Here is a 72,089-nt window from a genome sequence, read left to right as displayed (position 1 = left end):
GGCGATAATTAAGTAATCCGTTTTTATTTTAAAGTAGCATAAACATTTACCAAAGAAGATTAAAGTTCAAAGAATTATTTTCATTCATAGAGTTATGGACAATTCTCTAGAAAGTTATATGGGTATCAGTAGTTTTAAAAAATATGATAATGAAATCGTAATTTTTACAAATATTTGATTGATTAAAGAAGTGTCGGTTGTATGATTTGTGGAGATACTGTTATATTACAATAGTCAAATATGCATCAAGGTGAGTTCTAGTACTAAAAATAAAACATCAAAATGGGTTCAAGAATTGATTATGTGATTAAACTAAACTACTACTGCTTCGGAATTTATGGCTCTTTTAATGTTTTGCATATTATTAAATTTCCTTGTCTTAAATGTGTTTGTACTTAGATCTTAATGCACTAAAAGGTTTTGTACTGTACACAAAAACAGGTTTATGAGTTTTATGTAGTTTCCCATTTAAATGACTTCCATAAAGGATTATTTTGTAGATAAATGCAGAATAATCTTTGCGGATTAACAGCTTACTTAGTTTCTTCAGAAGACAGACGTAATCGGTCCCTGACAAAGACTTAAGGCTATAAATTACTTTAGACTCAATCAACTGTTAGGGGAGGTCGTGAAGCCGTGAAGCCGACCTACCCCAGCCTTGTCCCGACGTCTGATCCCAGATTTGGCGGTGCATTGGCCTCTCCTCCTCCCCCGACCCTCCATCATCCCTTACGACTTCTCTCCTCCACTTCTCCCCACCACCGAAGCACCCATCCCTGCAGCAATGGGGAGTTACTAGATTTATTACTAGCTGCGATTCTCGGAGGGGTTTCAAGAATTGACTAAATTATTTATACTAAGTTCATCTTTCACAAAGGTCCCACTACAGGGAATTTCATGACGTTATTGGCGGTTGAAAATTTGCGGGAGAAAATCTTTGACGAAAGAATAGTATGTTCTGAATAGTTATGGCGATTGTGGAAACACTATATAAATGTTTTAAGAATCGAAATTCTTTTCACTAACTTCATATTTATTTTTGAACAGTTTCTTAAAATTTCGGTTTTGGCTTAGCCTTAGTGAAGATTATCACTCGATGGACTGGAAAATTATAATTTTTATATGTTTGTCCACACGATACCTCGATGAGGACCTGATCTATAGAGTTAAAATTCTAGAAGAAGCTCAATTTCTACATGAGTTCGATGATGGTGTATTGTCATTCCATGAGATTTGGCAGAACATTCTTACATTGGTCTTATTGGTAACTATGATAGCAACAAAATAAACTAAGAATGAATAAATTTATAAACAAATTGAGTAAATTTATGAGACACAATTACCCCTATAACCTAATGAAATGAACATTAGACTTCAATCGATGCAAGCAATCATAGCAAAGCCTTTTACGAGAAGCGTGTGGCGTACACCTAGCTTGTTTAGGATGGAAGGATTGTGGTGGCAACAGGATTTTTTCAACATTTGCTATTGTTTATCATTTTCCATCGTGTATCCATGAATCTCCATATATATCCAAGGGAAATCAGAAAAGCAAACATGAAACATTCTTATATATACTACACATTTTGTATATTTTTCTAAATCTTTACTTCTCGTATATGTATTTATGTTTGAAGAGAATTAAACTATGATAGTAAACACGCATTTATTCTCGTACTTATCTAACAAATAATATATTAAAGTTGTTTACAAGCTATGTTATAAGTCAACACAATTCTTCTTCCTACTCTCTCTCTTTTGTGGTTCTTGGAAATATTTTATATCAGTTTTCATGAAATATTGCTTTAACATTTTGAAAAGAGACCACCATTTTGAAACGATTCAGCAGAAAGTAATATCCTCACAACACATAAAAACTTGAAAAATTCCCATAAACAGTTTCCGTGTTATAATTAATACAATATTTATATATATATATATATATATATATATATATATATATTATATATATATATATATTATATATATATATATATATATATATATATATATATTACAAAAAAAGTATAAATTTACAGTTTCCCTCAGGCACTACACAAATATTTGTTTTTGTTTTTTTTGCTTCAACAAAAAACTTCCGCCATCAAAGAAAACAAAACAATCTTCCAGTAAATAGGACTAATAGTACATACTAATTTTTACCTGGAAATGAAACTTAATGGAAATATATGTTTGACTAAATCTCATTTGAACAATAGAGCCTCAAAGTCGTCGTATACTTAATAATTTGCGGGAAAATATCTGAGGCGGAAAATCGTTTCTACGGCTGAAAACCCAAGCAGGTATTGTTTTGGCTGGAATTACGCTTCAAAAGTAAATCCGGGGCATACCACACGTATATTTAAAATAGGCTTAACCCGTGACTAACTCAAGTATGTCTCGTTTATACACAAAGAGGCCTACGAGTACTATCCTGTCAAAAGGCTCGTTCTTGCAAAAGGCCTCCTAATACACAATCTTGTTGATAGATGAAAGAACAACTCCAAGCTCCTTGTTTACCATCGTGTAGGAGCAGTGTTAAATTTGCTCTTGTGTGTGATAAAGACCTGTTGTAATATGCCTTCCTCTCTGTTTTAAACACAATGCTTGTCCAATATTTTGAGATAATTTGACTAAAGAACATGTTTACCAGCGATTGATCAAAATACGACTTAATAATTGGAAACCATTGAAAACAAACTTTCAACAATATTTTTATTACTATATCAACATTTATTCGGATATTAAGAATGATAATATTTAGTTTACGTGAGAAATAGCTCTTTTTCATGATTTAGCAAATAAAAAGACGGATAGTATTCGAATTAAAAATACCTTGACAAAGACACAGAAGAAATATGTACTCGTTTTATATTTAGTACACAAGACTTATGAAAGAAAGTAAATAGCCAAAAGTAAAATTTACTCCAAAGTAAATTGCCAAACTATAGTAAAGGATACAAAAAATTGAAGAAGTTTAAATTAAAAGCATTCCATAATGACACGAAAATACAAATTTATTATAAATTAAAATTATTTATAAAAATATTATTTAGGTTATACATTAACTTAATTAAAAACACATATTACAATATTTTAAAGTTAAATGACGTCTATGGATATTAATGGTTTTACAATTTTACAATGAAAGTTTTAGTCTAGCGACATTTTTATTAACACTTATTTTGTATACTTCTTTTAACTTACCACAGTTACGGATGTTATACATTAGTATAGAGCAGGGCTGCCCAACCTACGGCCCGCGGGCCGAATCCGGCCCGCGAGTCAGTTTTATGTGGCCCGCCTTATTGCCAAAACAACCAAATTTGTTTACAAGCATTTGAAATATTAAATGAATACAAATTTTGAGAACCAAGCAGTCCAGCCGATTTCACGTAGAACGAGCCGTATTCATTTGGTGGAGTATGAGTGTTGAAAGAAGTAAAGTAGTTGCAGACAGATTTCACTGACTACGGTGGTGGCTGCCGGCTGGAGAATAGAGCGCGCGTAAAGCACAGCACAGCGCGCGGTGCGGCGACGTAACCCCTACCCAACTCAAGGTCACCACTCGCCACATGACTTATTTATTTCCACTACCTCCCCATCCCACCCCTGCAATCCTAGTGCTAGTAGCAATTCCAAGGATCTCATTGAACTTTTTGTCAATACTGGTATTTTGATTTTAAAATATGTAAAACAAAACAACCTCACTTTTTGTCATTTATGGTGGTAATTGGTATGTCCTAGTATCCTAGTAGAATTAATTAAAATCAATGTATTCAATTTATTGGTGACTTTTTTATTGTTCCCTCAGAATTAGAGTAAACATCCAAAAGTCTGGGTTTATATTTATTTGTACTAAAAGAACCTAAAAACATAATATATTATAAACCTTTACCTAACAACTAATAATTAATAAGAAATTACAATAATCAGGAAACAAGGGGCAAATAACATTAAAAACTCATTTTTTGCACAAGATTTCTGGAACAAACCCCGGGCAATACGTTTTGTTTGGGGTTCCAAATCCCCTGGGATGTTGGCCCGCCTGGCCATAAAGGCTTTGCAACGTTGCCCTTGGGTAAAAAAGGTTGGGCACCCCTGGTATAGAGTATATTGAGTTTGTTTTAAACATATTACATTTTTATTGTTTCATTTAGGTTAATTATAAAACTATAGTTGGAACTTCTCAATTTTAGTTAATTCCCTCTTGAAGGTAAATCGAAAAATTACTTTTCGTCTATTTTAAATGAACGTGTACATTTTTACGGAGACCAAGATTGTAAAATATTAATTGACTTATCTCACACGATTTTCGTGTTGTTTTTAAAAAGTAATTAAATAAAAAATTATTGGATTAAACCCAAGGCAGAGGAAGCATCGAACTTGTAATGAAGGTTTCTTTATTTCTTGCGTCTGAATTATTTTATTAAATTAAAAGTGTGTTTGTTTTGTTTTTAAGAAATATACATTTATCGAAATTCTAGTTCATAAGCACTAACTATATTTTAGAAAATTTATTCAAATCTACTTCTAAAAATATGCTATACGCTGCTCCTCGGTTTCGCATTTTCTCGTTATAGGCCTTTCACATTTGAATCACGATTTTCTGAGATATGAGATGGTCATTGGAAGATATTTTAATCTCCGGAAAAGTCACTTAAATCTAATTTTCAAGGTCAGATGGTCGAAGCCTTGAAGCCAGCGGCTGTGTGCCCATCTAAGATTTGACGTGAATGTCTATGCGAATTTCAAGGTATCGAAATTTTTATATTTACTTCAATATTTCAATAATTTCATAATATTACAATAATATGTTTATATTTATGAAGTTGACATAAGTTATATGTATAGTGTCATTGATTTAATGTATGTAAATATGTTTAGATATTCTAATAAATCTTTATATGTTGAGGACTTCATTCCCTTCTCAATGGAACTTTTAAGGCCAAAGGGGAAATTTTTATTTTACTTTTCTTGAAACCTATCAGGACAACAAAGACCTTAAAATGTTGTGAATTCTTTTGCTCCATTAAAATTAAAAATTAATTCGGTCAAACGAAAAACATTTCACCAAAACAATAGTTGTAATTTAAAATCCTCAAAACTTCCTTTCTTATCCTTATTGGATTTCACTTGTTAACGAACCGTTTCCAAGTAACTTAGAAAGGAACGTTTTGTTATCTTGGACAAATAAATTAGTATTGCAGCTTGTAAGCTAATGGTTTGAAAAATTTACTAAAAATTAGTTGTAAATGTAAGGATCGGGCCTCATTTTATCCTGTATTATTTTTACGTAAAGGATTAAAGGATATTATAGTATACATTAACATTAGAGATTTTATTAACATAACCAGAAAAGTTTAATCGCACTCCAGAATTTAGGTCTGAGAGACTCCGTGCCAAACGAAATGCTATTTGGCCAAATTAACAGATGTTTACCAATTTCAATATCAAAATAGAGATAGTAGAGAAGGCGTTTTAAACCAAATATCAACTCTCTGTCTCAAGTCGTCCGAAAGTTTTCGTGCGTACAGATGGACACACACAGACATTACTCGGATTTCATTATTAGCTGACAGGAGAAGACACTGCCGTACAAACTTGTTCTCGAAAACCTTATTTATGTGTACCGCATAATCATCAAAATAGAGGGAAACAAAAATTAAACTTGTATGTTTTGTAATCACCCTGTCCCCTCATATCACACTGTAAAAAGTTGTAAGCTAAAAGCAGAGATAAATAAGGCAGTGTACCACCAATAGGAATAAAACAACATAACAACCACAAAATCTAAACAGGGGTCATTATAATATAAAAACATTCATGGCCTATAAATAATATATAGGTAAAAAAGAAAAACCATGTTTCTTCAAATTCAAGAGCTTAATATTTCGTCACTTAAATGAAATTATCTAAAGCATATATAATACAAATAAAAACAAATAGAAAAATAAATAAGTTTATAACACTTTTATAGTATACAGGCTCTAAAAATATTCCGGGAACGGTATTTCATTTTTTTAACTATTACAGATAAAGTAGAGAAACTTTACACAAGCACTATACCTGAAAATCAACTTTTAAATATCGATTTTCGATCATGCTAGGGACAGTCTGCAAGGAGTCAGAAAATCTTAATGTAAGCATAGATTGGTAAGCACATGAAATTAAAGGTCTTCATTAGTAGAATAAAATGACGCAAACTCGAACTAAAACAGCTAAACGACCTGGAAATAGCAGCCGTTCAAAGATGTCTTGAATTTGCAATGATTACGTCAGTCAATTAATTGTCTGTTTTAGGTCGGGTTTGCGGCATTGTACTCTACTAATAAAAATAATTCGTTTCAAAAAGAAGTAGATTTTTAGGTATATTAATTTGGTATAAAATGTTGTTGCTTTATCTGTAATACTTAAAAAATCTTAGTAGTTATCCACGCAATTTCCCACATTTTCTTTTTAAATTACACTTCAAACATTCCTTATAAGTTATAGTCACTAAAAGATATTTCAATCTGCTGGTTAATTTTAGATTTAAATTTAAAGAACAGTATTTTGGGACCCCGAAGTCGGAGTGTGAAACAGGATTTATAACCACGCGTGAAATAACACAAATTTCCCTCCAAAATTCCATGATATTTGATCGAATAGCTCTAATGATTTTAGTCACTGAGAAGCAACCATAATGTCGAAGTCATTAGCTTTTCAATAATAAATGTTGGGGCTCAATGTAGTTTAGAAGCGGAAGTGAGCATATTTTAGGTAGATATTATGCAGTGTTCATTGTTAACATCTTATATTAACAAAAAGGCAACTGTTAAAAATATTAAAAGTCAAATGACAAAAAAACTAATATACTTATAAAACTAAGACAATTTGTATTACAATTCCAACGGTACCTTCTTTAACAGTATCCTTCAACGCATAAGCGAGCAAAACCACTGTAAAGTTATGTTTGCACTAGCAGGGAGTAACAAACACTGTCAGTTGAGTCATCAGCTGTTTTATCATGTTTTTGTGTCGTATCAACCTCATGCCTACCCCCATTTAAGGTGCATTCCAAGGAATTTTGTTGAGAGGACTAGAAAAGAAAGTAAAGAACTAATCGATAAACATCAACCGAGAACCCGGAACAAAGAGAACAGAGTATTGACAAAACAAACAAAGGAAGTTCCACATGGCATGATTTCACAGAAGACATTCAACAAAGAGATAATGTCAAAACAAAACCGTTACACAGCATTAGACTGAACAAAAAACTAATTAAATTATAAACCATGGATTTTGTGTATTAACAAAGTTTTGTGGAAAAACGTTGAAACTTCCCTTAAAATCATTCATCCTGGTATCACGGCGATTACAGTATAATAAATCCGGAAGTGAAAGAAAGTAGGTCCGGGTTGTCTAACGGAAGGGTGTGGAGGGTGGAGAATGGGTGGCGCCGCCAATCCTGGAGACGTCATTTTGTGATACGACCATCGGATTAATTAAACAACAGACTTTAACAGTAGAATAAAGAGGGCAATGTAGATAAAACTGCAGAAAATGAGGGCGAGTTTATGTGCGGCTGTAAACTGAGGGTCGGTGCGGCCGGGGTTGGGGTAGGTCGGGCACTGAACTTGCAGCCACCCATCACCCCATAGCGAACTGAGCGCGGTGTACTCGCAATAATATGGTAATCAACAAATAAACAACAGCTCTTCCAAGAAGCTCGATCAAGCGTCAAGGGAACATAATGTCAACATATTCACTGGTATTCTTTTGTGTATTTTATTGTCATACCGCGCCATAGTCAACTACCAAGGCTTAGAGTTACTCGTAAACACTATTTTGTAAGGATTAAATGTTTACAATAAATAATTAATGTGAACAAATAAATAAAATCTTTAGTGGTAGCTTTGGCTACTTCATTAAAAAACTATATGATCGTTACAATGCAACTAAAATCTTCGTTAAACATTTTTTCAGCACTGGATAGTCATATTTGTGCAAAAGTAATCGCAGAATGTCCACACTGTTTTGTGCTTGTGAAGCTAACTAAATTAAAACTAGGGGTGATTTCACAATGAGAGGGAAATTACTACTACAGATGTAAGCAACAGGTATCACACTCAACTGGTGTTACATTGCATAACTACTAACAGTACGCGAATAATCTCAAGTGTTATGGCGTAAAGTCATGTGTCATTAAAACGTGTCATTCCTTTACGAGAAATTTATGTACACACTCAGGGCAGGAATATTGTCACTTACCTTTACCGAACATGAACCCTAGAGCCCAAAACCACCCCCTTCCAAAGTTCATAGAAGTTATTTAAATTTTGAAAAACTCACTACTCCTATATGTATGGACAAGGTTTTATGATTATAACACTTACAAAACTGTGTGTATTTCAAAGTTTTCTAAATATTGATTACATATAAATCGCAAAGAATTTCTTGATCATCTAAAACTGGTGAAAGAATAGTATTTTTTAATTTGGTACACAATTGTATCTTATAAATATCTTGTCCACGTTCATTAAACAGCTCGGTATACCATTCGGTTTCAAATTACTGTCAATATTTTTTATTCATAATTTATTTATTTCTGACACAAAGAAACTGAAAGTCGGTTCTTTCAACCAAACAGTCAACGTGTATAAGGTTAGCTGACGGTGATTGAGCAATTATTTATGTGTCTGGTAGCTTTAAGTGCGCCGGCTAAAAAAATATTCTTTGAGGAAAAATCATCGTTTTATATTTTTAACCCTTTTGATACCCTTCCATTTCAACCTTCACGAAAATTATCAAGGCCGACGACAATCTATTTATTTCTTAAGAGAAATGCCTCTATGGATTTCAATAAAATCAGGTGGAATGCTTGTACCATTCAAATTTTCTCTCAGCTGCTAGAATAATATGCTCGCACTATATTAATTTCACTGAGTTTACATCAAGTAACAAAGAATTAAATATTTAAAAGAACTATCACTAAGGATTTCTCAAGTAATTTTCCCCTAACATCAAACATAAATAAAGGTTTCGGTCGTTGTAATAGCCATTGGGCTTTCTTCCACATCAGCCAAAGGGTGATGTTATCTTTTATCAATTTACGAGAGGTGTCTATTGGTTCAGAATTTAATATTGCATGACTCGCAACTTCAGATCTGACGTTCTGAGGACATTTAAAATCTCTTCGTGATAAAAGTCATCCTTCATAATTTTATCCTTCTTTCCATTGCGACAGTCTGATGATTTGACTTTTCTCAATCAAAACACCCTTCCTCTGACGCAAAAAATCCTACACTTCCTGTATGGAAAAGGATTGCTCCTTTTCTTACAATCAAAGGCTTGCAAATAGTGAACCTTTTGTCCACAGAATACCATATTTAATGTTTCCAATGTAAAATTATTAAACATCCTAAGCTGACGAGACATTCTATCAATGCTCGTTCTTCATAGACAGGTATCGCCAAACCAAGTCTAATGAGTACAATAAATTGCAGTGGCGTACACAGAAAAGTATTTCGGGGAGCTAACACACTTGGTGGTTTAGGAGGTATAAAATACCTTCCAAATATAGGGGCTCGGGAATCTTACCCCAGGAAATTATTGAGTTTTAAGACCTCATAAATGTGTTCTAGGCTAAAACATATGTGTGCAATTTTAATTTTTGTCTTTAAACACTTCGCAGTTGTGGGCTTGACCCCTGATACCTCCCCCCCCCCTTATATACGCCCATGATCAATTGTATCCTGAATCGGTGAGTCTTAGAATTATTATTAGGAACTAAGGTATCACTCCTCTAATAGCCACAAAAGTTGTTCAAAGGATCTTGAATCAAAACACATATAACATTTATTCAGAAGTAAATATTTAAAACTTTTAGAGAAGTCAGGCGTATTTCTTTCTTGGTATTTAGTAATTTATCAGCCGTTGGAGAACTCTTTTTGACGTAAAACTCATACATTCTACGCCTTATTAACCCCTAATATTCTTCCAAAACAATTGTTGGTCTGATTTTATCTCAATACAATTGTAACACGTGTTACCGAACATCAATGAATATTTAACCAATCCGTGGCTCTCTTTATCTGTACCTCTAAACTCTGTGCAAAATCCGGTTCCTTTTATTTATACGTTAGTTAAACATCAACTGATTGTTGCTTTATCTAGACACATGTCAACGAATATTGCCCATTGCTGTCATTGCTTAGTAAGCAGTAATTTAAGTAAGTTTCGCAAACTCATGTATAATCCTATTTATCAATTTTAACTGATTTGCATTTTAACAAGAATATTATAAAAGCTATTCATATGGATTTGAAAAAGGAATCAGTGATTGAATATTCTTGGTGTTTGATTTGAACACTTATTAAAGTCGCAAAAACAGGGTTCTGCCATAAAAGTCCATTACTTAATGCTTCCTTTTTATCAGTTTTTTTAGATAATGGAAGTTTTAAAGAAAGATATATTTAGATTATGGTCCTACGTTTAAAGAAAGATTTTTTTAGATTATGGACCTACGTTGAAAAAAAGATTTTTTAGATTGTGGACCTACATAAAGAATTTGTTAGCGCGTTTTGTAACTTGTATAACAATTGTTCGTTCATTCATTTTATTTTTCCTAAGTGAAGGAAAAACAAAATAATGAGGTTCTTGTCATTGCCCACCAAGAGGACCTTAATCTTAGCGCAGGGGTAAGGCTGTGGGTCTCTAACCGACAGGCCACGGGTTCGATTCACGGAAAGGGTCAATACGAATATTTTATTTACTTTGGGTTGAATTCCCTTACGAAACATTTAGTGTGATTAATTAAAATTTCTCCGGCGTAGAAGGAACCCCATAATAAATAAGAGAGATTTTGTTTTTTTTAATTTTATAGTTAGATCAAGGAAAAACCCATTCAAATTTCTGTAGGAAGATCTTATTATTTATTTCAAACTTATACAAATCAGCTCTTTCAAATATTAAAAGACGTTCTTTCCCTGTGCGGGAATCAAAGTCTTTTAGTAGTTAGAGAGGAAGGCACGTTCTTTTAAATAATTTAGATTATAGAGCTTGAATGCAAACTTGAACCAAGTCTCAGGACTGAGCAAACGTTCTTGGACGTAAATAGGTTCAAAGGGTGTAATAGGGCTTATACCGTTTATACCATAGTAAACAGCTCAATTAAGATCTTTTGAGGGTTCTTTCTCTGACTGTGTGTAAAGGACTTTCCATTCACATTAAAGAAAATCATCACTTCTCTCTTTTGCAGCGGCGTAGCTAGGAAAAAATGATTTATTTTGAATTTATATATTTAGCTTTTCTAGCATTTTTACATATTTGGCTGCTAATTTGTACGCCTACAATTTGTGCAGGAGTAACCGACAACGTTCCTGACAAATTCTGTAACATTCTTATAACGGCGCTTCAGTCTATTGGAATTTAACAAGCCCAACCTTCCTATTAAACGATGGTTATATCAACCTCCATTATATCACTAGTTATGAAGGAAACATGATTTTCGGACATGTGCCATCGTTCAGTGATACGAAAAATCAGTAACACTACGTTTCGAGATTTGCAATCTGATCTCTTCTTTCAGGTAAATAACTAACCTGACACATAATTACAAACTAGGTTAAAATAAACAAATCATGCCAGAGCGTTGTGATAGGCATTTTTTAAATCGAAATTCATATAAATTAAGCTATCGTACAAAACACATTATGTTAAAAAATCTATTAATTGTGTAAACGAGTGATCATCGTAATTCCATGCTCATGCTCTAAAATAGGCATTACATAATTTGTCAAATAAAACGTGATAAAGTCGAGGGAAAAGTTGTTAATTCAAAAAGAAAACTAAAATTAAGAGTGGAATATGTGAATAGTATTGTAATTTTTTTATTGACAAAAAAACTAAACCCTATTATATACAATCGTTGGAAGATTGGCGAGTTTTATTGTAGATATTATTTTGTCTCTATGATAAAATAAAACCAAGAAACAGAAAAATCGTAAAATAAATTTCAGAAAAATGTAAATTATTAATAAAGGTCACACAGCACGAAATCGACTCAAAGCCTTACATATACTGTATATATATATATATATATATATATATATATATATATACAGTATATATGCTGTATATATAAGATGTATATACTTCAAATTACTAAGCCGCTCAAATACATTTTACAATGTCAATAGGCACATATTTGATTTTTAATTCTTATACTAATATAACTTTTAAAAATAAATATATATAGCCTATATATATACAAACCTCTGAATAAATATAAGCTTCATCTTAGGTATAATAGTTATTTAAATAGTTATAACAAAATGTTATGAAGTTTAGTTTACCTGGCTATAGTAGGTTTCAAGTAAATGGAACCGATATCTGATAAATCTAAAATTGAATTAAATGGGACTACAGGTTTCCCTTAAGAACAGAAATGAATATATTTGAAATCCTTAATATAATACTGTCTATTATTTATACTAATATTAAGATCTTCAGACGCAAATAATTTAAATAAAACAACAGAATATGAATAAAATCGTAAATAACTTAATAACTACTAATTATATTACCTTATTTACAGCAAATCCAATTATGAAGAAAACAGGATAATAATACATAACTCAAGCAGTGAAAATGTTTGGAATCGACACTTTATTGGAAGAAAACGCGAAATTTGCTGGTGAAATGCAGAGCAGTGATTTATTTTGGGTTTTGTCCAAATATACAGAAACACGCCACTGTTTGGGCGAAGGCCAGACTGAAAGGGGGTGGGGGGAGGTGTTTACAGTGTTGGGGTAGGTTTTGTCGGGTAACGACTCTAATATCCTTGAAACTTGGGGTTTATTGCAAGTTCAATACTGCTTTCAAGATTTTACTTTGAAACAAACAATACATATTTTTAAGAATAAATATTTCATTTTATAATCATTATTTTGAATAAGGATAGACATTATGTTACAGTCATTAACGAATTTTTTCTCAACGTTTAAATACATATATTACGTTTTCTTTGCATTTTTTTAATAATACGGAAATTACAACCAAGTAAATTAAAATTATATTTATGGAAAATTAATTGTTTTAAAGAGTATATACGAACACATATTAACGTCATAAAGATAAATTAAGTTTTTCATGCTCGAACATGGTTTAACGATAATGAAAACTTCAAAATTTACTTATTTGATATACACAATGATAACCCACATATATTTTCATATAGGTAACAATAATCTTGTACATTCTAATGACCAATTAATTAATAAATACAGTTAGAGAATGGAATTTCTTTCGTCCTATTGTCGTATCGGTACTCTCAATGACAGGTAGGACAAATGTTATACATACCAATATCTACTTAACTAAACAAATTTACTATCACTATTACTGAAATAGTTCATGATTTCGTGATCTTAAGTACTTGGAATCCAGTACCACAAAGAGACAAAAACGAATTCATTTCTGTATTAGTATGTAATTTTTACAACATTTAAATTCTTAAAGTCGTTGTAAAATATTTTCAGTAGAAATGGTACTGGACTAATGCTCTGAAGAGAAAGTCGAAGACAAAAAAGTCGTCTCTCAGCTCAGAAGCGCATTGTGTCTAAACCTACAAAATGTTTCAGAACTCGCACTAAAACTTTCAGGATATTGTTCCTAGTCCAAAAGTAACCCAAAACTAATACAAGGTATGGGTGCATGAAACTAATCCTCTCTCTTTTACTGTATCTATTCGTGTTTTCGTCTTAGCATGTGATTAGATCAAGCAAACTCTTATTTCAAAATTACTCGAGTTGGAGTTCCACAAGGATTTGTACTTGGTCCTTTCTTTTCTGTTGCACAGTAAGTGCATGTTTTAATAGGCCTTGCAAATCGTTAATTTACTATAAACGTATTTACGCTTATATTAAATTAACATTCCATTTCAAAATAGCGTTATTATTTAATAACGCTATTTTGAAAATGGAATTGGCACATCCGTTCAAACTCTTTTATCGATATATCCTATGGACGTAAAGACATAAAACGTTATGTAAAAGTCTGTTGGACAGTTTGTAAAGTGTGTATTTAAAAAGAAAATTCATATACATACGGAGACAGTTCTGAATATGTTACCACATCAAATATATTTCATTCTTAGGATTTTAGGCTACGTTGGATTGTGCAATAGGAAAAGAGGCACATCTATAATTTGGAGAGTAACGCGATTAATACTCCACTTTGAGAGCAGCTGGTTGTGTTAAAATTGGGACCTACGTCCACAAGTCCCAATATCACGGAGTTCATTATTATTATTTTTTTTTTGTTTTTTTTCACTTTTAACTACAATTTTTCAAGTCAAATGATACAATCGTGAGAGAGAGAGAGAGGGTTCTGAAAATGCTTGACAGAAAGTGATTAGAAAGTGTTATAGAGGTTTTGATCTATCCTCATTTCATCATCCCTGGTATACAATGACGATCGTAATATCTTGTCCCCTACGGAAGTTTGTTGAATAGATGAATATCCTCACTGTAACGAAAGCGTTAAAGATTTTAGAGCGATTTAGAGCGAAGAGCAAGTGAGTAAGATTGCGGAAGTAAAGAGGCTTCCAAGCCTACTGTGGACTGCACAGCCCGGGGCTGTTAGTTGAATAGGTGAATATCCTCACTGTAACGAAAGCATAATAAGGAATTTAGAGCGAAGAGCAAGTGAGCAAGATTGCGGAAGTAAAGAGGCTTCCAAGCCTACTGTGGACTGCACAGCCCGGGGCTGTTACTTGAATAGGTTGAATATCCTCACTGTAACGAAAGCATAATAAGGAATTTAGAGCGAAGAGCAAGTGAGCAAGATTGCGGAAGCGCCTACTGTGGACTGCACAGCCCGGGGCTTGACGTCTCTCTCACACCTAGCTGAGTTATCGGTACTCAGCACAATAGAGATACATACGTACAGCCTCAGCATACATTACAGCCGCACCCATGAATCACACTCGCCGCTCCCTGTTTACCATAGTTTATTTATTTGTTTCCCCGTACCACTGGGTCACCGCTCTTCGCTCGACCCGACGTCTGGATCACGACCCAGCTTCATTTTATTCGATTCGTATGCAAATTGTCCATTTTTACTGTCGGGCTTGTCGGCGAGATTTGTTTGAGAACGTTTCAACCGTGAGTCTGGTTTGTTAATGGTGATTTATATGAAGTAAAACTCAATCTGTTATAAATTAGTGCATTAGTGAATTCTTCAGCTCATGTGTTACATAGTTGACTAAAGGTAATATCTAAAATTGTGGATAAAACTATTGATTTATTCACGGACAACACTGATCAAACCTTTTTGACTGAAGTAGGCTTCTCAGACACACTTATCTATATACTATCTTGATCGAAGCGAGAAGGCAAACACGATAATGACATTGGAAGCACAATCCATTCGAACCAGAAGTGCTCCTACGCGCGCAAATCCGGAAGTCTTTTAAATAAGACGCCATTTGCAGATTACAATTTCGTAAAGCCTGTTTTTATTTGTTTATTTACTCATATCACGTAATTAGATAAAGAAAAATCTGTTTTCAAAATTACTCAAGTTGGAGTTCCACAAGGATTTGTACTTGGTCCCTTCTTTTTTGTTGAGACATTAACCAACTTTTCTTTTTACATACTTTCTCAATCTGCATTTTAAACATAAAACCAAATTATAGCAACTATTTTGAAATTGAATTGGAAAATTCTTACCAAATAAAAGTGAATAAACATATTCCCAATGTAGACATTCGCACATCTAAATATTATGTACTGAAGGAGGAATTATCGCCTCCATGTCTAATATTTGTCGATTAGCAGTGGACGTAGAACATAAATAGGAAGCGAGTCATGTAAACTACAAGCTCGTTATCTTCCAAAGCCCTTATAATAGGAATAGTATGCTTTCATATAAAATGTCTGTACCTGCAATTTTTCGGTTGCATAGTAAGCGTATAACTTCGTTTTCTCAATCTAAATTCTTATGGTAATCTGACCGATAAGATTAATTATGTAATTTGACGTTTTTCATTGTAAATTATGCATTGTAAAGTTACCTTAACAGATTTGTGAGCGCACTCCTGTTGGGTGTCTTGATTTGAGCAGACACCATCATGCTCTTATGAGACTGAAGTGGATTTCTGTTTTCTATCTGTTCTAAAAAATAGTCCTACTTCACGATTGTTCTCCATTTTTCTTATCAAATAGAACGCTTTTGAACAAAATGAATTATTGGCAGCGATTATTAGTTAACGATTTTCTCCTCCTTGCAGACCTGAATTGTCCAGCTACTCCAGCTGGAGCCGATGGTCTCCCTCCAGCAGCGCCTCCAGCACAGTCCCTAGGACAGTCACTATGTGCGGTCTGTTATCTATATCGCGGTTGCGTGTCGTGGGTCCAGTACGGCACAGCAAGCCACACGATGTTGTCTAAGACGCATTTAAAGTAGTTCTCATGAATACCCCGGGCTAACAATGCAACAGGTCAGGATTTTGTTTTGTTTAGGTGTAACTAGATTTATCCTCGGATCGGCACGCGGCGCGCCTGCGCATGACGGTTATTATTGGGATGGCAGCTGCCGTCGTGACCGGCGCACACGATAAGAGTCCGGGTGGCCTCGCAACAAATTGGACTTACGCAGTCATGCGAGTCCCCCATCGCGGGGCTGGATGCAACAGAGCCCGAGGGTGACGCACATTACAGAGGTGATGCGACCTGAGGACGCGTCATGCGAGTCTCCTATCGCGGGGCTGGATGCAGCAGAGCCCGAGGGTGACGCACATTACAGAGGTGATGCGACCTGAGGACTCGTCATGCGAGTCCCCCATCGCGGGGCTGGATGCAACAGAGCCCGAGGGTGACGCACATTACAGAGGTGATGCGACCTGAGGACGCGTCATGCGAGTCCCCCATCGCGGGGCTGTATGCAACAGAGCCCGAGGGTGACGCACATTACAGAGGTGATGCGACCTGAGGACTCGTCATGCGAGTCCCCCATCGCGGGGCTGGATGCAAGCAGAGCCCGAGGGTGACGCACATTACAGAGGTGATGCGACCTGAGGACGCGTCATGCGAGTCCCCCATCGCGGGGCTGTATGCAACAGAGCCCGAAGATGACGCACATTACAGAGGTGATGCGACCTGAGGACGCGTCATGCGAGTCCCCCATCGCGGGGCTGGATGCAGCAGAGCCCGAAGATGCCGCACATTACAGAGGTGATGCGACCTGAGGACGCGTCATGCGAGCCCCCCATCGCGGGGCTGGATGCAGCAGAACCCGAGGGTGACGCACGTTACACGAGGACGCGTCATCCGATGTGGGATATCGCCTAGCGAGAGTTGGATAGTCACTTCTACACAGAAGTTACTGTCGGCCCAGTGAGCCCATAACAAATCTGAATCCTATAATAGTGTAATGAATGAGCTAATGGTCTTACCATGTATGACTGAATGTAACAGGTAATCGCTAACCGACAGCCAATAATATTTATTCCAAGAGGTACATTTGGTGGCGAGGGAGGGAGGATAGCTATACAGGGTGATCGCGAAGATATGCAGAAACTGTGGAAGCTCTTTTTTTACATGTAAATTTGTTTTAATGTATATATACACACAGCGAGCTAACGAAAGATTTCGCCCGGATTACAAGTCGCCATGTAAAACAAGGTCTTCCTGAAATTCTGGAAAGGTAGATTAAAGGACGAATTCAATCGTTTCTTATGGTTTTTGATCTGATAAATGGAGTACAACAGGTTCAAGAACTATAAGATAAGTAGTTTTTGAGAAACTAATTTTCATTTGCATTGTCAAATGCAAAAAAAAATGGAGTGAAAAACACATTTTTTATCTTTGAACAACAATAACTTTGTTATTTCACCAAGAAACAAATCCAAATTTTCGATCAAACTTGTAGAAAAGTTAATTCTGGACAAAACTGTGTAAATAAATTTCACATTAAGCGATTTTTATTTTGAGTAAATGAATATATATATAGGTTGCCTATGTAATATTGAAGCTTCATATAAAATTTCTCGGAAGTCAATTATGTTTTCAAAATATGCGGTCAGACAGGACATACAGAAATTAAGTTTTTCCGGCCTCTTGAGTTATATATCTCTAATGCTCAACTAATTAAACTTTTCTATGTAGCGTCTCTACCCAAGAAACGTAACATTGATCTTACACTCAGAAATGGAGAATTTTAATGTTGAATATAAATAGTTCTTCAAGCTTAGTCGGCAGGAAATAGATTTTATGACAACTTAAATATCAATTTGGTTTATTTTAGAAATGTATAATTTTACCTACATTTGTACAAGAGAAATCTTTTATAGAGTTGTAAATTTGTTACATTTGAACGCCCTCCAAATTGAACGAAAAGGCGTGCCAAGCTAGTTAATTAACATGGCCAATATATTTGTAACAGTACATTTTATACCAACTTTGAATTTGTTTCAGCATTTCTCTGTCTAGTTCTTTGGGAAAAGTGTTTGTAAGAATTATATAAAATCGATATCTTGAAAACCGTTAGAGATACAAAACCTGTTATAATAAACAGTTTAAAAAACGTTGTACGAGTATATATTCCAAAACATTGTTTAACATAAGCCCATAAGTCTAAAAGTAATGGAGTCATGAGTTTTTTATCGATTTTCTTTTTCTATGGTGTTCAAAATGAGATAAAAACAATATGCTCTTCCATTTTCATTTATTAGTTATGTATATTACAAATTTTTTCAAAATATTTACTTTTTGGGGGTAGGGAAATGTCTTAAGTGCCATTTGTAATGGGAATTTACTGCAGATTAATAATTTTCTGGTTTCGTTAACTGACTTTTAAAGTTGTAGAAAACGCAGGGCTTTTTGTAAAATCCCAATTTTGTTAAGTTTTGATCGGCCATTCCGAAACGATAATAAGTTTTAAAAACTCCACAGCGTTTCTTTTGACTGGAGCTTAAAGCAATGCGTTTTATATATTATAGGTTTTTAAAGAAAGGTTCGACATGAGAGTTTTTGGCACACCCTTGACATAAAATCCGGAAAAAATATTTTACATTGTTCCTCCGTATTTTGAAGTTTGTCTCTTTGTTACAGCTCTAATTGTTCTTCCGATTTACGTTTAGGACACCTTGGGTGTGTTAATAAAAAAATATTACATTTGATTATATTATATAATAAAAGTTCTTATGTACATATATATATACCCTGTATATATATATATATATATATATATATGTATGTTTATAATAAACTTTAGAAATGGGATTGGTTTTGGGCTCTGGGTCTTATGTCCGGTGAAGCTATGTGGAAATATTTCGTAAATGCTACCACGAAGATAATAGCAACAGGTAGTTTTAGTACACAAAAAGCATCTAAAAATTTGTTTATGATACCCCAAGAAGTTGTAGGTATTTGAAGCAGAATTTGTGGCCCATCTTATTATAAGACTCAAAGAAAAACTATGGAAGTTATGAGTATATTTTTTACAATACTCATATAAAAAATGGTCGGAGTGATTGATATGTTTTTTATAAATAAGAAAATTAATTTTCTAAAGAAGTCTTTTAACAAAATACCTGTTACTGTCTCTTATTTCATTTCATAAACAATTCTGTTTCCGTAATTAATAAATCATATAGCTTCCTAAAGCTACAACTAGTGTTAGTACCGTAAAAGTTCTAATTTTTTCATTCCACCATTTTTATCAGGCTCCGATTTAAATGTTTGAATGGGTGTATTACTGTTTACCTTCAACTCCTTAAACAGTTTTTATTTCACTTTTCTACATTTAGGGAAGTTATCTCAGAAAATGATTTCAACCAAAAGCCAATTGCATCGACTTAGATGCACCGGCAACTTAAAAGATGCCAATATAGTTACTATTTATTGTATAACATCACATGGTGATGCATGGGCGTACGTAAAGCGGGCTCAGGAGGCTCAAGCTCTCCCCCCTCGTACTTTTAAAATTGTACTCAGTAGTTTGTTTTAAGTTAGAACACATTTATAAGATCTTCATGCTGAATGATTAACCAAGGGGGAGGGAATTCTTGACCCCCTATCTTTGGAGGGTATTTTACAATTTCTAGACCACCAACAGTGTCAGACCCCCCCCCCCCACCACCACCACGAAATAATCTTCTATATACATCACTGTTGTGAGGTACGGTCTCGAAATGTTACGCCACTCCAAGTGTTACGCGTAACATGAATCGTTGAGGGCCAGGAAGCGTTGGTGCAAACTTTTACATCTATAGCTCATTTCATTTTCGGGACGTCTTACGCATAGATAAAAAGACGGACAATTATAGATAAATGTTTACATCCTCTCCGGTAGGAAAAGAAGGAACTGTGTCAGTCTATGTCTGAGTGCACTGTATCCTTCAATGACGCACAGCCAAATTCCATGGTTGGACATAAAAAACAGTGTGTCAGTAAAAATTAAGTTTAACGCAAATTTTAAATCCAATAGATGAAATCCTTCTCGATATATTTAGCCATAATGCATTCCAATTTGTTTCATTAAATTAGGTTGCATAGCAGTGTTAAAATAATTTAAAAATTTGCGGTGAGCTAAGGAACCCTCCCATTGAAACGCTAGAGTGCGCTGAAATCAAATCTTGTCACCTCTTTTGAATACAAGTCACTTGTTGAAATCTTAAATTATTGGATTCACAAATTCTGGTTTGTTTACAAATTTGTTTATTCTGCCTTTTCTCGTTGCCATCATGGTTACCTATAAGACCAATGTAAAAATATTCGCAAACGCTCAGCAAAATGCCATCGAATGGCGTGTACCATAATCGAACTCAGTGTTGCTAATACATACATAAATGAAACTCCATGCAAACTTTCTAGTCTGTGTGTCAGTTCGTTTTCGAGATATTGTGCGGACAGATGGACAGAAATGAATTCCCAGCCTCTTATGTGATAGGCTTCGCTAACGCTAAGCCAATAAAATACAGAAAGTCTCACTAACAAATTGCTCACAGCGCGATCTTACGGACAGAACTAGGCACTACAATTTATGTTCTGTAAGACTGGTTTGGATTGTCAATGCACTCACTATTCGTAATTATTACGAAAATAGAAGTGGCCCATTCACTTTCAGCTACGGCACGTTTATTGGCACTCAGGTTTCATAAATCATATGTATTGGCACGAGTTGTATTGTCAGATACGTTGATGCGGTATCAGTGTGACTGAAGAATATACAACATTGAATATACTATAGAAAGTTTTAATCACTCTTGATATGTTAGGTAATAGATCCCGAATATTCGAAGAACCTGATGGCGAAAGAAGAACTGCTACTTGAGAAATTCAGAACTAATGTGCCGAATACTTCTGCACGATACCTTTTGTTCACAGACTTTTTGTCACAAACTCTTAAAATTTCACAAAAATTAAGCCTTTTGCGCATAAATTACCTTCTTAAAATAAAGAATAAAATTTATAAACTATAGAAAAATATAATTAAAACTTGTTGTGGGTTACAAATTATCTTTCGTATATTTGATGCGTTGCCAGTAAATTATTATACACGTTAGATTACCGTTGACAAGTAGCTACTACAGTCATATCAACCTTCTCCAATTCACAATTTACAAAATAAATACAAATAGGAATGAAAATTAAATAAACTGTTACGTTTTGCTCCAGTAACAGTTTTCCCACGTAAATATGTGTTGTAATATTGAACCTAAAATACTACATTGAATTTCCTGAGTATAGAGGAGCTCCGCAATTTGATCAGGATTAGCACACAATCCAATCATGCTGTATTCAGTGGTTATTGAAAAGGTGTTAGTGTCTAGATAGTTACAGATATTCAAAATATAACAGCTCCAAATTTTTTTTACTCAAAAACTATCCCCCCCTTCCCCCACCGATAGTTAAACGACTTTGAGTCTTTGACGTTTAATAAAAAGGTGTTAAATTAAGTAGTATACTAGAGTATTCTATTTGTTATTTATGTCTGGCTAGATTTGAGATACTGGGAAACAAGCTCATTCAGAATACAAGGACTCCTGAATATAAGCATTTTGAATGGCTGAGAAGCCAACTGTCAATATTTATGGCATGACTCAAACATCCAGGGGTAATAGTACATCTAAGAGGTTAATGCTAAAGACCAAGAGACCCTGGTATTCCGTAGAATATTAGGATCTGAAACAATAAGGTCTAAGAACCAATAAGAACAGTTAGGTGCGAATTGTGCGAGGGATCACCATAATAAGAAACTCAAGAGTAGTAGACTTCAAATACCGGAGCCAATTATTTGATAATTAAAGGTCATAAAGGTTTTGGCTCATACATTCCGAAAATTAATCATTTTCCAAGACATTTCTAGTTGCAGAACCAATTTCCATTGAAAAAGCACACAATTTTTTTTTTAGTGGCTACTTGTTTTGGCGGGCTATGGATGTACGTTTTGCACGGGGAAAACTATAGCGTCACGGAACGTCACGCATGTTTGTTTCCCACATGTGTTCTCAAAGTAGAATGACAGCTTTACCGAAACGTAAAAAAACCGTTATATAAACATCTTATCTAAACTAATATGCCATTTAAAGCATATTTTACTGAAACTACCAGCAGTCAACAACTAGGCAGTGAGAATAGTGTATGTGATCAGCTGTGACGGAGCGTATATATTATTATTATTATTATTATTATTATTATTATTATTATTATTATTATTATTATTATTTGGATTCAGAGGTAGTAAATATTTGTTTATTTCTTTTTCAGCTAATAATTGTGATGGAGGAAAACGAAAATAATTATTCTGATTCGTCCACAAAACAAAATAAAAAAGTGGTGAAAACAGGGAAGCAGAATTTGTAATTTACAAAAGGCGGCAAACAGAAGTGGTGTAAATGAAGTAACGAGTGATGAAGTGAAGCAAGCAAGATAAAAGGAATTGGCTAAATTACCTTCAAAAGAACTTTCAAGACAACGTTCACAAAGATACGAGAGACAATAAAAGAGCAAATCATTTGAACAATGTTGATATTCCTCAGGCAAAGCAAAAAGAATTGGCTAAATTAAGTAAAATGAGATATTTAGAAAGGGTACTTTTCTAAGATATCTATTCACAGTCCGTTATAACAAGAAGTCACTTACGTCGGTCAATCCCGCGACTAACTTACTTTTTTTTAATCGATAGAGGCATTTAATCTAAGATAGTAAGTTGGTCATCAGTCGCACTAGATATACAGTAGTATAGGTCAAAATGAAGGGGTTAAAAATATCAAACAATAATTTTTACCACATAATATTTTTTTAACATTGAAAAACTTAATACTATCAGAGACATAAATAATAGTTATATCTCCGTCAGATAACTAGATAAACATACAGTACTGAAAATTGCCACTTAAGCAAATACTCAGTCTGTATAAGGTTGATTTATTAGTATGTTACACAACTAGTGGGAAAATATGGTGTTAAGCTAAAAATATGAACTAAGAAAAAGCATAATTTCATATTTTTATCCTTTTCATACCTTCCCATTTCGATTCCACTAAAATTAGCTCGGCTGCCGATTGATTTATATCTTAGGAGAAATGTCTCTATAGCTTTCAAGAAACATTGGGTTTGTCTGCTTGTACGATGTAAATTAGCCCTCGATCCCTGGACGAATAGCAGCAAGGCCTATGGACATAAACGGTACAATTATAGATACAAATCCGATATTCCTTTGCTATTACTGTTAATATAATCTGTGTCGTCGCATAGCACATTCCGTGATACAAATTCTTAGAAGAAATTTTCTAATTAATGATCTTCATTTGGACAACTACTAAATTAATTTCAACTCAGCCCCACATGGAGACTCATGATAATTAAACTTACACTTACACTCAAGTTTACATTTACTGTTCATTAAATTGACGTCTGGACTGAAAGTATCAATGAGAACGAATTTTCTGAGCGAAACGAATTATGCAATCTGAAAGTTCTACTCTGCGAGCGCTTTTTCTCAAGAACGATTTAGGTACAGCGGAGATATTTGGTGCCAAAGTTGTTCTATTGTACAGCAAGGCACAGCCAGAAGTCGATATTTCATATCTCTTAGACCGGAAATAGGTTACAGAGACTTTGTGAACGAAGTAGGCTTTTTCGATGAACTACGAATATATTTTCTCCATCAGTCCAACAAAGCAAACCAAACTGTGGAAAATCTGAAGTAATTTATGGAAGGCACAAATAATCGCTTAATTATTACGCCAAGTACAGCGTACTGTTATTATTTCCAAAACACAAAAGTTATGTACAATTTGTGGAATTTCTAAATTCATTGCCGAATCCATGACCTCTAATCCATTGATCAGATGGGTAATTTAAACTTAAATATAAAAGCAAACTAAGTTTGAGAGGAAGGCGTTCATGGAAGTTCCTCACCACAATTGTTTAGCCCTTGGACACGCACAAGCTAAATTAGGCCTCGTTTCTTGCTTAACTGTCACATTCATTATATCTTGATGGGTGGGTTCCTATGTGAGTTTCTTGAGTAATTGTTTAAGACGTGGACACGCAAGGTAAATTTCGGCTGTTTCTTGCAAGTGTCTAGTGTTAGGCTCTGTACGGGGTTCTTGAATGGAGTTTTACACTTCTAACCTCGTAGTTGTTGTCATTTTCTAAACAACTATAATGTTTGTGATTCTACGAAATCCGCTGTAAAACAATCTGTTTCTCCAAATTTTTATTTAGTTCTCTTAGCTTTGTTTAGAACTGTTTGTTACATTTGAAACTTCACCGTATTTTCTAAGACAATTCGTTGGTCAGTTACTACTTCCAAAATATTAGTTGTTCTCAAGCCTGAATTACGACGCCACAAGTTGTAATTCAATGTAATTCAATTGCAACGCAATGTAGGGTTGAGGTATTCAAACATTAATATTCCAAATCCAATGCTCTTTATATTTCACTGATCTATTCCAAAACGGCTCTGGGCGCCACCGATTATTTGAGGTTCTGCAATCGGTTTCCGATTGGAATTTTTAATGTCACAGAACTTTAAGATACCTTACTAAATACGAGAAAATAGAAAAAATGTTGGATCATTACATCAGAAAGTGGTAGGGATTTGATACGTAAGTTACGGTTATCTTTAAATCAGGCTGAAAGGAAGATTGTTAAAGATAATAAATTCTTCAGAGTAGATTCATGAATGAAATGGCTGGAGGGAATTACATGCACTTATTTACACGAAAATGAATATCAACGACCAACATTTTATGAAAAACGTTACATTTTCATTAATAGTGTTTCAATTAAAAAAATGTTTCTTTAAGTCATAACTCATTTGAAACACGTCCCTCCCTGAAACTGATGTACATGCTGTAAAAATGTTCATTTTTATTTTCAGTCGTTTTTGGCGTGATTACAGAGTTTATTCATTTTCTACCTGAAATTATTTCGAGTGATCAACAAAACTTTCAAATTTGTCTGTCTGTATCGATGTTATTGTAAATAATCTATGGCCTTCAAGAAAAAATCACAACTTTTAAAAATTACTACACGACTTACGCCTAAACGACAGAATAAAATCAATTGATTACTAGGAAAATTATTTACAAACTAAGAGATCGTGAAGGAAACAGGAATTTTCCGGACATTTGCCATCGTTCAGTGAAACAAGATATCAGTATCACTACCTTTCGAGATCTGCAATCTGATCTCTTCTTCAGGTAAAGAATTGGTTTATTTTAACCTAGTTTGTAATTATGTATTAGGTTAGTTCTTTACCTGAAGAAGAGATCAAATTGCAGATCTCGAAACGTAGTGTTCCTGCTTTCTTGTTTCACTGAACGATGGCAAATGTCCGGAAAATTCCTGTTTCCTTCACAATCCTTCCATCGTCAAAAATAACCTTCAAACTAAGAGATCGTCATTAAGAATAATAGGATGTAACTGTTAGTTTCTCCCAGCAAATAAAAGATATTTAAAAACATTGCCTGTAATAACATTATAAAATACACCACACCATTCATCGTGTAACAGTCTTCGCTTAGGTTGCTTCAAAACTGTGTATCTATAGCTACACTATCTATAGCTGTGTATCTATAGCTACACTATCTATATAGCTACACTATCTATAGCTACACTATCTATAGCTGTGTATCTATAGCTACACTATCTAGTGTATCTATATCTACACTATCTATAGCTGTGTATCTATAGCTACACTATCTATAACTGTGTATCTATAGCTACTCTATGTATAGCTGTGTATCTATAGCTACACTATCTATAGCTGTGTATCTATAGCTCATTTCAATCTCGAGATGTCCTGCGGACAGTTAGACATACAGACAATGATACAGAAAAAAATTACCTTCTCGTGATAGTCAATGGAGAAATTGTGACAGTGTCTTGAGTGGTAGGCTTCAATGACGCTCAGCCAAATTTCACGGTTGGATATACTTGAAGTGAGTGTTGCTCGTTTAAAATTTAAGCTTCAGGTAAACTTTCAAGTCAGTAAGTCCTGTAAGTCCTAGTTTTCAAATTATTAGGCGGATAGGCAGACATAAATTAAATTTTTCAGCCTCTCGAGTAATGGCCTTTGCTAATGCTCAGGTAATAACAAATTCAACGTGTAAGGGTGTTGTTATATACCATACTGGCCCTTTATTATCATCACACTTTCCCTTCTAACCCCCAAAGCTCTCACAGCACTGGTCATGGCATGGTCATAATTCTTGTCATGTCATTAAATCAGCCATTAGTGTACCAATGAATTATTTCATTGCACTGATGCCAATATTTAAGAGCCAGCTGTACTTAAACTTAAGCCAGCTTGCCATCTTGAGCTAAACCTCATAAGAACAATGTTAAACCTCAAAGGCTTAACGCCCTTAATTTTAATCGTAGAGATATGAGAGATGTTTATTTAAGATATAATTAATACTTACCAACACGGTTCTAGTTTGCTATAGTTTTATTACTTCAGTATTCAAAAAAGAATCTAAAACTCTTTTGCATCTAATTGATTAAATATTGAAAAAGTATAATTTACTACAAAAAAAAAACTAAAACTTGTTTGGATGCATAGTTATTATACGAGTATCTTTAAAATGAGATATCTCCCATAACTGATATCGTCATATCACGGTCTTGTGTGTGTGGTCCTACTTCCACCGATGGTTTTGTCTGATACTACAGTATTATCTCTTAACTCCTTCATCACACAACTAAATATTTCTACATCAGGTTATGCCCTAAAACACACCGACACGTAACAGTAACACTTTTTTCGACGTTTAGATAACACTAAACGTTTTGATACGACTCTAGCCTACGCACAGGCTGCTTGCCCATGTAGGTTAATTTCCATTGTAGACATTATATTTAGCTTAATATTTAGTTTAAGAATTTATATTTAAATTATATTAATAATATTTATACAACTACTTTACTTAAATTTAAACTGTTTTATTTTATTGCTTGCGCGTAGGCTGCTTGCCCATGTAGGCTAATTTCCATTGTAGACATTATATTTAGCTGTAATATATAGTTTAATAATTCATATTTAAATTATATTAACAATATTTATCCAACTACTGTACTTAAATTAAACGTTTTATTTTATCGCCACTTAGTAAGTATTGTAAAGGGTAACTTACAATTTTCAACTGTATATAGGTGTATATGTATATGTGTATGTATAGGGAAATAAATCATTTTTCTATTCTATTATTCTATTCTAACTACTCGATACAAAATAAGGGCGTAAAAGTATTCGAGGTTCTTATCGGGTACAAAAACTCAAGGTCTTTCCGCTACATCCCGATCTTATGAAAATACTGTAACGAATATCATCCTCCACGACACAAAATATCTTGTAGGAAGAGAAAACTACTAATTAAATTTTATCAGCAGGGAGTCAGAAATTGGGTTGACTGCAGGAACGTAATTTCAGCTGTCGAGATGGGAAGTGCGGCCCGCTGTTTTTTTTTTTTTTTTTTTTGCGAAACCCATTTCCGATCCTAGTTTTTCCGTGACGCTTCATACCGAGCGTGTTAGAGCTAGACCTGACAGTTTGCCCTAGTTCAGGTTCGCCCGTAACGGAAACTAGTTAGTTACTATCTATTAGTTACAGGATGTCCTAAACTATCGAGGATCACGGCTGACGTGCAGCTAACTAAGATGTTACCGTCTCTTAACCTAATTCTCATACTTTCAGCACATCGTATTAAAGTTCCCGTTAACTATACATATACTTCTAGAAAAATGTCGAAATACTTTAAGTCTACTCTATAAAACGTATACGTTTCCAAAACGGGTATTATGCTTTTATGTTTAAAGGATGCAAAATATACTTTGACAAAAGAGTATTAAAAGGTTACAAGGAATTAATTGCCTGGTCGACATTTTATTGCATATATGAAACATGCATATGGCATTAGAATGACCGTATGTAATACATCGCTATATAAATCATCGGATCAGATTCGGGTGAAGTTAAAAATTAATTTGTTACATTGATAAATTTAGAATTATTCTTCCGAAAATCTTTTTATAAAATCACCTCAAAACAAAATTACCTTCTAGGCCTATATATATATATATATATATATATATATATATATATATATATATATATATAAATGAATGTTTGTGTGTTTGTCCTTTATGGAATCGCAAAATATTAGACAGACCATTATGAAAATTTGTATGTATACGTATTTTTCCACGGAGAAGGTTTATAAGCTATGCCCATTGATGTAACTCATCACCAAGCGGCGCTGCAAAAGATAAAAGGTTTCAAAGCGCCTGCACACTATAAACTGCAATTACGAGACAGTTATGTATATTGCATAGCCAAACACTATTTGAAGGCGCTAAGTTATTTTGTATATTTGTCTTTAAGATACATTTCTGATTGAACTTAAAGTTTGAGTGTTAGACCACTTTATAATAAAGTACATGTACATGCACAATGGCTATAAACATAAACATATTTTCTTGATCGTGGCAACAAGGCAAACTCTACATCGGCGTTGTAATTAAACCAGAAGTTCACATACATGGGCAAAGCTTACGAAAAGCGTGCAAAGCGGCGGGAAACAGCTAGTGCTCTATAAAAATAGATTATTTTTTGTTTGTAAACCAAAACAGTACTTAAAACACTTTTCAATTAACTTAGAATCAAATATTTTGTTTTCATTTAATGAGTCAGGAAGAACCGTTTCACCTCTTGTTATACGTTTGTGCTTAGCCAAATTATGCTCAAAACTCTTGCAGTAGGTGCCACTAACATAAGTTATTTGCCGCTAAAGCTAAGTGAATGTGTACTATTTTTTTTATTTAAAAATAGTTGCTTTGAAAGATTCCATCGCTAATAAACTTAGCCAAATTATTAATTGTTTGTCCTACTTGATCGCAGTGAAGTTCAAATTATCCAATAACTGCCCCTCAGTGTGACACGCAACATTTTTAATCATTACATTATTTTATTGTTGTGGCAAAATTACTTTTTTTATTTCAAGGATTACTTTGCAAAGAAAATACCAATACTGATATGCATACTGTGTTCTAGTAAAACTTCTGTCATGTATATGTAGTACCAACCATTTGCCCTTCTTATTCTGCTTGATAAGATCCGTGCACAGAAAGGTGGTCCAATAAGACGAGAAGAATAAGGGTAAAAAGAAGAAACGCCTCTCCTTTAAAACGTAAGCAAACATTTCAATTGACAAACCAACTGGAAACTTGTAAATCCTTGCATATACTGCAGTTTTTACTGTTTTATAACCCGTCTATAACGAACTTTGCACAAATCTTTCTGTTGTATACCAGCAAAACTGGAAACCCTGTTTTACACAGCCAAACATGCGTGATTCTCGTCATTTTTCTATGGCTTTTATCTTTTGAAAACTAAATTAATGAATACACCAGTGGCCATTTCCCATTCATATTCCGCAACTGGCAATAGTTTATGAAGTAAGCTTTTAACCATGTTGATACCACAATAATAAAATTCCAGAATGTTCGTCGACTGGTTTATAGTATTAGTTCGTCCACTTGATAAAGTGTTTGCATTGTTGAGGGCAAAAAATTGGTTGATAGCAAGAAGTATATATATAGAAGAAATAGTATAGAATTATATACATATATACAAGCTGTTACCCGCTGCTTCGCACGCAATCTTTAGAACCGAAGTGCTTATATTACTTAGTTAAAAGCCATTATGGTGTAATATGATAGGAGTCTTATACACATTTTAAAACGTAAGTAGTTCTCGGAAATCTATTTTGGTCAAAATCGTGTTGACATAGTTGAGTTTGCCTTGTCCTGATGAAGAAAATACACACATAAGTAGGACTGAAAAGCCTATTACGACCTAGGGGGAAGTCCTACCTACTTCTTATGTACTTTCGGTATAAGAGGAAAATTCTTAATAAAGTTATGCTACATTCCGAAATAATCGTTATTAAAGTTTTGCGTTACACTTGTTTTTTGGACTGTAGCCAGGGAAAGAATGAATTGTTCAGGCATGTTACTATTCATTTCTCTGTTTTCCCATACGCCACTGTTAAAATGCCATATCACAATGTAAAGGAAGCCCACCAGTTAAAAGTAAATTATGTGAAAACATTTATAACTTTGTTCATTAAGTTTTGTAACATAACATTGTTTAAATAGTATTTAAAATGCATTAGATTATTTAAATTCGTCACTGGCGCAATCTGGAGTAAAATTTATATATTATTTTTTATTTACTATCAGCATTACACTATATTGATCAAGCACTGTTTACTTAATAATTAATCAATTTTAAATGTAAACAGATGTTTCAGCCAATTTGTCGAACTGTAGCTAAAGGTCAACAGCTGTTTAGTGCCAGTTTAATTTGAATTACAAAACGTAAAAACTACAATTTTTCTGAATTCCAAAATATTCCAGGAAACTTTTCTTTACCTTTTCTTCATAACAACCTTCCTTGGATTTCAATGGACATTTTACAAAAAGAATTAACCAAATTGGTCCAGCCGTTATCGAGATTAGCGCTTACCAACACATTTCGACATTCATTTTTATTTATAAGATATATATATATATATATATATATATATATATATAGTAAGTATATCTTTTCGTCTGAATCTTAAGTTCTCTATTGTGAAGGAACTATCTTACCTGGAGTGAGTGGGCCACAACACTGAAACTGAAATGTCCATGCACGAGCAGGCCCGTACTCAGACCGGGGTTTTCGGATAATTTTATAGGGACCCGGGTCGGGTCTCCCCTTAGTCTATTTGAAGGAGCCTCCGGACTGCGTGGTGGCGGGACAGGACGGGGCCCACCAAGACTGAGTACGGCCCTGAACTCGAGTACAGGTTTTGATCCTGAAGAGAATTTTGAGAAAACTTCAAGACTTATGATGGATGTTCATGGTTACAAACGACCATTCTGACTCAAAAATCACTGCAGATAAAAATCTTTTTTTGTATATCAAGAAAATAATTTCTAAGGGCAAATAAAACTATGACAACCTGGCTTAAACTAAGGAATATAGATACATTTACAAAACTATAAATAATATCCTGTTAATGCTCTATGAAACGCGCATTGACATCTTTGTTTTGCTCTTTAAATAACACATTCAGCTCTTCTTTTTGCTTTAATCTCCATCCCTCTCCACCATTGACTCAGGGCTGGTTTTAATCATGTGTGACATAGGCACGCCCCTAGGGGCCCGCACCACAATTACAATTACAAAATAATGTTAGTGACATGTTTTAGTATAGTACATTGTACGTACATACTTGAAAATACCATGATTGTGAATGTACAGAGCTAGTGTATGGTGACATTGGGAGCAGAGCAGCGAGTAAACAAAACTAGTGAGTCTGTACAAAATCCTAAAATCAACGTGAACACAGAGAGCCGCATCATTGTTGAAAAATTTGAGAAGCCGATACAAGGTAAACGGGAAAGTTTCAAGGAGTATGAACAGAAACCTATCAAATTAACTAGCTTTCTAGAATAAGAAATTAAATAAAAAACCTAATGGAAAAGAAATGTACGTTTAGCTCTGTTATATTCCTTCTTCTATTATGAGATTAACGATTTATTAAATAACACACACATTTAAGAATAACTTATTTATTAGGATAGTTTAGCACACTACATATTGTATATCTCACACTGATACATCCACAACTGGATCTCTCCTAACAGTCCTTTTCATATCCGTTAGTATCTCAGTGATGCCAACGTGATACCTTAATTAACTAGGGTTTACAAATATTTTTTTATATTAAATATACAACAAGCTCCTCTTGACAAGCTCCAGAAGTTAACCTAACCCCATCTGATACATTCCGGGCCCAAAGCTTCATTACAGTCACAGATGACCTTGAAGGTGCAATGGCAAAGAGGCTTCAAAGGTATGAACCTATCGATACAAGGTTTGGGTCCTTAACAAATTGTACTTGGTCCCTAATGATGTATCAGCAAGCAAAACGTTAGTAAACAACTAGAACGGAGATCTAGATGAATAATTGGGCAATACAGTTTTAAAATTCAAGAATTTTTTCCACCAGTTTAAAAACAAATATTAAAAAAGTGAAAAACACATTAGTAAATAAAGGTAGATATAAACTTATGCAGGAAATCAATGTAAAACATTGCTTTCCTAATGTAGAAGTGGCGTTAAGAATGTATCTTTAATTGATGGTGACTAATTGCTCTGCAGAAAGAACTAAGCTGAAGTTGATCAAGAATAGACTTCAGACCTCTATGTCAGAAGAAGGCTAAATGTTTTGTCCTGGCGTATTATTAGAACACATTCTGAGACAAGTCAACTATGAGGTAAACTACTAACTCATAAACTACTATTGCATAGAAGCTTAGACAGAAACCAATCAGCAACAGTGATTGATGTGAATATGATTTGTAGAACATTTAATATGGCTAAAGATTTATTCATAAGTACTTACTATTTACTTGTACTTTTCTTGTTGGCTTACCAATGTAAATTACAGTGTAAAAGTCATTTACTTCTGTGGCTTATCTTTACCTAAAATAACCTGAGTTATAAATTAACGATATTAAAGTTGACTAATGTCTTAAATTTTCTCTACCATATGGGTACAAACATTATGTTGTAAGCATTAATATTTTCAGGCCAGACAATATTTAGAATATTTAGCACAAATTCCCTTAAAAATCATCATTTTGCACCTCATTTTTCCAATTTTCATTGGGTGTACTTCATACCCCCAAACCACGAGCCCAGGGTTTGCACCACTGGAGGAGTCTAGGGGCCTGCATTTTCTAAATCCAGCCCTGCATTGACTTATCCATAAATCTGCTTTATGATCTTGCACTCCCATTTCTAACAAGTCTTCTTTCGCCGTTAAAGTGTATTCATCAACTCCATACATGACAATTAGTCTTTTTAATTATCCTGTAAATTGAAATTATAAGTTTTTATCTTTTTACTTGAACTCATGATTTAGAGCCAAGCAACTAAGTTAGCTACCTCGTATTACCCGTAAAGTATTACTTATCTGTCAAAGCCTAATATTTCTTTTTTTTATCTTCTCTTCTCTTCAATTTTGTTTCTTCCTCATTTATTTCCATTCCAATGTTCTCTAATTCTCTTTCCAAAACTTCAAAAAATTTTTCTCAGATCTCACTTCTCATGCCACAATGGCCGCATCATCAGGATATATGCAATATGTGAATGTTGAGTTTAGCTCCAGTTCACCTTCCTATTAGAGCAGGGTCTGAAGTAGTCACCCTCCAAGTAGTTCTCCAGGAATCTGGAGTCACGTCAGTGTGAAGAGATCCAAAACAAAGTAGGCGACAAAGAAGCTCAAAATTAACTCTTTTGCGCTCATCAATTTTACACCATACCAAAGTGTAATGCACAAGGTCTCCTCAGTTTTCTTGCGGCATATGATTACCAACGGCCATTATACTGGCTTTTTCCTTGTGCCTTTACCTTACTTATTGGATTATGGATCTCCTTCTTTAGCTCTTTTCCTCCATATTTCAATAATTCTGCACCATCTCATATTTTCCTGGCACTTATTATTGTTAAGCATTTTACTGCTTTATCTACCTCTACTCATGTTGATACTCTCTGTACTTCATTGTCTTCTTCCTTTTTCCTTTTTTCACTTCCCTGTTCCCATCTTTACAAGCATTTTTATTGCATTTATTCCATACTCTACTCATTTGTGTCCTGGACCATTGTATATTTCATTTAGAAATTCTACAAAATATTCCATATAACCGGAATTTTTTATTTGTTAACCACAAGCATTCCATCTTCATCCTTCCATAAAAGTACCTGAGGCTGAAAGGAACCTCTTGTTTTTGCTCTATTTCTTTTAACTTTTTCATTCCAAAGTTTTTTCTTTCTTTTACACACATTTCCTCCTCTTCTTATGCCTCTTAAGTCCTTGATTATTATGTGTGTCTTCTATTAAAACATCTCCTTTCCTTCATTTCCAACGCTTCATCAAAAAATCAAACCATTTCATTAAAATGGTTACAATTTCCATGTTGAGGCAGTGTAATTAAGTAAGAATAAGTATTAATTACACTGTACTATCTAAGAATTACAGTGTCACTGCCAATAACATCATGTTCTCATCATTCAAGATCAATTAGCAAGAGATTTGATTGTCATGTAGCACAGAATACTTGTGAGTTTCTACCTAACATCTTTGCTGCTTAAATCACACGTGTTCTCCAACTGAACTTCATTTATCAAATAATATAAAATGACCACCAGAGCAGGGGGCTGTACAGAGTCAGATAGCCTACCCATATGTAGGAGTCAGATGAGTTAAATACAGGACAGTATTTTTGATAACTGGTATTCAGGTGAGTTAACCAGGATCAGTATTATGGGTACCTGAGAGTCGAGTGAATTAAATAAGGGCTAGTTAGTATTGTGTGTACCTAGGAGTTGGATGAGTCAAACAAGGGTCAGTTAGTATTGTGTGTAGCTAGGAGTTGTGTGAGTTAAATAAGGGTCAATTAATATTGTGTGTAGCTAGGAGTGGGTGAGTTAAACAAGGGTCAGTTAGTATTGTGTGTACCTAGGAGTTGGGTGAGTTAAACAAGGATCAGTTAGTATTGTGTGTACCTAGGAATTGGGTGAGTTAAACGAGGGTCAGTTAGTTTGTGTGTAGCTAGGAGTTGTGTGAGTTAAATAAGGGTCAATTAATATTGTGTGTAGCTAGGAGTGGGTGAGTTAAACAAGGGTCAGTTAGTATTGTGTGTACCTAGGAGTTGGGTGAGTTAAACAAGGATCAGTTAGTATTGTGTGTACCCAGGAGTTGGGCGAGTTAAACACGAGTTAATATCATAGGTATTAATATCCAGACAAGTATTCCTTTACTTTCCTCTATATACATTTACTTTAACTCATCCCCAATTATGACGCTACTTATTCTACAGAAAAAATATACAAATATATCATTAGGGCATCACTGTGGTACAAAGATCTGATTTTGTGAGTAAAGAACATGAATACCATCTATGAGAGGAGTACAGAAACATTCCACAATGTAAACTGGGAGGAGATTGCTTACAAATTAATTCCTTACCTTTTAAGTCAGAGTGATTTATTTTTAAAATAGAATTATTTTGGCTACTCTGCTGCAGTGAAACACTTCTCCACATTTTTGTAAATTTAAACATTCTATTCAAACAAAAATATGAAATTGTATACTTTGTTGTAAGGCTTCAGTTCTGCATAATTTGCTTGTACTATAAAAATGAATAACATTACAAGGATTAAAGTACATGAAAAAACTATTTGAATGTTCATGTAAAGCGCTTGTATCTACTATCTTTGTAGAACATAAAAAGTAAAGAAATGGTAAAAGTAAAAAAAAATAACTAGAACCTCAAGATAGAAAATAGTGCAAAGAATAATTTTGCTGTAAATAGATTACAGTGTTGCCAGAAAGTTTAGGGACACCCAACATAAAGTGATATACTACTTGTGTCCCTATACTAACAGCAGATTGGCTAACTCTATATATTTCCCCATTAACGCAGTGAAAATGAAGTATTTTGGTGTGACTTTCATTACATTATGTATAAAATCTTTCAAAATATGAACTTTTTTGTAATTTTAAAAACTTTGGAGGAAACACCTGTTTTTTAAAACATTAAAATTTATAACTTCTAAAATAAATTTCCAATCATCTTAATAATTGGTACGTTGTTTTAACATAAGATATGGAGTAAATAAATGATATTGTGGCAACTAGAAAAAAATAACTCACAGTCTGGTGATCGCTCAAAGTTCCTTTATTTTTATTTTTTTCGGAAATGAAAAACTGATAACTTTAGTGCGTTGTAGCGCTCGAACTATGAGAGTGGTAGGCAATCCACGCACACCAGCTTGTTCCTCACAAAACAGAGGAAGGGATATTGATGCGCACGCACTCCTTTTTCATCATTTGCTTTGTGGCCGTCAGATACAAACATCGCCATTTCCGTGTTTGTAAAAAAAAATAACGGAACTTTGAGCGATCACCAAACCGTGAGTTATTTTTTTTCTAGTTGCCACAATAGCATTTATTTAGTCCATATCTTATGTTAAAATCACGTACCAATTATTAGGATGATTGGACATTTATTTTAGAAGTTATAAATTTTAATGTTTCAAAAAACAGGTGTTTCCTCCAAAATTTTAAAATCACAAAAAAGTTCATATTTTGAAAGATTTTATACATAAAGTAATGAAAGTCACACCAAAATACTTCGTTTTCACTGTGTCAATGGGGAAATATATAGAGTTAGCCAATCTGCTGTTAGTATAGGGACACAAGTAGTATATCACTTTATGTGGGGTGTCCCTAAACTTTCTGGCAACACTGTATTTCATTAGAAGTTCAAAATGCCGCCAGAAGTTCATGATAGCAGCACAAAGCAAAGAGATATGATCATGGCAATTCCTGATGATTGGACTTTTAGCCTCTGGATTTTGAATCTTGAACCTGGTTGAGAATGGTGATTTGGCTGCTCGAGGGTTACAGCCTAATTACTTGAACTTTTTCTTCAATTAATTACCAGTTCTCTATTACTATAGAGAGAAATACCTCTACTGAGACAAATCGGCAAAAGTCGACAAATCTGTATTAATGGGAAAAGTGACTAATTACTTTTTAAAACAATAAATAAAAACTACAAAAACTTATACACTTTCACTGATTGACCTAGATGTTAAATATGAAACATCAGTGAAATAATTGGATAATAATTTGTAAAAGTAAAATAATAAAACTACAAAACAACCTTGTTTATCCAGATTAATTGGGATCATGATAATTGAAAATCCGCATAATTTGTGAATACAGTAAAACCACAATTACATAACATATCAAAGCAATTTATTATTTAGTTTTACGGAGATTATTTATAGAGAGAAGAAATAAAATAAAAATAAAAAACAAATGTACACAGTTTTATAAAAAATAAATATCCTTATTTTTTAACTTTGACTTGGCTTTCTAGGAAGTACCAAGGCCATAATTTACACATATAACATGTAAGACTAATGCTCAAAATAAACCATCAGTTAGTCTAGCTACACCATGGCATCAGAATCGGTCATGACATCTTTCGGTTCTTTGTTATCAGAATCAAGTACACTGTCTTCTTTTATCATTGAAGAAAAGTTGCTGATACAAATTTCAAGTCGGTCTTTGTACCGATGCTATTATCAGTCCAAAGCCAATCATTTACATCTTCCAAACTTAAAATAATCATCACCTCTCATAGATCTACAACACTGTCCACATAATTCGTTAAAACACTGTACGCATCATTCTGAATGCGAACTTTTGTTAACACAGGAAGTTTGCAACCTAACTTGTTTGGGGCGTAAGAAGATTCCTTATTTCAAAAAAGCTATACACAGTATCTTTAGTATGAATATTAGTGACTCATATGTCATCTTTTGTTGAATATGGTATACTAACTGTAGGCCTACCTTGTATTTTTATCTTGCAATACTTATTGTATATTAATGAAAACCCATATTTATTCAGTGTGAGACATTACTCATGATTTCAGGACTGGATACCGTAACCTAATCAATTTAAGATATACTAGCCTAACTAAAACTCACCTCTATATTAGTGTAAAACTTTTCAATAGGCTAGCTGTAAGTGTTAGAAATACTACTCAGAAAAACTTTTATAATGTTATGCTAAATTGTCTAAAGAAAAAGCATTTTATTCAGTTCAAGAAATGTCGTCTTCCAATTTCATAATAGAATACTGACATATACTTTTCAGCATAAGAATGCATGACACACAAACGACTATGTCAATACACTGTAATGTAAGACGACAATAAAATATTCTTGGTTCTTAAACAAGAAAATAAATTGTTTGTCACTGAAAACTCAACAAAACTTACTAAATCTTCGACAAATTTGAATCCTTGAACTCTGCAAAACCGAACCAGACAACCTGCATATAAGCATGAACGATTTTGTACTGTACTTTTTATATTTTACAACCTTATTTCATTCTATCAAAGCTAAATAATGTTTAAATTGTTCAACATCCTATAGATTATAGCACAGAGAAAGACTATATACTTTCTCAGTGTTTGTAGAAACAATATATAAAAAATAAGCGATGCATTGCTTATGTTAATACCTATATTTTAGTGCTGAAAAATAAATAATTCTGTAAAATCAGCCTGTACACATCTTTAAAATTAGAACAACATAAACATGGAATTAAATGATTATCCCATCAAATTAATATTTTTATTAGTTACACTTCATTACAACTCACTCTCAAACTACAAACATTATCAAGGCATAAACTAAGTAGTTTTACTGGATGAGCGTGAGCGAAGCATATCACTTGAGGGGCTAGAAAATGTTTATTTTTGTCTGGGTGTCCACACCATATCTCGAGAACAAACTGACCTAGACTAAAAATTTTGCATGAAGCCTCATTTCTGTAGAGGCAACACCAAGTTTTATGATGGTGCATGTCATTCCATGTGTCTTGACTGAGTCTTAGTGAACATTTTTACATTGGTCTCATGGCTAACTATGATAGAAACGAGAGATTGCAGAATAAATAAGTCTGTAAACACAGTACAATAATATGACATTTAACATGTGACATTGTAATACATTTAGCAGTTGACTTTAAATTTTGCATACTACCCCAGCGAAGCCTTTTACATGATCATGGTGTAGTCTACTACTATCTTGTACTTTATTAGAATTACAGAGAACTACAACAACTGCGCTGTACACATTTTAAAATTGTTGTAATAATAATTTATCATCGTGTTGCACCCAGTCACAAATCTAAAGACATGAGATCCTTCCTCACTAACACTATACAAATTTGGATGATTAGTGTTGGATGAATGCTGAGTTCATCTCCATTTCACCTATTGCTTAGTGCAGCATCTGAAATCTGATGCTGTCACAGACTTGACTCCTGGAATCTGGAGTCAATGTGAGTCTGGAAAGATTTAAAAATTTGGTGACGAAGAAGCTCAAAATAAACTCTTTGCATTGTTTCAAAATTAGAGACACCTAGACAATAAAAAATTAATTCTAGATGAAGAGAGCATCCTCATTGCCTCATCAGAAGCACAATTGTGTGCACTATGATATTTCAGACACAATCCCAAATTACGGTGGAGTAACCGAGCTTTCTACACACATAAAGCAGCTATGGTGGGAAAGGGTTGATACAATACAAATGTTGAGTTCATCTCTTTCACCTTCTTAGGCAATCGACATAGAAACTGAAAATGAGGTGTTCATCGAGACATTTTTTGTAGTCTAAATAAGTGTCTTTGTAGAGATTGTTTCAAACTTTTTCATCATAGACTTTTTTGGATCTTTTCAGATGGATGTTGCCTCCAGATTCCAGGAGCAAAGTCTGTGACAGTGCCAGACTTCAGATGCTGCACTAAGCAGAAGGTAAAATGGAGTTAAACTCAACATTTGTATTGAATCCACCCTTCCCACCATAGCTACGATATGCACAGCGATGTTTTTCAAAATTCTCAGGGTGTCTCTTTTTAATAATAGTTACTACATGGTATTTTAATTACGTATATATGATTTCAAGTTGTAATTCAATGTACCATTCTTTAGATATACATCTCTCTATGTCATACTATTGACAATTTTAATGATCCGATCTTTTGGATAGTGCAATTTATTGGTTGAGAAAAAACAGTGGAGTCTTGTGTATGGAAGATATTATTTATTTACATAAGATACAAGTTATTGAACTTCATCCCTCTCAAAATTCCCCACTTGAGAACCTATAATTTTTGTCTACTGTATGAACATTCACACTGCTGGAAAGACCCAGAATACCACCCACTACAATGCTATTTGGCTCCAGTAATATTTCCTTATCTTTGGTAATTTCATAAAATCTAAACCACTTTAAGGTTTCTTCAGTTCTGAAAATAGAAACAAATCTTCAGAAACCAGATTTGGCGATTCCATGAGCTTGGAAATGATGGTAATTGTTTTTTTTTTTTTTTTATGAAATGAATTTACATATACGTAGCCATGTTACAGCACACACCCTTCACTGTTACAACTCACGTGTCTTCCTCCTTATAACCTTACATTTAATGTGTTACAGTTTAAGATAACCTTGCAGAAAAATAATGAACAATTTACCTTCATCACGTAAAAACTGAGCATGACCTTGATACGGAATTTTATTAGCAAACCTTTTTATGGATGTAGGATCAAGTTTTATTTTCCATTGTGATAATTGGATCTTTGTTCCAAATCATTCATATAAACCTATTTTTAGCCCCCAGTAAAGCTACTTTTGAAATAATATTCATTTTAAATTTCCATTTCAAGACGTTCCCAACCAATCTGAACATGGCGTTGTTTCAGATCTTTGTTGGTCCCAGGTAAAAATGTTGCTGACTCTCCATGCATTTGCAGTCTTTCACTTAAAATTTCTAAGCAGAAGCCTAATTACATTTTTAACTCGTTTGTGATTTCATGAATGACAGTGATGTGTGATTATACCAGAACATACTCGTACACTCCAGTAACTTTTTCGTTGTCTTTGATGTTGAAAGGATCATGATAAGGATCAACTTCTGATACAAATCCATCCTTCTTTGTGTCTTTTATATCACTAATTAAATTGATTTAGATGTGATTGATTCAGTCATTCACATCCAAATGCTCATTGCAGCATCTGAAATGCGTTACCCGACTTCAAACAAAACCTCACACAAACACACTTCTTTTTAGCTAAGCTATCACCAAATATGAAAACTGTTTTAATCAAACAACTGGATAATTAAAATAAATAAAACTAAACACAGTCTACAAATGCTGCTTTGTTCAGAAATAATCATAACACCAATGGTGCCAACCATGCTGTTTTTTATAACCCTTGTACCATCAAGTGAATGAAATGAACATATTATGGAACAATTTAGGCAAATGTATATTAAGGATTGATGTAATCACTCAAGTTATTTTTTGTAAATTTTTATTCAGATCAATTTTTAATTTTCAACCAACAAACTAAAAATGTAATCTTGAGCTTCAATTCATACAACAATGATTAGAAAAATAAACATTCCCTTGACTAGCTCTTTACATATATGTATAATCAACTATCAATATTTTGAGTCTTTCGTTGTGCAAAACACTTTGGTTAAAGATTGTATCAAATTAATAAAAACATTCATTTAGAAACCATTTAGTAATATTTCTATTCACGAATTACTGGAAAACTTAAAACTATGACACTTCTTAACTTAATGTAATGGAAAGAATGAATAAAATAATAAAAATCGCCGATGGTAAACAGTACATCTTAAAATTTACATTCATACATCACTGATGTAATGCAAGGATATCAAACTTCTATTCAGAAGGCCTAATTGACATTTTAGCGTGTTGGCAATGAAACCAAAAACTTTCTTTTGTCATGAAGTTGTGGTGAGAGGGGTGGGAGGGATGGGATTGGGAGGTCGGTAGACAATCTTTACACTGAAAGAGAAAAACTCGCCCATGTTGAGATTGGTGACGGATGGAGGAATGATCATCACCCGGCCTCTTTCAAACAGCCACTGTGGTTTTAGTAGATTGGACCCCATCTGCAAGACAGAACAAGTTACAACTTGCCATAACAAGCACAAACATATATTAACAATCACCAGCCTGTCACTTGGACATACAATGTTACATTAACCGAGTTTATGTAACTTGACTGATCCAACAAACAAATTTTAAATCTCCAAAATTGATATGACTTTTTACATGGGTGATCCCTAAACTGATGAGCTCAAATAAGCATTTTTGTAGTATTTTACAAAATAATAACATAGAGACTTGAAATTAGTCTTGTTCTTTAGATCTTAAAATGCCCTATTAGGGAAAAAATATAAAATATTCGCCTAAAAAAAAATTATTTGCAAAATATTTATTCTTTTTACTCTTTATTTTTTTTAATAAAAATTTCCTAATTTCTCGCTAATAAACTAAAAGTATTTTTGGAAATTTGTTATTGACAGTGATTTATCCTAAAATTACATATTATGTTTATAAATCCAGAAACTTTGAAGCGCATAAAATTAAAAATGCTCTACTTGTTGGAAAAATAATAAAAATTCACTTACATGAATAAGAAGTAATTTTTTGGAATTCACACACATTCAATGTTCTATTTGTGTTTAGTTTCTGTGTGATCTCTGTTTTTTAAAACTGACTACTGTTAAAACACAATATGATAAAAAAATTTAATATTTACAGATTTTTAAAATGTTTTTGAAACTTCAATGGCAAACATGCTTGACAAGGCATTCAGCATGTACACCAAGACCACACCTTACACACACCTTGCAAGACCTCCGCTTCTCTCCTTCATGATGATTATCCCCTGAATAGGTTCGGCTCAGTTTTTCCTTTTTTCAGATAATTGTGACCTGATAGTGACACAATAAACATTACGCAATTGGAGTTGAGAAGACAGACCAAGCTCGGATGGCACAGCCTTCCTAATCACGATTTTGTTACAGTTTGATGACAAAACATGGTACGTAACAGAATGATCAGTTTTTTTTACTTTGATGCAGATATTATTTCTCTATCAATTGACATAAATTAAGATTTATTTGGCAAAAATAACGCACCCAATTTTTCATGCAACAACAATATATTGTTGCATGTCAATTTTTAGCCGATACGTCAACAACAATATATCGTTGTGTATCATTTTTTGGCAAATTCACTCACAACAATATATCATTGCATATCAGTCAAATGGTTAACTAACAATAATTACATAACGTAGCTATGGTGGGAAGGGTTGATTCAATGTGAAAGTTAAGTTTATCTGTATTTCACCTTTCACTTGGTACACAGTCTGAAAAAAATTGTGCACCTGTGAGATAATGAGAACACATCTTCATCTAGATTACACTGGATGGCTGGTAGGTAAATCAGACATATCTTTTTTTGTAATGTAGATGTTGAACTGGAATTTTCATTTTAACATTTTACAACAGGAAACAGTCAAACCTAATACAAAAATCTGAAATTTTCATTGTAAAATGTTAAATTAATTAAACTTTTGGAATGTGAATAAATAAATCTTAACAACAAGAAGTAGTCAAACTTAGCTTTTGATATTAATTCACTTTACTTGATATAGCATACAATTAATTCACTTTACTTCAGCTAAAATGTCCAAGTTCCCTTGGTGCGTGCACAATTGGAAATTGGAATTAAGCTCAAAGGGATTTTCTGTATTCAAAGGGATTTGTGGCAATCAGTGGTTCCATTCTAAATGCCTGGACTGGTCTGATAAGAACTTCAACAGGTTATACGAGATCAACATTGAATTTTGGTAATGCAATATTTAATATAGCCACAATGGACACAGAACAGTATTACGAAGAGGACCTTTCTCAGCTTCCCAAAGAACATCAAACAATGGAGAAACCCTAAGTATGCACACCACACAAAATGAATATGATAATTTAAAGAGCAATAAAAATATTGGAAGACAGTTTGTTCAAAAAATATGTTGTGTAAAGCAAAAGATCAGAGACATCAATCATTTACGAGAAAGAATTATCGCTGCGGTTGGGACAGTTACACCTGAAATGTTGGTGAACATGTAGCAAGAAGTGGAATATCATCTTGACATGTGCAGGACCACAATTTAATTCTAAACAAAACTTCTCTTCTCATCAAGAATTCTCTTTCATGATATTTTGTACTCAATGATATACAAGGCGTGTTCAGAAAGTAAGTACCGTTTCATTCTACTGCCGCTGTAGCACTGCAATTAGTGTTCAGCACATGTGCACTAGTCGTCCTTGTTCACTGGCTATCGACTCATGCCATTTTAGTTGTTGTACGTCGTGTTTTCAGTTTTCTCTGAACATTTTTAAATGTTTAAGACAACTAGTGATCCTGCCGATTGTGGGATTCGTTCTGTAATAATATTTTTGAATGCAAGGAATGTGAAACCGGCTGAAATTTTAGTCAACTTTGAGATGTTTACGGGGAAGACGTGATGAATGAAGCAATGGTGAGAATGTGGGTTAGAATGTTCAATGGCGGTCGAACAAATGTGCATAAGAATCGAAGCGGTCGGCCTTCTCTTGTCACCGATGATGTGGCAGTTCACAAAAAAATTCCAAGAGAACAGACGTTTCACTATAACAACGCTATCTGACAACTTCCAACAAATTTCACACACTCTTGTACAAAATTGTTACAGACTGCTTAGGTTATCGCAAGCTGTGTTCCTGATGGGTTCCAAAAATGCACACTGACGTGCACAAAACCAAGAGACTCGGAAGTGCTTTGACTTTTCTCATATGGTACAGTGATGATGGTGAGGAGTTTTAAACAAAACTGTGACAGGTGATGAAACTTGGGTCCGTCACGTCACACCGGAATCCAAACAGCAGTCAATGGAGTGGCAACACAAGCAATCCCCGAAGAAGCAAAAATTCAAAACGAAAATGTCTGCACAAAAAAATCATGTGTACTGTCTTTTGGGATTGGAAAGTTGTTTTACAGATTGATTTTCTCTCAAGAAGTGAAACTATTAATGTGGTAAGGTATTGCGAAACCTTAAGAAAACTAAGGCGCGCAATTCAAAACAAATGGAGAGGAATGCTCAGTAACGGAATTGTATTGCTCCATGACAATACTCAGCCCCATACTGCTGATGGCACTCAAACATTGGTTCAACAATTTCGTTGGAAGCAGTTCGATTGCCCGCCCTACACCCTGGACTTGATACCGTCTGACTACCACTTGTTCCTGCACATGAAGCGCAAGCTAGGCAGCCAACTCTTTGAAACCGACGATGCAGTGAAAACTGCTGTGGAGTCATGGCTACATTCGTTGGTGGGAACCTTCTTCAAAGAGGGTATAGACAAATTGATCACCCGCTACGAAAAGTGTTTGACATTGTTGGAAACTATGTCGCAAAGTAGTTTAAGGTTTAGACTTTCATCTAGAAATAAAATATTGTTGACAAAAATTGTTTTACTATATTTTTTAAATACGGTACTTACTTTCTGAGCATGGGAACTTACGTACTTAAAACTAGGGAGTTCTTTTTCAACACCCCGTATTAATAAGGGGAGAGTTGCAATAATATTTATACAACAGGATTAATCTGCAACGGACATTCTTTTCCTTTGTCACCATATCCATCTCAACATATCTTAACCAACACTGTTACTGCTAACTTAAAATATCTACTCTCCATGCCTGTATTTATTCAATCCGACTGCAGAACATTTTTCATGTCTCATGAATTGTAAACTTTTTGTACACTTCATTTATAAGTGAATCACTCAAGGCTATCGAGCAGTGAAGTCAATTTCATCTTGGGTTTCCAAACCTGGGCTTGTTTTTCTTAAAGCTCACAATTTTAATTCTACGAGGTCTGTCCAAAAAGTATCCGACCGCCGACCAGTAGGCGGCCACGGCGTAACCGACCGACTCAAACCGGTTATTGGAGTGGAGGGGCAAGCCTACTCCTTCGCATATTAGGCACTGAAAATGATCCGGTCACTCAGTGAGTTACAGCGCTCTGTTCCGTACAGTACTGCCGTGTGTGTGCGTCGCATTTCAATATGACTGAACGTGTTGAGCAGCTCATTTGGATTAAATTTTGCCAAAAACTTGGCCATTCAGTATCAGAGACAATTACTATGATACAGGAAGTTTATCGTGACGTGTCTATGGGCGATACACAAATAAAAGAGTGGTTTAGGCGGTTTAAAAATGGCCGCATATCAGTGGAGAGTGATGACCAATCTGGCAGGTCTTCAACGGCCAGAAACGCTGAAAATGTTGAACGTGTTTGTGCAGCAATTAATTAAAACCGTTGATTTATTGTCCGAGAGGTGGAAGAAGATTTAGGAATACCAAAATCGTCAGTTTGTAACATTTTACACGAAGATTTAAAAATGAACCGTCTTTCGGCAAAATTTGTTCCTCGGCTGCTGACCAAAAGACCAAAAGAACTGTCGACTTGAAATCGCACAGGAAAATCTGGATTTGATAAAAGTAACCCACGGCTATTTAAAAAAGTTATTACTGGTGATGAGTCATGGGTTATGGCTACGACCCTGAAACAAAGGCTCAATCTTCACAGTGGAAAACTCGCGAAGAGCAACGGCCCAAAAAAGCAAGACAAGGTCGAAGCAATATCAAGACAATGCTGACAGTTTTTTTGACCAGGACAGCGTTGTTCATCACGAATATGCTCCAAGAGGCCAGACAGTGAATAAGGAGTATTATCTTGAGGTCCTAAGGCGGCTACGAGATGCAGTGCGAAGGAAATGACCTGAACTGTGGACAAGCCGTGACTGGATCCTGCCCCACGACAACGCGCCAGCTCATTCCTCAAATCTTATTTAGCGTTTTATGGTCAAACACGACATCAACCAACTACAACAGCCTCCCTACAGTCCTGACATAGCTCCTTGTGACTTCTGGCTATTTCTGAAATTAAAAATTCCTTTGAAAGGAAAAAGATTTAAAGATGTTCAACAAATAAAACAAAATGCGACGAAGGACCTATTAGCCATTCCGCAAAATGAATTTAAGGAGTGTTTCCGGAAGTGGGAGGTGCGTTGGAATAAGGTAGTGGCTTGTGGAGGGGGGTACTTTGAAGGGGACCAGATTGCCATTGCCACCGAGTAACGTCAGTTCATGCCAGATGTCAAAGTCGGATACTTCTTGGACACACCTCGTACTTAATAATTCCTTGCTTGAAGCCATCCCCCAACACAGACACACAGATGTGTATGCTTGATGAGCGAGAAAACCATTTCTACAAGACACTTTGCTCGTACTCTCTCTACTGGAGAACCTATCCTTCAATCAAATTGTCTTTAAACTTATTGATGAATATCACTCATGGTGTAGAACCCTCAAGAAATTTGTCCACTGAATCATCCAACAGAAGATACTGAGATGTTACCATCCCATCAGACGTGAATAATAATGAATAAATTTATTTTATTTTTCTTAATAAAAAACATGGCAATACATACATATATAAGTTTGAGAAATTAAACTGGCCACTTTAACAAGTTGTGTGGCCAGTGTTGTAAAAAACATATAAATTACAAAAAAGAATCATTACTGTCTAGCATTATTTGAAAGTCTTTGTATCCGTCTGCTGTAACATCTGATGGTAAATAATTCTCTTTAAAAAGTATAATATATAATTTAAAGTGTAGAAATAAAATAAAGTACATAATTGTGAAAAAATTTAAGTATATTATATGTATAGTATAAAAATATAAACTGCTATACTAAGAAGCTTGTGAGGTAGCCTATGCCTGTTGATAATAAAGCCAAGTGATTGCCATCCTGGAAAAATATTTTTGATTTGTTGCATTATTTATGTGAAGCGGAAGTTGATTAAAAATTTCGAAACCAAGTACTTAAAGGAATGACGGAAAATCGATTTATTTACTTTGGATAGTTTAAAATATTAACTTTCAAAGCTTCTTGTACTGTAAAGATGATTTGGCATGATATTTTTTCTATTTCCGCTCCGAATAAAAAACTATCTCAGGACTTCAAAAACGAAAAGATGCTGGATCTGTAAAATACGCAACTGCTGGTACAAAGGAAAAGAGCGTGATAGTTTAGATTTTTTAAGAATTATACACAAGAAAAAGTTTTGGGTAGTTCTTAACTATTAGTTTTGTAAGTAACCCTCCCCCATTATGGCAAAGCATAATGTAATTTTGAATTAATTAAAGCAAAATAAAGGGTTCTCAAGAGAGATAAATTACAAAAATTTCTTAAAAAATAAAATTTTCTGATTTGTGATCTTAATTTTGAGTCTAAGATGTGAGGTGCAAAGTAAGTTTCTCATCAAGCAAAACTCCCAGATATTTCATAGATTTTACTTTTTCTAAAGGTTGACAGGTTTTGTATTACAGGTTGATGAATGAAAAAATTATAGGAGTAGGAATGTCAAAGCCAAAGAAATTAAAATTAATAAATTTCGTTTTCTAACATTTACTTGAATTTTGTTTACAAAAAACCATTTTCTAACTAGCAGAAGATGAGTTAATTGAATTGGTAAGGTTAATTAACTTGTTTGAGAATAAAAAAGTGCAATATTTTCTGCAAAAGCATTTATGTTTCCTTTAAACTTTAGTTCCAATAAATTATTTATAAAGATTAAAAAAAGGATAGCAGAGGTAGTTAATGATTATGTAAACAAGAAATGTAGCAATGTCATCAATTATATGTTTTAATAAGCCAATGTTAATTCTATCCAGACCAGTGGATTTTTTACTTTGTAAATTATAAACAATACTTTTGACTTCATCTACAGTGGTAGGCACTACAAAGAAAGACTCATTGAGGACACGGGTAGGAAGTGGGTAGGAAGTAATTTGACTTGATATGTTCCTTGCTGACCAGACTGTACCGAGATAAGGTGCCTGTTGATTTCCTTAGTGATGGAGCGCTTATCACTGGTGGGCTCTTATCACTGTTCTGTTATCAAGTTCAAGTTGGTCTATGCATATATCCTTGCTGCCTCCTGTTAGATTATTTATTATTTTCCATTGGTGGGAAATGTCACCTTTACAGTTTTCTAGCTGCTGTGTATATTATTCATTTTTTACAAGGTCAATTTCTGATTTTAGGTCATTGGAAAATTTTTAAAAATAATTGCCAAACCCTTTATCATAGGGCCTTATTTTGAAAATGTTATAGTTTTTTCTTTTATCTATTTTTTCAGAAGATTAGACGTAATCCAAGGGCTCAATGACTTGGCTTTCCTTAGTTTACGATTTAAAAAAATTTGTTTCCTACTACCAAAAAGAATTTGCATGTCCATTTTGTAATCTATATAAACAAAGTAGTTTAAAATGCAATTTGTTTATTCTAACATTTAGTAAAAGAGCATCGGCTGATATTATATTGCATGCTATTGTGATTTGTTTACAGTCGATCAAGCTATCAACAAAACGTAAAATACCACCCGATTTGTAATTATTATTGCACTTGGCAAATAGATTGTAACCTGGTAATGTATAAAGACATAATTCATCACTGTTAATCCAAATTTCACTGAGAACTATGAAATGGATTTTTTGTTTTATCTTGCTTAGTTCTACAACAAGTGCATTAACATTTTTTCTCATACTTCTAATATTAGTATAAATTAAATTATAACTATTTAGTATAATTCCTAGTTAAAAAGGTCTTGTAGCTCAGAATGGATATTATCCAGCTGTTCAATTGAATCCATTATAAATAATTATAAATGTGACATAAATTATTTGAGATATAAATCACATAAGTAATAAAATAACAACAAGAACAAATAAACAGAACTTTAGTAATATTAGCAACAAATAATAAATACTATATCTAACAATAGTGCTACCATTACACCACAGAGCGCTCACTTTTTCCGATTCAATTATTTTGTATTCACCCGGCAAGTGAGAAATCTAACAATAGTGTAACAGTAAATAAAGATCTATGAAAACAATAACTTAACAAGAAAATTTAACAAGGACTTACAGGTTTACTTAAGCTTGTTGAGTTCCTCGTATGAGTCAACCTTTATGTATCATTCCCCCTGACACCTTCTGACAAAGAATTTACCCACCCTACACCAAGCATATTGATAACCTATTTCCCTGCATTTTTGTTTCAACTTAGATAGAAAAATCTTGTTATCAGGAGTCAAGTGTTCATTGATGTACACGGTCTTTTCAGGAAAGGTGAAGTTGATCTGACAGGCGGTTAACCCAATTTTTTCTTTGAACTTACGCAGCACCGAGTCACGGGTTACCCTCCTGGCGAACTGCACAATGAGAGGAGATGGGCGGTCTTTCTTGAAGGACTCAGTGAGCCGTCGAGATGTTGTTCTCCGTGAGGTCCACTCCGACGTCCTTCACCAAAGCGATGATGTCTTCCCTCGGAGTTTCTGGAATCCGCTGACCTCTATATTATTTTTTCTGGAGTACTGCTTAAGTACTCTTACTCCATCCTTTAGAGAAGATATCTCGGTGTTTAAGGCAGCACTCATACTCCGAAGGTGCTCGTTTTCCTTCTTCATCACGACGAGTTCTTCCTTTATATTTTTCATTTAAGTTGTTGATTCGTCCATTTTATTAGACAAGAACTACACAGCTTCAGCCAGTCCGTCTATCTTGTTTTTTGTGCTTTTCATTTCATCACATAACTGAGATTTAAACTCCTGGAGTATTTCGCGGAACTCAGTACTGGTAGTTGAGACATCACGACAGACTTTACACTTCCAGTCTCTAGAAGAGCGAGTTTTTGGTCCCACGACGTCGCCATGGATGCATCGTGCATGGAAATATTTCTCGCAACTTCCAGCGCATTTCACTTTCTGCTCATTATCAACACCATCGCAAGATATATCACAGATGCCACAGACAGACAACATTCTTAATAAACCCTAGATAATAAGTTCATAAGTTGCATAATTGCAACACAATTCGAGAGCTAGGTTAGTATTGCGGCGCACAGGAACAAATATATGTGAGGCAAACAGCAAGAGTGATTGTACTCTTGATTGTCTTATCATATCGGCGGACAGAGTTAGACTGAAACTATGAAAACAACAATAAGAGCCCAAATCAACAGGCTAGATGTATTTACTGAAGCTGGAATAAATGTTTTGGTTGAATTTAAACACTCTAGTTTTGTTCTTTGTGCATAAGAACCTTATACGTCGTCCTAAACGTTTTCTCTTTATCACACAGAATAGGGAGTTCTTTATGAGATTGAATGTATGTCTTGCTTAGGGAGAGCGCAACAGACAGCATATGAATTTTTCTGGGACAAAAAAATTACATGAGCTCAGGCACAAGGCGGTCTACCAATCCGATGTGTGGAAATTAAGTCAATTTAAAAAGGTCAGTACATAAAAGCGTTCATCTTTACAGTCTTTTCCTTTACTTTATTACCCCTTTTCCTGTTTGCTTCCAATGTTGTGTCTTTACTTTAAGGATGTTAACACCTTATTTCTTTAATTTAAAAGCAGTTTAACCTAATTTGCCTTATAGTCAATCCTGTATACATAAGTGGATGAAATTTAACATTAGGCCCCAGTTTTAGGCATCTTACCTGTATAGCTACAAGATTGTTTACAATTAGTTTCATTGCTATAGTAAACCCTTGATAAACTCATTAACCCTAAATTTTGCAACTGAAAAACTTATAATAGCGGACACTTTTCTATATTTGAGCATAATTATTTAACCCTTTTAACCCCAGCCATTTTTCCATGGACTTGCCAGAAAGCCCATGGCGATAAGGGTCCGTAGTGCAGAATTGAGGAAAAATATATCTAGTTTTCTTATTTTTTGAAGATAACTTTTAGGTTTTTGTTTTAAATTGTTCACAAATAAGTGTTACTCTTAGATGTAATAGTTAAAAAGTACTTTTACAGAATGATTTGTTTTTTTTAGCGTATTTATACATAAAAAAATTTTAATTTTTTTTAATTTTTTATAGTTTGGACATACTTAAAAGGGTTAGAAAAAAAATTGTAGCCCTGAAAAATGAAGCAATTTTGTTGTACACATATTTCTTACTACACAAACAAAATTTGAAGAACTTTCCTTGATAAATGCAGGAGATATATCCAATTAATTGTATTGCTGCATAAGCACTTCTTCATATATTTCCACATACACGTCAGTAGAAGTATACAGATATGTCTTGTTACTTGTACACAAAATTCCCTTCTGGCAGGAACATCTTCAAAAAAATTGTAGAGAGCCCTAAGAAATTTAACTAGATTCCACTTAGCCCCTGATTTGAACACATTTTTGAGGATGTGCAAACCACAGGTGCCTATAAATAAAAAGTATAGGATCATCATCATTATTCTCAGTCTGAAGTTCCTACTCCAGATCTTTCACAGACTTTAAATTTTACATTAAGTCTATCGATAGACAACGAGAAATGTTTTTTTTTTACATTTATGTGCTTTGATTGACTTCTGAATTTTAAAATCAAATTGCTCCCAGTGCTTTTAGTCAAAGAAGTAGAGGGTAAAAATATCTTGTGGTCACTTCATGACTTACAGGATCCCAATACCTTAGTGCAATACCCATTTACTATTCTGGCTAACTTTATTCATGCTTTCGTCCAATATAGAAACAAAGGCAGAGATGATTCCTGGACTTACTTGTCCAGTAGGTCTCGAAAATACTCAACAATACCAAAGTTCACCAAATAACCAATTTTAATTTACGCTCAAGTGAAATTTTTCCTGCGATTTGACTATCCATAAATTGACTCAAACACTTTGGATGCAACTCCTGATAGCAGGGAAAACCAGCCTAAAACAGCTACCACAAAAATTTTCCAGGACCAACTTTTGAATTTCAATGACTTTCCAATGACCTACTTTATTTCCATGACTTTCCAGGAATTCCAGAAGCGTGGCCACACCTATGTATATTGCGATAGAGTTAAATAATTACAGAGTTTTGGAGTTAGACTTGCATCATAACTGAAGTAATGTTAAATCCAATTTACTTCACACTGATCTCCCCACAAATCACTTCAATTTCAAAATCGATAATTAATTATGAGAGTTTACAGCCTTATATATGGCATTTATCCTTAGTCAGTTGAAATATTTAAGAAACTTATTCTAGAAATCAAAATAAAACATTGTCTTCTTCAAAGCTTTGTCCACCAAATCACCGGAATCATGTTCATGACCAAATTCAGCCACAGAGATCATTGTAAAATATTCATATTTAATATGTTTATTATGTAATTGTTGAAATTAGTAACTATGGTTATTACACATTCAGCAAAATATCATTCTAAATTCCAAGTTAGTGTGACCTATACATAAAATCTGAAGTATTAGTAAAACATTCACTGGAGGAAAAAACTACAGTCCACAAGAAATATACTACACCTATAAATGTTCCATCCGGGTCTGAGATATTTGTTCAATATTTTGAATATTCTGAAATCGGCTAAGCTGAAACGAACACTTTAAATGTCAGTGAGCAGCCGGGACATCAACCCATGCAGCAAAAAAATTCTCCGTTGATTAAGAAGATTTTAACTGACAACCAACACTAAATGTCAGTGAGCAGCCGGGAACATCAACCCATGCAGCAATAATTCTCCGTTGATTAAGAAGATTTTAACTGACACCAACACTAAATGTCAGTGAGCAGCCGGGACATCAACCCATGCAGCAAAAATTCTCTGTTGATTAAGAAGATTTTAACTGACACCAACACTAAATGTCAGTGAGGGGGCTGGGACATCAACCCATGCAGCAAAAATTCTCGTTGATTAAGAAGATTTTAACGGACACCAACACTAAATGTCAGTGAGCAGCCGGGACATTCAACCCATGCAGCAAAAATTCTCCGTTGATTAAGAAGATTTTAACTGGACACCAACACTAAATGTCAGTGAGCAGCCGGGACATTCAACCCATGCAGCAAAAATTCTCCGTTGATTAAGAAGATTTTAACGGACACCAACACTAAATGTCAGTGAGCAGCCGGGACATCAACCCATGCAGCAAAAATTCTCTGTTGATTAAGAAGATTTTAACTGACACAAACACTAAATGTCAGTGAGCAGCCGGGACATCAACCCATGCAGCAAAAAATTCTCTGTTGATTAAGAAGATTTTAACTGGGACACCAACACTAAATGTCAGTGAGGGGCTGGGACATCAACCCATGCAGCAAAAATTCTCCGTTGATTAAGAAGATTTTAACGGACACCAACACTAAATGTCAGTGAGCAGCCGGGACATCACCCATGCAGCAAAAATTCTCCGTTGATAAAGAAGATTTTAACTGACACCAACACTAAATGTCAGTGAGCAGCCGGGGACATCAACCCATGCAGCAAAAATTCTCTGTTGATAAAGAAGATTTTAACTGACACCAACACTAAATGTCAGTGAGCAGCCGGGACATAAACCCATGCAGCTGAAATTGTCCATTGATAATGAAGATTTTAACTGACACCAACACTCTAAATGTCTGTGAGCGGCTGGGGGACGTCAAACTATGCAGCTGAAATTGTCCTTTGATAATGAAGATGTTAACTCACCCTCTAAAATCTGTCATCAGGCCCGGACTTCAATGAAAGCACCAGAACTCATATCAATAACATATTACTTGCACGACAAACTATGTTTTCCCCAGTGTAAACTTTTCACTAACCCCCTAAAATTTTGGTAATTTACTGTTTATAAACTAATTCTTAAATTCTGTAATAGCTTAGTGGACTCAAGTATTGCCTGTACTTGGGGGGTGGCGGAGGGTAGCTCGCAAATAAAAATGTTGATAATATTTCTTGTTTTTATTTACAACACTAGTATGAAACTAAAAATGAAATATCTGAGTTTAATGAACCATAAAATTTAAAAAAATTAAATATTTCTATAATTAGTGTATTCAAAAGTACGTGAAAAACTAATATTTTTTTACATTCTTGCTGTCTGAATATTGCCAATTGGATACGTGACAGTTTGTTGAATCGTGTAAATATAACACATATACCTTCAAAACCCTTTAATACTTTCTGGAGTAAATATATATATATATATATATATATATATATATATATATATATATATATATATATAGATATCGTCAGTAGAAGTATACAGATATATATACTTGTTTTTGCACTTTTGAAATAATAACAATTGTAAAATAACACAAACTAATTGTAATGGTTTGTAAGACTAAAAACTTGTTTAATTTTTCAAAAAAAGTAAATAAAATAATATTTACAATATATACATTTTATATAAACAACTCAATTCATTGTCTTCAAAAATAGCACAATCACCACTAATAATAGGGTACTTTGGGATTAAACCGACCACACAGTATGAAGAACACAAAAATATAAATTTATAGAAACAAACATGATAGAACGAAAAAACAACTCTTTAATTACAAAATTACACGCATTTCCAGGCATTGTGATTGGTATTGTCGTCGCTGTTATCTTATCTTTCTCGAGAATCCCGATTACAACAGGCCTCGCGGCATCACGTGATTTTCACAGTACAGAATTGCCTTTCCATTACAATTCAATTTATATTTCTGATCAGATCCTCTAGAATTTGATATTTTACTGATATGTACTATCTCGAGGGATGTTTTTCTTTCGTTGAGATCAGCGCGAAGGCATGGCACTCGCATTTGGGTGGCGGAGTGTGATCAAGAATAAAAACAAGTTTTGAGTGTTTTTTCAATAAAGAGTTTAGTTTTAGTTTGATCATGTTTGTTTTTATTGAATTTTTGTGTTTGGAGAAATGTAGAGGTAAAACACGGAAGTACAACAAAGCGACGCACCAGCTGAACGGGCGGCGAGACTCTGCAATCACGTTATCTACTACACCACTCGACTTTGACCTCTGTCTAAGGATGGGGAGGGGTTTGCGATAAGACAATTCCTGTTTTATATTGACGAAATATTGTTCTACGCTAATCTAGTAATCAGTAGAAGCAAAATGTCAAATAACGATTCATGTCTGGGTTTGGTCGGTATAATCCCAAAAGTTTACCAATAATAGTGTTTATCAAAGTGTTTTCACTCACTGGTAACTTTTCTCTACGACGTTTACTCATGTTTTTTTTTACTAATAATACAATAAATCACACGAAAAAACAACCATTTCAATCACGCAAACTAATTGAGGTTATAAGTCAGCATACAACAACAATGCAACTGAAGTCGTCTGACAGCTGACATCGACAAATAAACTACGCTCAATGACGACGACATACAATGCCAATTGGAAGGTTATTGTTTTTGCATGTAGCCCGTTTCTTCACCGACTATATACCGAAACTGATGGCATTTGGACATATTATTAGCCAGCTACATTAAATTATCGAGACGTCCGGTATATCGGACGTTGGGCATTTTAGCTAGACCACCTCTGTCCGATATATCGGACGCCGGGGCTAAAAGGGTTAATAATTTATCTCTATCTATAGATGTAAAATCTTGTTAAAATATTGTATTATACGTATATTTTCATGTTCTATACACTACATTTATACACAGTTTTTGAATGGGTTTTTGGTTACAAATACGCATTGTCATTAACAATGAGAAAAATAAAATCTAAAAGATAATTTTCAAGTAGTGTTATAAAAAATGGATGAATTAAATATGAGAACGTATATTTACCAACCTTGCTGGAAAAAGTCACTTTGGCATCATCATTTTCTTTTGAAAACTGGATTTGGTACTGGAAACAGTTAGCTCTAGACAGTGGGATGGGTGCGGAGAGCCAGCAGTTAAGGTAGCCATCCTCTAGAATCTCTAAGCACAGATAAAAGATCCCCATGTTGGAAACGTGAAAAGCCCTGTGGTATTTGCCTCTGCCTTTCATCTTGCAAAAATTATCGAAGTTGTGTGTAAAAGTGGCCACCTTGTTCTGAAACTAAAATTGACATTGGCATTAACTACTTATTTACTCCAATTACAGCTACAAAACCTATCGATTTGGTTTGCTGACACTGTATTATAGTATTCTAGTATAATTTAGCGTAATATTAATAACTTTACCTGTTACCTGTAAGCCGAGGAGTGCCACAAGGATCAGTCTTAGACCCGTTACTATTTATTTTATTTACCAATGACATGATACGACTCTTCTGCTCACTGAGAACTCTACACAAGAACTAGCAATTGATTCATATACAGCACTAGATATGGCTCACCAGTACTGCCACTCCAACGACCTATTAGTCTATATGACCAAGACCAAACAACTGGCATTTGGTAGAAGACGAGATGAAATCGCAGCTCTTCCAGAAGTTGACATGCAACCCAAGGCAAAATTTCTTGGTGTAACAATTGACGAAACTCTTTCATGGACTCAGCATGTTGACGAACTTTGCAAGAAACTTAACACCAGCCTCTTTGTCATTAAAAGAATTCACCACATCAGTGATTTAAACACTGCAAAGACAACTTATTATGCCCTTTATGAGTCTCATCTGAGGTACAGCATTGCTATATGGGGAGGCACTACAGTTACTATCCTACAGAGACTTCTCCCGATCCAGAAGAAAGTAATAAGAACTCTTAAGGCCTAAGACCGAAGGACAGCTGTCGTGAAGGTTTCAAGGATCTTCGCATCTTGACAGTTGTGGCCCTCTACATCCAGGAAATGATTACGTTTGCCGACATGAATGAATTCCATCGGGGAACAGATGTACACCAGTACAACACTTGACATGCTGACAACTTCATCCTGCCAGCACACCATCTTTCACCGAATGGGAGGAAGTCGTCATACATGGGTCGAAAGCTTTACAATTTGCTGCCAACCGAGATAAAGACTTAGAAGGGGAAGAACCTAAAGATGGCACTGAACAGATGGCTGGTGACCAAACCGCACTACACGCTGGAAGAATATATCCACATGAAACATGACCATCTTAGACATCAAGACTGCTCAACTCTAACTTATATTCTGTAAATGTGCAACTTTAACATTATGTATTTTGACGCCGATACATTTCTCTACAAAAATTGTAAATAAAGAGTTTTTGACTTTGACTTAAACTAAAATATCTGAGCATTTGACTTCTCATTTCGCTAAGAAAAGAGACCGATAAAATGGTGTCCTTCAAGGATCAATCTTTGAGCCAGTTTTGTACATCCTTCACAATCACAATTTTAATTTCCAATCCAGAAAAAATTAGTATTAGGCTGATAAAAAATATCTAGTTACGGATATCAAGACGTCAGATTCCAAACTTTTTAAATGTGTTCACTCTTTTTTCACTGAGAGTGGTTTTTTATATTACATTAGGTTTTCTAATGCAAAATACTATAATGTAACAATAGCAAATTATGTTTTGAAAATAATTCTTTCTTAAGAAAAATGAATTTACTGATTTTTTAAATTATTTTAGGGATCTGATCAATCAGGTGATCTATTTTACCACTCGGAAACAGATGACATGTAAATTAACCATTTGGAAGTTATAACCAAAAATAAATGGAGAAAATAGTCAATGCATTAGATTAGGCAATATGCAGAAAGTACATAAAAGTCAGTGCTGTGTGTGTAAACAAGTGTCTACAACTTTCTGCTAGAACACATATGCATTTAGGTAAACAATTATTATAACTCATGAAACAAAACTGGAAATATTATTTAGTGTTATAAAGCAATCGGCATTACCGCTGATTGCACAGGGTGCACTCTTGCGTAACAGTTGGGAGTTACTGATGAGAGGAAATATTGACGTTGGACATGGTTAATTTAATCAATGAGTTCATGGAGTCACAAGAGAATTACACAAAAATAACAAACATATTGAAGTAGGTCTAAAACAGAAATAAATATTTACTGAATTAAACACTTCTATGACTGAGTTTATAAATATAGGAATTAATAGGATTAACAGTTCTAAACAATGTAATAGTAAGTTAAAGCTGTGTCAAGAAATACTATAGATTTGAAGTTGCCGCGGAGCTGGTTTGCTCATTAGATGTGGTTTGGCATAATTAATCATTGTTGAAAAGGTAAGTCTAGAAATATCTACAATATTCCTTTTAACTTGTCACTCATCTCGTATTCTTTCCTTTGTTATATTATGTTATATTTTCACTATTAGAAATTTAAAATGGTGATATCTTTTCACTTTCACCATTTGCCATTTTCAATTACCAGGTTTGCTTTTTGAACATTAGACAAGACAATGAGTAATCGTTTATTAAAAAATAGGCCAACACTATCAGTTTAACCTCCATGGGTTCAACAAATAAATTTGATATCATGCGTATTTTCTCCAATTAATATTACAGTACATGTACAATCAATAGAAAAAACATATACATGTAGAATTATTCTGTATCCCAACGTAAACTGATACATTCGTCTATTCATTATTTATGTATGTTAGCTAAATTGAATAGTAAATTAACTTATTTATTTCCTTTGAAATAATATATAATTCTCATATTCATGATGTTTCTCAAACTGAGTATTCTACTTTCTGAAGCCAAGGGCTGATATTTGTGTTTCATTGTATTTTTAAATTATACATAATTGAGCAGTGTGGTTCGATATTGATGTATTAACAATAGTTACATCTAAGTATTCATGAACCATACACAGTCTTTTTTTAATTCAAATTAAAAAAAAGAAAAAAAAGACTGATGAATACTTAGATGTAACTATTGTTAATACATCAATACATGGTCAATGGAGGTTTTTGATGTAGATGTAATCCTAGTATTGGAAGAGACAGTCATGTCACATTATGACTTAGGAGAGTTCCTAACATGTGTATTTGGTCAGGTTCATTTTTTTATAATATCAATGTTAATATCTCCCATTATTAGCACCGGGTATTTTGATGTTGGTATTTTGTTTAATATCTCTAACATCATCTCAAGGTCTTCTTTCAGATTCCCCTGGTTTCTGTAGACCCCTAGAACATAAACAAATGTATACTCTGTCTCGGTTTTTACTAGAGCACCCTCTATTGTCAGTTCTCTGCAATGATCGGATACCTCAGAGTAGAGTAAGGTGTTTTGACTGGCATATACTGCAACCCCTCCTTTCTAGTAATGTTCCCTGCTGAAGTCTATGGTTAATCCATCTAATCATGTGTTAAACATAAGCAGTTGTTTTTGGTCATGTTGTGTAAGATTGAGTAGGTCTGGTTTGGTGCTGATTAGAAATTCACTTGATCAATTTTCTTGGCTACTCTGTCAGTGTTCTGGAGAAGAATTTTGAGGGGGTTTATTGTACACATTGTGCTGCCAGTTTTTGCTATTTCTAATCGTTGGTTTTTGCTAGATGATATTGTTCTAAAAAATACTTAATGGCCTCTCAGATGTTGCATTAGTATTGTCATTTGTTCTCATGTTTCTGCCTGGTGTTCTGTTAAGGATTCTCTAATGCATTTGTCGGAAAAGTCTAAATAAGTGTCATAGCTTTCAAGAATTGTTGCTGTAATTAGAGGGCCTTTGTGTACCCTGAAAGTTAGAAACACTTGGTTTTTCTAACTTTTCTCTGGAATACATTTTGGGTCTTTCTCTAAATGTGTTGTGGGGAGGAGAGGATATTGTCCTTTTTGTTAACTAGGACCTGGACTTCCTTCATTACGTGGCTCTTTTGTCTTTTTGGCAGGGTGAGGTACTCGCTGTTTTGATTTGCTCTTAGCTATTTGTAATGATATGCTGAAGTGGTTTTTCTTGATGAAAAGTTTTCCTTTTATTTTTATTAGGAGTATTAGCTGTCTTGACTGTACACAGGCTGAAGACTTTTAATGAGTTGGGTGATTGTATGCTGAAGTCCATTTGTTTGTTTGCTCCCAAAGTAAGTGTACTTTGAGATACTTCTGTCCCCAATCTTTTTACCTCTTACTCTAAAAATAGTTTGTTTGGATTTTAGTTGAGCTATCTCAAGAGGTAGCCATGTGGTATCCAAAGAAAAGTCCGACTGAATTTTTGGAGAATGTCCACTAGTGTCTGACTCCTTGCAAGGTCTATTGTCTTCAGTTTTAAGATCTGCTGTTATTTATTTTTAATTAATTTCTCCTCTTAGATGTACTATTTATTGGTTTTTTTGTAATTACCTTAGTCTGACTCCAAACGGCAATTCATGTTTTCCAGAGGTTATTTTCACTGAATCGTGTATAGAGCAGAAGTATCACATGGAATGTGTTAATTGTTCAGCTAATATCAAAGAGACTGAAAACTTTGGAAAATGTTATTATAACATCGTTATATATTTCCATAATAAAACCGTCTATAATTTTACTACTGAATTGTATCTACAATTTATATTTTAAAACCAAGTTTAATTAACTATTCTTTTTTATTTCAAGATACATTTTTATAAACTACGGAAAATAAAAAAAATTCAATTTCTTAATCATGTAGACAATATATAATTATAATATCTATAAGTAAAAACTATGAATATTTTATATCCGATTTTCCTAGCGATAGCTTTGACCTAAAATGAAAGTAAGATCTAAACTAATAGTACAACCATTGTTTCTCTTACTTTATCAAATAGGTGAGCATGGACGACCTCGATGTGTTTGTAGAGGCAACCGTTGGCGATAGGACCACGGTTGCGGCAGGACTCAAGCAGACAAGTGTAGAGGCCGGAAGACATGGGCAGGGGTCGCAATGGGCCGAGGTTCTCTGGCAGTTCAGCCACCACCGATGTACTCGAGTCTGGCTGTACTCTCTGACCTCCACTGTCGGGCAATGAGTTATTGTTGAATGGAGCATCACCACCTCCCTGCAAAATGGACAAAAGTTACTATGCCAGGTCCATACAAAAAAAAGGCAATAAGAATTATATTGAACCTAAAGCCACAAACCTCAGTAAAGGAAACATTTGTGGAACTACAGATTCTTACTGTTTATCGACTATATGTTTATGAAGTAATATTGTCAGTCAGGTCAAGAATCGGAGAGCAAATGCTTAATGGTACTAATCACCAGTACAACACAAGACAGAGAGACGAATTCGCTACTCCTTCTCATCGCTTGGCACTTTTTGAAAAAAAAAAGAACCACAATATGCTGGAATTAACTTTTACAAAAAAATACCCGAAAACATATAAAATCAGAAACTTCTTTTTCAAAATTTAAAAATAAACTAAAAATGTATTTAATACATAAAACCCTTTATTCGTTCAATGGACTATGAGGATAATCTACCATACTCTATTTTAATTTAGTAAAAGATCATAAATACATGGTCTTAATTTGTAAGTTTTTGACACCATTCTATTATATTCATGTAATACAGTATAGAATTTCATTTAGCAATGATCCAAATTTAGAGTTCTGAAAATAATTCTGGTTCCACAAATTTTTCCATTTCTGTAAACTATACCAAGTAATGTTTAATATTTCCCAAAACTTGTGTCACACTTATAGTTCGTTACCTGATTGATCTACAATGAATTGGTAAATGGTAAACGCTTTATAAAAGTCCCCAACACGTTATAAATTTTGCCGAAGACCTAACAAATCAGTCCCCTAAGACTGTGAAGTATGAAATGTTGGCTCTCACTTCAATCTAATGCTCCTTGATTGTGTACGAGTTTCACTGTCAGGGTCAATAAAACTGAAGGAATGGTCACACAGAAATGCTGAAATCTTTTTAATTCATTCTCAATCAATCATTTACTCTTTTTGGCTACATTAACTAATTATTCCTGTATTTTCATGACAAATCGGTTCTATATTTTAAATTATACGCTATTTTTCAAATATTAATACCACTTGTATTTGACGTTTAACTAAAAATATATTTGACCCTGTCCACACTGATTGCTGTGAATAATTGCCTGGAATTTCAATCTGTAACCTAATAGGTACAATATTAAAGGATGCTTTTCCTTCATCGCCAGAAGTGCAGGTAGATTCAGTAAAGCCAAACATGATCAAATGGGTAATGCATTATAATTTATTGTGATCTAAGATATACACATTTAAAAAGCCATCCATCCTTTCAGTACTTGGGCAGTCTCTCTACCGGCATTTGAACAATCATTCCTACCATATCTCAAAAAACTAAGAAACGGTAAAAAATGCATTTCTACTGAAAAAAACACACGTCTTTAAAAATTGTTCAGAATGGAATCCATTAAAAAAGGAATTTTTAAATGAGAGGGGTATTAGGTAAACTTAATATTATCCATGTACCCAAATACAATATTATCCATTAGGCCTATTTAATACAAGTCCTGACAGTTGATGTTCTTCTAACTTGGCAAGCAATTTTCGTTTGATCCGCTGAGCATTTTCATAAAATGTGTAAACAATGTTTTATGTGCTGTAAAACCTTTTTAGATTTGGTATCATTTTCTTGAAAATGAACTAGAGAATGTATAATACTAAGACCCTACATGTAATGTCAAATTTTCTTTGTAGCCAGAGTTAAAAAACCCTCCTGTAAAACAAATAAAAAAAGAGTGTTCCAAGACAGCACAAACATTCTAAATGTTTTGACGTTGCTTTTCCTGATTGATTCAATTTGGTTGTGTAGTCAATTTACAGAAATGGTTGTTTATCTAGTTTGTGTTGCTAGTGAGTGATGTTTTTCTGCATATGCAATGTAAAATTTTATGTTTTTAATTAACTTTAAAGTAGGCTATACTACTTGTTATTGTGTTAGAAAGGACAAAAAAAGATGTTATGATGTTTTCTTGAAATTCTTAATGCAAATTAAAAACAGTTTATGTTCTTCTATATAGTTGCCATTCCCCTGCTACCTAGAAAAGTATGGATAGTTCTTTGTAATATTTTTAGCTCTTAAGCATTTAGTGATCAGCCTTTTGGAAATTTATATTTTACTGATCGGTACTAACTCGAGGGATGTTTTTCATCTGTCACTGTTATCACAGGGTGGCACCGAAAAAGCCTGTGCTGTTGGCCAGAGCCCATTACTGTTAGCCCATTCCACTACTAGTGTCTTTTAAATGTAAAAGATAACCCTTTCTAAAATTTAATTTGTGTTATTTTTATTCAATTTAATTTTTAAGAATGTTCCTTTTGAAAAAAAACAACAAATATTTGGAACTAGCTAAAATAAATATTTGCCAAATTTATTACCATTAAAACAAAACTTTTAGCATATAACCTAAAATTAGCCTAAAAAGCATAAAAAACAAAACATCATAACCACCAGTGCCGCGGCACCAGCACTCTATTGATATTCCATCTGTGGAGAATGTGATTTTATTTCATATAAACAGGAAAAATGCAATATTTTAATGGCAGCACTATTTAAAAGCTAATTCATACAATGATCTAGGTAAATTTAATTCCATAAAGCATTTGCCTTATATACAAAATGTACCATCAGCAGCCACTACGTTTGCATAACATACATTGTTGCGTAATTACCGTTGCTGCAGACCTCATGCAGTGCTAGTAACTCGCGATGTTTGTGCCATTATGAATTGTGCTTATGAATGCAGGAGTCCCCCAAGGATCTGTCCTTGGACCATTTTTATTCATCATATCAATGAATGACATAGCTTTTAATTTACCTTGCCCATCAGTTTTATACGCTGATGATACTACACTTTTGAGCTGGAATAAAAGTTTGGATACACTGCTTGAGGACAAAACACAAGCCATAGAAACTGCATTAGAATGGTTTGAAGCAAACAACCTTGTTGTAAATAGTAACAAAACAGAAAAAATTATTTTTTCCTTGACTCACTATATTTATAAAGATGTAAAGCCTGTAAAACTGTTGGGACTTCACCTAGATAGTAGATTGAGCTGGGACCAACACATTCAAGAGTTATGCAAAAAATTATCTAGTGTCACATTTCTTTTACGTAAGCTTTTGAATTCTGTGACAACGAATATGCTAATTACTACCTATTATGCCTTTTTCCATTCTCATCTTAGATATGGCATTACACTATGGGGTAATAGCTGTGGTTCTCAAAAGGTTTTCATATGGCAAAAGAGAGCCCTAAGGGTAATAAAAAATGTCCCAGAAAGAGAGTCCTGTGAGCCTCTTTTTAAAGAACTACAGATAATGACTTTACCTAGCCTATACATTTACTGTTGCTTGGTTGATGTTAAAGAAAATCTAAAAACACTCAGGGTTAGACAAGAAGTTCACAGATATCCTACTAGGAAAAACCATATGATAGAAATGTTACCAATAAAATTAGAAAAAACTAGAAGTAGTCACTGTATTATGAAATTAAAGATGTTCAATAAACTGCCTCAAGAGGCATGGCATGTAACATTAAAAAGATTTAAGGCAGTTTTAGAACATTGGCTCAAAGATAAAGCGTTTTACTCTGTACAAAGTTATTTGGCCTGTGATATTAGTACCTTAAGATTTTAAAATTAGTGTAGTACCCCCTGTTTATTTATTTAATTGTTAATAATTTATCTATTACAATTTATCCTTTTGTAAATTTTTCTGTTATATCGTTGTTAAATTTTTAAATTTTAGCTAAATTAGAGCTAAGCCTGGTTGATGAAAGAATGTAATAATTGTTACCTGTAACATTGACTAAGCCCGCTAGACAAGTTTGTTAATGTACACAATATATAATAGTGGGATGTAAGCTTTAGCATAGAATGACTTTGTCGATTGCATATTTTATGTTTAAAGACAATAAACTTTCTCATTTCTCATTTCTCATTCTGCTGTGCCGTGTTGACTGTAACTAGTGTGACTCATATCACACTCAGGTATAGGCGTTCAGTGTGTACACATGTCAGTACTATTCCTTTTGTTAAATGTTATTTTTTCCTTTTGGATCGCCTATTCAAAATATTTTTGTATAATGTATAAATGTCTGATTAAACAAAGAGAGCCTACCTAGGATTTGCCACTGTAGTACGATATTTTTACAGTTCTAACGAATTAATAGTACAAATAATATAGTCATTCAGCCTATATTAACAATTTTGAAGTGTAAATATTTTGCTTGTCACCCATGCAACATCACCTTAAAATAGGCTATTGACATTCCAAGCCTGTAAGTTCTCTTTACAGGTGCTGTTGCTGTTGTTAGTGCCAGTTCCAGTTTGGAAATTATTCAAGATGATGATGATAGAAAGAAGGTTGATGTTTAAAAGCCACTGAGCAGAGCTTGATCTTTACCAAAGAACAGGCAAGAAAAATCTGTTAGGATTTCTCATGGGCCATACCAACAAAGAATTTTAAATTACTCTACAAATGAAGTTGGAAGGGAAACAATTCAAAAGATCATTTCAAACTAAATGGTCCGAAAATTTGAAATGACTGGAGTACAGTGCGAACAAGAATGTTACTTATTGTTTTAACTGCCGTTGTTTTGCTCTAAATGACAGTTCGCTTCCTGGATTGGTTGAAACAGCGTTTACACAACAACTGGGCTTAGTTTATGACATAAAGTTAATGAAATGTTTAGAGCCCAGGAAAAAGGTAAATAAATGTCATGTATTGAGTATGATTAACAGTTGTGTTTCACTACATTCCAAAAGTAAGAGCATATCCTGTTGAAAGATTGATGTCCTTACAGCGACTGAAGTTTACTGATGCTGAAAGCATATATAAGTCAATAAACTGTGTGCTGTTTGAAGTAGGCAGTGGAAAGATGTAGTTTGTGTGTGCTTTGACGGGGCTTCAGCAATGGCTGGTGAATCACCGGAGTACAGGCTAGATGTAAAGAAGTTAATCCGTCCATTAAGTATGTTCACTGTTATGCACATTGTTTAAATCATGCCTTGGTTAGTGCCTGCACAAATCACAAGAAACATACAGTTATTTTTTACTTCTTTTGAACAGTACAGTTGAATTTTAATCATATTGAAGTTAGCCCAAAGAGGCATGCAGTCTTTGAGGACATAGTTAAACAAATTGCAATTAAACTAAAGATTCTGAAATCACTTTCAGACACTAGATAGGCCTGCCACAAATTGACAGTTATATTTCAATTATTAAAAAACATTGTTATTTGGATTTGCATCCTCTAAAACAATATACAATTTTGTTCAGGAGGATGAGTAGAATTCGTTAATAATGATGAAATATGTTGCTATTTGTTGTCTGCCCGTTAAACTCACTGATAATATATGATTTTTATTTGTATGAGCATCATTCAAATGGATTTTCATGTGTATCAGCCTTGTAAGAAGTGACAACAAAAAATATAAATCACTAAACAATTTGTTATTAATGCGGTTAACGGCCTGAGTGTTATTTTTAAATCAAGTAAACCTTTTTTACGCGTTTGGAAGTTACCATGTGGTATACTGGTATGTAATATAGTACGTACATACTAAGTTATAGTTACGTTATTTTGGCTTAATTTACTAAACTTATGTTGATTTTTTTACATTATTCGTTGGTTTGTTGAAAGTTTGATTCAATTTGTATGCATTATTTTCAAATTAATTTTTATCTAGACTATTTTTATAGACTAGAAAAGTGATTTGCAATATTAACCAATTGCTATTATCCTACTCAACTAAACAATAAGAAGGTTTTAGTGTATGTAAATGACAAATAATGAATTTTAGAATGTTAAAAGGATAACTACTTTTCTTACAAGATAGAAGGAAGTTATGATTGGGTGAAATTACATTTGTTTGTTTCTAGAAGTTGCGTTTCCAATACAGCAGTAATGGATGGAGGCATTCATGATCAGATTATTTAGATTTCGATTTTTCCTTTTAGGTACTATATCGAGGGATCGTAAGTTGCCATTGGTACGAAGCAGAGGCTGCCAAAGCCCGTGATGATGGTCACAGGCACTTGTGTCAGGCTTATATGAACTTTTATTCTTAGAAGGTCTAAATTAACAAATGTATTTATTGTATTTGGGTCAAATTCCCCAGATTTCAGCATTATTGTTATTTTACATATCCAAAGATTATGTAATGGCTGACCTCAACAGCAACATATATATAGGATGACTTACAATCAAAAAAAGACCATGTGACATCTGTAGAACAATGAAATATTACTCCGCTTGTGAAAAGTAGTCCCACTTTCAATGTTCTATAATTTCCTTATTTGTCATTTCCACCCATTGAAACCTTATATTGTTTTGTTCAAGATGACGATATCAATAGGTTAATAACGCAAAACTCATGTTTTGCCACTCCAGCATTTAAATTCACAATTCACTTAACGCCAGTTAAGGTTCATCGAGTTTGTCAGATTATCCGTACCTTGCAAATAATAATATGGATTAGTTATAGGCAAAAATAGCTCTGTTAAGTCTGACATTATAGACTATTTCAACTGACAGATCTAGAATTAATTTTTTTATTGCAGTATAAGCAGTCACCAACACAACTCTAACATCAATATTCATGATTATCTAAACTACTGAAACCAAAACACCTACAGTATAATAAGCGGCCACCAACACAATCAGGTTATAATTATCGATTTGAAATATCGATACTATCGAATACAACATTTGACCTAAAGATATTCATAAATAATCATCGCCAGCTTTCTTTATTTAGACTAATGATGTCATTACCGGCTGTTGCTAGTGACGTCATTAACAGCTGTTGTTATTTCGTTTATGTAGGAGAAGGCTAATGACAGCAACAAGAACAAAGGCGATGAATATGCAGATATTGGCTCCCAATGTTTTAATAAACACTGAGCAATGTTCTAAACGGTTACAAGATAATAACCTTGCTCCTTTAAATCAGAATTGTCCAGCTTTTTATTGACGAGATGTAAACTAGAATTAAAGATGGAAATCAAATAGTGTTTCGCTGCAAGAAAAGTAAGAACAAACACGCCTTATCTAAAAATCGATCTTGAGAAGACTTGTTTTGAACTTTCTAAATTTGGTATTATGAATATAATAAAAAATAATGTACTATTTTAGTTCAAATTAAACAAACTATTTCTTTTTTATTAATGAATGTACTTTTGACGGCATTAGTACAGTTGGAGGAATTTAGCTGTGCTCGTAGGGCCCAAATACTATCCTTTCAACAAATAAACGCTATCTGTGTGGCGGGTTGTGTTTACGTGCTAGCCACCGAGATGAAGGCGCAACAATCTCTTTAACGACTTTAAACTCACGAATTCGATTTGCAGATTAGTATTGACTAATACGTTATTTTCAAAAACATGTTAAACAACTGAAAAACAAGGATGACAGGTCCTATTATTGCTATTATTTGGTATTCTCTTATTATTTAATTCTACCACAATCAGCACTGTCACAAAACAGAATGACTGTAGCGAGTGTGATGATTTATTTGGGCCAATACAATTCCTGAAAGGAGGGTTTTACCCATGAGTCACAGGAAATGTTTTCAGGACGCAGCGCATAATGCTACCCCGCCACCCCTCCCGCCTACCACCATACACTCAAGGTCACACGCGCAGCAAAATTCCTCAAACTGTACCTTAGAAATACCATTTCAGATTGCCTAAAGTAAAGTAAAGGGTAGGCTACGATAAGTGGACCCGGTTTTTTATATCGAAGAATATAGTCATCGATACCTAATATTCGCATCTCAAATCCTACACTATCTATCGATATGAAAAGTACCTGTAGTCCTCAATAACAATCATATGTTTTAAACTAAAATATAAATTTAATATTTACAGTGATCAAACAAATTATTATAACCAAAATTAGGAAAACTGAAGACCGACCATATTTACTCCTCTCACAGTTACAGTTGTTTCTTTCCCACAAATTTCACATTTTTAGTGGGTTTTTTTGTACGAGTCCAACATAGTGAAGCCACAAAAAAGCAACGTCGTATAGTTTTCTAAAATTGACTTCCATTTTTAATAATCAGAATTACTTATGTAAAATTGAAATATTATCCTATGTGTATTATTTTTGAGTGTTTACAGTTGTTGATACAGATTATTTAAGTTAATAGTTCAAAATAATTAATCAGTATCAATTGATTATATCGATGGTTATGATTAAGTAATATCGTTTGCCAATTTCAATATAAAAAACCGGGTCCGCTTATCGTACCCTACCCATCTTAAGTACTACGTTGCTCAAACGTTGCTTAAATTAGGTTTTGCTATATCATGTAATCTGAAACAAATACATTTATTTTATATCATCTAATATGAAACAAACACATTTATTTTACATATAAAAGTATAGCTTCACTATATGATTTTAAAAGGCTAAAACTTAATTTAGTTCGACATTATCACTCAAAATTATTTCAAAGTAAAATTGTGTTTGGAGCTAGGCCTAAATTCAAAATTAAAATCATGTGTTTCGTTATTGACTAATGGCGGCAAGTACAGTGACGTGCGTGTCCTATTCGTTTTACAAGCAGTCACGTTTATCCTTGAAAATACATGAAGTAAATGTAATGTTTGGTTGTAATTATATAAATTATAATTTGTAAATTATATTAATATCTATACAATGATTTCTAGAATTGAAAACTAGCAAAACCACACTGTTCTTTGAAATGTCTATTACGTTATTTGTACCGACATTTTGCTTTCAGTCTTTTGTTGGTCATGAATATTGATGATTCGAATCATTCGATAATCATAATCTGATTGTGTTGGTGGCTACTTATTATACTGCAGCCACGAAAAGGTTGAAGCGAGTTACTTAAGGCTAAAAATAAGTTACCATACAAATAATTTTATCCTACTTTGTATAAATAAATTTTAAACAATATTCTAATTCAGTACATTAATAGAATATGCAATCACTTATTGTAAATAACTATGATTGGAATATTTATGTTTTAGGTAGTGTACATATTTCTAATCCATAATTAGGTAGACTGATTCTACTGTGAAGACCCGGCTTACTATGCTGCAGGCTTTTATAGGCCTAATCCCTGGTCTGTTATGTTACTTTAGTCAGCCCCATCAAGGTTTATGAAACAACAAAAATCTAAATAAACTCACCCTGAATATTGAAAACTTTGATATCAGAGCTTCTGCAAGAAAATTGCGAGTAGAAGTCAAAGCTGACTGGCAAGTTGGGCATGTTGTTAATCGCTTTCTACATTTTTCACACATATGATGACCAACTTTGCACACAAAAATTACATTTGATGGAAGTTCAAAACAAACAGGGCATTGCAATACAGTTTCCACGTCCAACTCATGATAGAAATTACTCATGATTTTCTTCCAAGTCAGTTATAATACCAGTTGTCTTCTTTCCAAAAAATATTAACCTCCTTCAGACTTCAGGCTCTTCAGACTTATCCCTCTTCTCTTTCTCTTTTCAAACAAAGTGAGGTTAGAATCAGCTGTACCACAATCTCGATTTAAAAGTCGGCAGTTTTACAGAGTTACCAATGTAACCTGAAAATGTCATAGTGCGAGTGCAGGTGTGTATGTTTGTGATATTTGCATCTTTTCAAACATGTTCCCATTTCTTACCTCTTCCGACAGGTTCAGCATGTTCAGTTTTAGTAAAAAGGTTAATTTATTCTGCTATAACTATTGTGATGTCTTTCGAAGAATCTTATTTTATGAGTAGGAATGTTATGGTTACTAGATGGTTTCCTTGTACTTAAATTGAATAATATATGTAAGGAAAAATAAGAATTTTGCTTTTATGAAAACCGACCAGCAAGAATGTCTGCTTAGACTTTTTGAAAGAATTTCTTAGATAAACTCCATAAATTATGTAACGCACAAGGGCGAAGGGAGGATTTTCGGCAGCGTTACTCAAAGTAACAGGGGAGAGTTGGGAGTACAACGTAGCGATAAATGAAAACCAATTAATTGCATGAATTCGTTCACAAAATTGCCTGGTTTCCCCCAAAGATTTTACAAATTAGTATTATATTTTTCTCTTTTAAAAGCAAACGGAATGAATTGTGAATCCCCCATTAAAATGCTTCCTTAAATGTTAAAGCATTTTGTTTTCATCTCTTTGTATTCAGCGCTTTTTACCCAGTATGAGATTTTAAAGTTTAAGCGTGGTTTAATGTAGCGTAGTTTATTCCTAACATATTAAGTCCGACACAGATAAGTTAGGATCTCTACTCCTCCTCCTCAGACTAATGGTTATAGTCTCGGCTCTCTA

The 72,089-nt window shown here is 34.0% G+C and overlaps 1 protein-coding gene across 1 annotated transcript; it reads right to left on the bottom strand.

Moving 5' to 3' along the window:
• Positions 1-41,504: 41,504 nt before the first annotated feature.
• LOC124362046 lies at positions 41,505-71,293 on the bottom strand. Its single transcript, XM_046816201.1, has 4 exons — positions 70,955-71,293; positions 61,592-61,834; positions 56,744-56,995; positions 41,505-42,134 (listed from the first exon to the last, which is right to left on the bottom strand). The coding sequence occupies exons 1-4, from the start codon at positions 71,171-71,173 to the stop codon at positions 41,964-41,966; spliced, it is 885 nt and encodes a 294-aa protein (XP_046672157.1). The 5' UTR covers positions 71,174-71,293; the 3' UTR covers positions 41,505-41,963.
• Between the last annotated feature and the right edge of the window lie 796 nt (positions 71,294-72,089).

The sequence above is a fragment of the Homalodisca vitripennis genome, chromosome 5 (assembly GCF_021130785.1).
Source record: "Homalodisca vitripennis isolate AUS2020 chromosome 5, UT_GWSS_2.1, whole genome shotgun sequence".
In the NCBI taxonomy this organism is placed as follows: Eukaryota; Metazoa; Arthropoda; class Insecta; order Hemiptera; family Cicadellidae; genus Homalodisca; species Homalodisca vitripennis.
Note: the sequence above shows the minus strand (reverse complement) of the source record. Positions and strands in the feature narration are given on the sequence as shown.

Bases quoted from the DNA above. Each gene is read 5' to 3' on its own strand.
- LOC124362046 (XM_046816201.1), bottom strand. From the start codon at position 71,173: ATGAGTAATTTCTATCATGAGTTGGACGTGGAAACTGTATTGCAATGC. The intron at 61,835-70,954 runs GTGAGTTTATTT...TCCATTTTGCAG, and splicing joins CAAAGTTTTCAATATTCAGG to GGAGGTGGTGATGCTCCATT. The intron at 56,996-61,591 runs GTAAGAGAAACA...TGTCAATTTTAG, and splicing joins ATGCTCACCTATTTGATAAA to TTTCAGAACAAGGTGGCCAC.